At 51.9% G+C, this 69,345-nt stretch overlaps 3 protein-coding genes across 6 annotated transcripts in view; all 3 read left to right on the forward strand.

Moving 5' to 3' along the window:
* The first annotated feature begins 20,977 nt into the window (after positions 1–20,977).
* On the forward strand, positions 20,978–42,336 carry Gramd1a (GRAM domain containing 1A). Of its 2 annotated transcripts, XM_032893884.1 has the most exons (20): positions 20,978–21,128; positions 28,448–28,664; positions 28,754–28,774; positions 29,415–29,499; positions 29,643–29,746; positions 29,831–29,926; positions 31,028–31,108; positions 32,321–32,433; positions 32,646–32,796; positions 33,250–33,451; positions 33,958–34,101; positions 36,115–36,233; positions 36,317–36,459; positions 37,676–37,779; positions 37,865–38,038; positions 38,119–38,206; positions 39,003–39,014; positions 39,351–39,458; positions 39,544–39,664; positions 41,867–42,336. In XM_032893884.1, exons 1-20 carry the CDS (start codon positions 21,121–21,123, stop codon positions 41,957–41,959), a joined length of 2,184 nt encoding a protein of 727 aa, XP_032749775.1. In that variant the 5' UTR covers positions 20,978–21,120; the 3' UTR covers positions 41,960–42,336. The 2 variants fall into 2 exon arrangements, with proteins under 2 accessions (XP_032749775.1, XP_032749777.1); XM_032893886.1 differs by lacking the exon at positions 39,003–39,014.
* Positions 42,337–45,568: 3,232 nt separating this feature from the next.
* On the forward strand, positions 45,569–55,421 carry Scn1b (sodium voltage-gated channel beta subunit 1). 2 transcript variants are annotated; one of them, XM_032893887.1, is made up of 6 exons: positions 45,569–45,834; positions 47,202–47,368; positions 48,983–49,223; positions 54,117–54,258; positions 54,651–54,722; positions 54,809–55,421. In XM_032893887.1, the coding sequence occupies exons 1-5, from the start codon at positions 45,795–45,797 to the stop codon at positions 54,715–54,717; spliced, it is 657 nt and encodes a 218-aa protein (XP_032749778.1). In that variant the 5' UTR covers positions 45,569–45,794; the 3' UTR covers positions 54,718–54,722; positions 54,809–55,421. The 2 variants fall into 2 exon arrangements, with proteins under 2 accessions (XP_032749778.1, XP_032749779.1); XM_032893888.1 differs by having other exon boundaries at positions 45,655–45,834; positions 54,651–55,421.
* A 1,164-nt stretch (positions 55,422–56,585) lies between these two features.
* Positions 56,586–69,345, forward strand: part of Hpn (hepsin) — a 17,252-nt gene continuing 4,492 nt past the window's right edge. Inside the window, exons 1-8 of one of the 2 annotated variants that reach the window (XM_032896149.1) lie at positions 56,595–56,709; positions 57,099–57,165; positions 60,914–60,973; positions 62,588–62,689; positions 62,781–62,822; positions 68,769–68,898; positions 68,975–69,097; positions 69,198–69,238. In XM_032896149.1, coding sequence (XP_032752040.1) covers positions 57,153–57,165; positions 60,914–60,973; positions 62,588–62,689; positions 62,781–62,822; positions 68,769–68,898; positions 68,975–69,097; positions 69,198–69,238 — 511 coding nt within the window. In that variant the 5' untranslated portion in view covers positions 56,595–56,709; positions 57,099–57,152. Of the gene's footprint in view, positions 56,710–57,098; positions 57,166–60,913; positions 60,974–62,587; positions 62,690–62,780; positions 62,823–68,768; positions 68,899–68,974; positions 69,098–69,197; positions 69,239–69,345 lie in introns of both variants that reach the window. The other variant, XM_032896151.1, reaches the window with a different exon arrangement.

Here is a 69,345-nt window from a genome sequence, read left to right on the forward strand (position 1 = left end):
CTCTGGCTACCTCGGTTCACTCACTTTTCTTCTTGGAAGAAATATCTTCCACAAGCCTCCTGGAAAAATGCTCATGGGTCATCTTTTGAGACACTGTTTGCCCCTAAATGACTAATTGCACTTGCTTGGTAACTGCATGGAAATCTAAGTTAAAGAGATGTTTTCTTCCTTCCTTTTTTCCTCTCCCCAGAGCGTCCAATGTCCTTTCAACCACCCTCTGGAAACATAGGCTGAATGCTCTCAAATATCGTTCCTACAGCTTATCAATTGGGCTGGATGTTCTCCATGCATGTTTCCTCCTCCTCCTCCTCCTCCTCCTTCCTCCTCCTCCTCCTCCTCCTCCTCCTCCTCCTCCTCTTCTTCTTCTTCTTCTTCTTTTCTTCCTCCTCCTCTTCTTCCTTCTTCTTCCTCTTCCTCTTCCTCCTTCTTCTTCTCCTCCTCCTTCCTTCTTCTTCCTTCTTCTTCCTCCTCCTCTTTCTCTTCCTCATCCTCCCCTCATCCCTCTCCTCCTTTTCCTCCTCCCCTTCTTTTCTACTCCAGTTTTTTAGAGACAGGGTTTCTCTGTGTAGCCCTGGCTGTCCTGAAACTCTCTCTATAGACCAGGCTGGCCTTGAACTCAGAGATCTGCCTGCCTCTGCCTCCTAAGTGCTGGGATTAAAGGTGTGCACCACCACCTATGTCTTCTAGCTATTTTGTTGAAGTTTTTGTTTTTTACTTACTACTCTATTTTCTCTTCCTTGAAATTCAAGATTTATACATCAGTGCTGTTATCTCTTCTGTTATTATCCGTGTTTGATTTTTAATCAACTAAGACTCTTCCTCTTTGTGTAACACTTGTAGATGATGTATCACTTACTCGTTTAATTCTTTTAACTTTTTATTGATTCTTTGTGAGTTTCACATTGCTTTGGCAGGAAGAGCAACCAAGCCACTGACCAGGTTGGAAAAGCTTTTGTCAGCCTGGCACGTCCCCTTCTCTCTCCACCTTTGACAGCTCTGTCCTGATTGGTTCATTCTACACCACATTTGCCTGCACCCAGAGGATCAGGAAGCACCGGCTCTTTATAACAAGGTGCGTAGGCTTCTCATCAGCAGAATCCTCCAATGGAAAACTGCATTCAAGACCAGCAAGACACTGGGCGTACTGGCACAGGCCTTTTATCCCAGCACTTGGGTAGCAGAAGTGATCAAATCTGTGGGTTCAAGGCTAGCCTGGTTTATATAGTGGGTTCTGGGACAGCCAAGGGTAGCTAGAGAGACCTTGTCTCAAACCAAAAAAGAAAACGTAGCAGGAGACAGCCTTCCTGTAGACTCAAGCCCAGGAGGTTCCTGCTTCAGGCAGGAACTCACTGAGGTTCTAACCGCTCTAACCTCCAAGACACACCCTGTGGCCAACAGTCATGGAGATCCAGTCCTGCCTCAGCCTCTGTGCCCCCACCGCAGAAGAGAATCCATTCCTGCCATGGTCCCCTACACAAGCCATACAAACACTGATCTTAGTTAAGCAAGAAGAGTTTGTTGAATGCACACCCTAATACTGGTCAGACCAGGGACATAGGTCAAAATTATCTAAACTATGATGACAGATACCTTTTCTGTCAGCTTATAAAGGATGCCCACATGCGCGCGTGTGGTGCACACACACACACACACACACACACACACACACACACACACACACACACACACACACACACACCACAATGAGTTCATACTCAGGTGCAGGGCCTCCCAGTGGTCAGCTCTGACTCAAGTCATATTAGACATAACAGTTCATATTGACCTTTGATTAGATAGGTTCTATGTAAAGCTTTGTGGAATTTCTTAAGATTAGAAGCCTCATACAGAACACAATGGGGTACGTGGTCAGCATGTCCTTGGGTCAAGTCACTTCTCTGTGTCAGTGACTGGCAGGCCTGTTACAGCAACAACATGGAATAGCTGAAAAGCATGGAACGGAATGGCTACAGCTGTGCTGTGTGTATGTGGGGGGGGGGGGGGTGGGGGAGACCATAACACTGAGACCTGCTACTTCTGAGCTTGGTGACTCTCCCTGAGGCTTATGACACTGTGTCAGTCTCCTGCTGCTACCAAGAGTTCAAGTCCCCGGGTTCCATTTCATTGTGGTGTCCTGGCTTCCCTGCTTGAGCTGTGGATTGTGTGTTGATACAGTTCTCCTTGGCAGCTCATCTTTGCTTGCCCATTCTCTCCTCAGAGGGCGGGCGGGACAGGAAGCAGGTTGGAGATCGGGGAGTTGAATCCCAAGGCAGATCAGGAAATCACCCCCACCTTTCTTTCTGGAGAACATTTCACTTTGGATGGAAACCCTGCCCAGAACCTTTTGGGTTGTGTTTGTGTGGGAATGGGGGAGGGGGCGAGCCAGTGAGGTGCTGAGGTGCTGAGGTGCTGAGGTGCTGAGGTGCTGAGGTGCTGAGGTGCTGAGGTGCTGAGGTGCTAGGGGATGTGCTCGATGAAGAGCTCCGTTTCTCACTTGTTGTGTGACATCTTCGATCTTTTCTTCAATGCATTTCAGCAGTTCCTGGGAATCAGCGGTCCACCAGGTCTAAGTTTTAAATAGATCGACAAGAAGTCGATTGAAATATACTCATTATTTTTATATCTGTTGAGTAAATACCTTCCTTTCTGACATTTATTCTCTCCTTCCTCCCTCCCTCTTGCCACCAATGTACCCAAAGTTTTATGGGTAATAATAAGTTTATGTAATAATAAGAATGCATGTGTCCTCCTAATTGTATGAATGTTGCTCATGAATGCTCCCAAGTCTAACATCCTTGTTTTTCCCCAGTGACTTGAACTTTTGTGCTGCTCTGTCAGTGTTATTTGTTTCCTGTCTTATTTTGAAGTAGAGACTCATGTAGCCCAGGCTAGCCTCCAACCCACGATCCTGTGTCTCAGCAACCCCCCAGGTACCAGTATCACTGGCATGTGCCCCTACGCCCCATAATGTCCGTCCCGTTAAGAGCGTTTTTGCTTTTGTCCGTTCCATCCTATATCTTCTTTATTTTCCCTTTATCTCATTTTCTCTCCTGATTCTTCTTTTGCCTCTGCTGTCTCTGGACCGATGATTTCTGCTGTCCTTCTGGACTCCACACTCACTCTATTCTTTCACACAGGCTTCATTTTATCCTCAGTTCTTGCCAGTGACCTTCATTCTCCTTGAACAACACAAGAGTTTGAAACATGTTCTCTTTAACGCCCGTCCAGTCCATCCATTAGTATCACGTATATGGGCTCTGTGGGTTTGGAGGTCTTTTAGATTTGTTTATTTTGGGGTTTTTCGTGTGTGTGTGTGTGTGTGTGTGTGTGTGTGTGTGTGTGTGTGTATGCGTTTATGTGCCTGCATATATTTATGTGCACTGAGAACATGCCTGGTGCCTGAGGAGATCAGAAGATGGCTGTGGATCCCTGGGACTGGGTGACAGTGGCTGTGAGCTGTCATGTGGGTGACTGGACCTGGCTGCTCTACAAGAGTGGCCCCGTGCTCTTAACTGCACCACCAAGTCTCTCGCCCAACTTGGCGCTGAGTTCATGATTCCCCTTGCCTCAGCCTCCTGCACAATGGGGTTTACCTCTATCCCAAGGCCACCTCTTATGCCTGCCTCTACGTTACTGTGTCTGCAGATGGAGAGGGATCGTCTTCCTTTGTGCCGAATAATTAAGAGGTTTGTGGAGGGAGAGGAGAGCCTCTGTCTCCTCCTGACAGGAGACTTTCCTGGTGACAGGGACCATGTGACTTCTGGTGTCCTTCCTAATCTATAGGACTGTGTACCTGTGCCTTTCTCTCCCATCATCACCTCGATCCTGGCAGCCAGGAGCTTCCTGCCCAGACTTGTGTGTCCACCCCTCTAGTGCTGAACTCCCTCACCACAGCCCTTGATGTCAGCTGCTAGAGTACACCTCAGTCTTTGAGTTCAAAAGGAGCAGTTGCTGATCTGCCCAGCATGGCTGGCCTCTTGTATCCTGCTCGATACATCTGAGACCATCGTGTGGGCACACTTTCTTTTCCGGCTTCACAGACTCTCTCTTCTCTCTCTCTTTGGAGACAGGGTCTCAAGGCACCCAAGCCGGCCTTGGATTCTTTATCTTGCTGCCTCCACCTCTCCCACTGGGAGAATGGGCAGATGTGACCACAGCTGGGCTTTCAAAGACTGATGACTACCCCAGCAGCTTCTCCTCCTAGGCCACAGCCTGTTCTTGCTGACATGAACAGTTCAGTTGTGAGTGGACAGGGCATTTCTGAGTTCTCTCTGCTGGTCTGGTACGGTTCTACAAGATGAACTCTGGCAGTAATTTTGTTCTCAAGGGAAAAAAAAAGATTAGGCTTTTTTCGTTTAAAACTATGCGTATTTATGTAAGTCTGTGTGTGGGTCCGACTCATGAGTGCAGCTGCCTGCAGAGGCCGGAGGCTTCAGTTCCTCTGGAACTGGGGTTGCAGGCAGCTGTAAGCCACAGCATGTGGGTGCTGGGAATCGAACTCCCAGGCCTCTAAAAGCAGTACACGCTCTTAAACAGAGCCATCCCCACACCCCTACTTCTGCTTGGAGCTGCACTGACGGTCATACATGCATGCAGACACACATGGCTTACAGTTTAGTATCCCCTACTATCTCACTATTTGTTTAACCATTTTATCGCCAAGAACCATTTGCATTCTTTCAAGTTTGGGGACACTTGAAGACAGTTGCTAATATAGTTCTTAAATATTTGTAGCTTTTAGTGACTATTTAGAGTTTTTTTTCCCGTGAGTGTTGTAATTGTCCTGCCCCAACCCCACCCAAAGTCTATATCTTAGCCCTGAGTAGTTGTGGCCCTGGCCTTATTTGGAAAGGGGATCTTTGTAAAGGAGATTTTAAGTTCGGAGTCCAGAACTGAGGTTGTCATGTATTATCCATGGCCCTAAACCCAATGACAAAAACCAGATGTGGTGGCATTCAGCTGTAATCCCAACACTTGAGGCCAGCCAAGCAGACATAGACTCGGGGTTGTGCCCAGGTACATGGCAAGTCCACAGTCAGCCGGGCTTCCTACCCTCAGCAGAGAACCCGACAAGTAACATCTTCATGGGAGACACAGGGGCAGAGGGTGTGGCTGTGCAAGGACGGAGGCAGAGGGCAGAATGGGATAGGTACAAGCTAAGGCACGTCTAGTGCCCACAGAGTCCGGATGAGGCAGGGCAATCAGGCAGGGAAGGGAGGCCTCCTGAGACCTTGTGATGGCTGGTCCTGGTCATCAACTTGACTATATCCGGAATGAACTACAATCCAGAAATGGAGGGCACATCTGTGACCTATCCTGAGGTATAGTGAACATGAAAAGCTTAGGCCTAGGTAAGGTAGTAAGTACACGCCTTTAATCCCAGGAGACAGAGGCAAGCAGATCTCTGAGTTCAAGGCCAGCCTGGGACAGAGCAAGTTCTAAACCCAGCCGTGGTAGCACACTGTTGTAAGAGAATTTAATCTCATTCCTGGATTTCTACCCCATCTTTGACCATTTAGTTTCTGGATAAAAGACACACACAACCTTTATTTTTACAATAAGACTTAATCGGCACAAGAGCTGGGCAGATATCTGTCCTCTACACTGTTATGTCCCTTTCCCGGCCAGTAATCCTATTGCTGCTCCTAACTACATACAATTAGCCAACCCACTTGGCCATTATCTTAAGATTCTTAACCCCATGATGGCTTTCTCCTCTCTCTACATCCTTCTTCAAGCCCAGGAACCCTAAACCCCACCTATGTCTCTTCCGCCCAGGTATTGGCTATTGAATTTTTTATTCACCAATCAGGGATAACTTGAGGGGCAGGGTCACATATGTTACCTGGTCTAAATGTCTGCCCTCATCTCTGGGAGCAACCAGTATTTAGCTTAGCAAAAGACCAAACCCCCACAGTGCACACCTTTAATCAGGCTACACCTTCTGCTGGAGGCCTAAGTAAAGACCACAGAAAAAGGAAGTGTCCTTCTGCCCCTGCTTCCATTTGCCAGCACGTCGGTTGGAATGCACACCTACAGAAGACCAGTTGAAACACCTACCCTCATGGGACTGAGTGAGCAACTACAGGACACTTGGACTTCCCCTTCACAGCTACCCATTGTTGGGTTAGGTGGACTGGGGGCTGTAAGTCATTGCAAAAGTTTCCCTTAATGTATAGAGGTGTTCTGTGGCACTAGAGAACCCCAATTAACACATACATGCACCTACATATACCTACTGACAGCTGGCCCATTTCTACTGTTTTCAGAACTACCTAAGTCACAGCACCCTAGGGAAACTAGCACAGACACTTTTAACTTTGTTCATGAAGCCTGGTGACTCACCCCTGTTGTCTCAGCACTTTGAGATGCTGAGGCAGGAGAATTACCATAAATTGAAGGCCAGTCCAGACTACACAGTGGGGCCTTGTTTAAAAAAATATAACTTTAATCGTACCCATTTATATTTGTTTTCAATGTTTACAAAACTTGAAAAGATTTTTGAACTAGGTACCATACTTATTAACATTTTTTCCAGAAACTGAGGCACAGGGATGCACAGTCTTGGGGTGTCTGAAGGAAGCCTGGCCCTGGGGCTCAGGATCCTAAACTTTACCCTCATCACCATGGCCAAAGAACTGGAAGGCTGTCAAGATGGTTTGTGAATTGGTGGCTGGAGAGATGGCTCAGTGGTTAAGAGCACTGACTGCTCTTCCAGAGGTCCTGAGTTCAATTCCCAGCAACTACATGGTGGCTCACAACCATCTGTAATAAGATCTGATGCTCTCTTCTGGTGTCTGAAGATATAGCTCGAGTGTACTCTACAAAATAAATAAATCTTAAAAGATGGTTCTGTGCCAGAACTAATGGCCTGAGTTCAGTCCCGGAGGCTCACACACACACACACACACACACACACACACACACACACACACACACAAAAGATAAATTAATAAATAAGATTAAGTAGGTATTTGTTGACTCAGTTCTGTGCCACGTTTATGATACCTGTATATCTATTTCACTTTCAGCTGAACTTTCCTTCCCATGCACTTCTGGATCCTGAGAAGTCCTCAGACCTAGTGCTGGCATTGGATGAGACCCTTCTTGTTGGGTACCTAATGTGGTGAAGGGCAGCCCATGGCCAAGTAGTGACTTTCCCACCAATCCATTGCTTTATCCTGAGAACGGGTGATGTGTGCATCCAAAACGGCCCCGCAGATTCATATCTTGAACACCATGTTCCCCAGCTCCAGGCACTGTATAGAGGTTATGGAGGTAGGGAGGCACTGTGCCTCAGTTTCCGGCACTTAGGTAGGGTGTGACTGGCATAAACATGTCAGCAGGGGCAGACCACTGAAGGTTATAGCTATGCCTGCTTCCTGTTATGTTCTCTCAGCTTCCTGTGGTGTTCTCTCAGGGTCCTGGTTCACCATCACAGAGGCGTCCCCAGCACAGATCCCTGACAGGCTGTTCTCCCAGAACTCCCTCCCCACAGTTAACAGAAATCCCTCTATGAGCCAGATTCACCCACTCTCTCTTAAACGGTTTCTGTGAGGTATTTTGGTCACAGCGACACAAAGGGTAGCCAACGCCATTAGGTTTATTATTTTTATAGTGTGATGTATTTGAGAGAGGGCTCTGCCTTTGAGCTCTTGGGGCTTCATCTTGACCTTAGACTGGATAATTCACATTGAACAGAGCCATGATGCACGGTTCTAGAGGTGAACGCTCATCCTGCAATGGTAAATCTGGTGAGCATCTGTTTGCTTGTTTGTTGGGATGGAGTCTCACTACACAGCTCTGGCTAGCCTGAAACTTGTTGTGTAGACCAGGCTGGCCTCTGCCTCCCTAACGCTGGGATTAAAAACATGTCCTACCACGTCCGGCTATGGTTAAACTTGATAGCTGACTTGCCTGAATTCAGATAACCCTCGGGATGGTTGGGGGCTGGTGTAGCTCTGCCTGCACTCCTGTGCTAAAGTCTATATCCAAAGATCTGCTTGCCCCAAGAGCAACAAATTCTCACAGACACCAGCCTCTGTGGTGCAAACCTTACTCCCCAGCTTAAAACTGTTGGCTAAATAAAACTGGCAACAGCCAGTTATTGGGGAGAATAGAGAGGTGGAGTTTGAGTTACGGGGCTGGGAGTTGCAGGTAGGGACCACAGGTGGCAAGAGAAGAGACAGACAGACAGACAGACAGACAGACAGACAGACAGACAGAGGCAGAGAGACGCGGGGGGAGCATTCAGAGGAGAAGACAGAAGAGAAGGTCTTCGTTAGTCACAATGGATCAATAGTACATGCCCATGCCCTAATGAAATGCCTCCCCAGTACGCAAGACTGCTGGAGCAGAAATAACCCAGGAAGATTCAAACAGCAAGTATTGGGGAGCACAGTAGAGGAAGTAGCCAGTCTAGCATTAGAGAATTAGATGAGGAGTTATCCTTCCCCCCCAACCAACCCCCTGTAATTGTGCAGAGCCAAATAAATAAATCACAGTTTGAGTCCCGTTCATTTGAAGCTGGACCGGGGTGAGCATAATTTATGTTCATTCACAGGAATTTAACTTCGGACGAAAGACCTACCATAACTATGGGCTGAAGTCCAGACTGAATACAGAGAAGAAAGCTAGCTGAGGACCTACATTCCTCCCTCTCTGCTTCCTGACTGTGGATGCCATGTGACCAGTCACCTCACGCTCGCTCCTGCCGCCACATCTACCCCTTTCTGTGTTTCAGCTGGGTGGTGGTGGCGCACACCTTGACCCTAGCATCTCTTGGTCGAATGGCAGAGGCAGGTGGATCTCTGTGAGTTCGAGGCCAGCCTGGTCTACAAAGCAAGTTCCAGAACAGTCAGGGCTACACAGAGAAATCCTGTCTTGAAAATAAATAAATAAACAAACAAACCATTAAAACAACAACAACAACAACAACCAAATGGTTTTGTCCATTATTGTGCATCAGGGTCCTAGCAGCGAAGGACTCTTTACAGCTGAGCTGTCTCCCCAACTCAGTGTGTGAATTCTTAAAAAAACTTTTTGATTTCCCAAAGATTCCATTCTTTGGGGCTGGCAGGTTGGCTCAGAGGGTGAGCATGCTTGCTGCCAAGCCTGACAACATGAGTTCCATCCTCGGGATGGAAGGAGAGCGCCAACACGGGTAAGTTGTCCTCTGACCTCCACACGAGTCCTGGGCCACGTGTGCATGCACAGACACACACAAGATAAACAAACAAATAACTAAATAAATGAGCAAAAGTTTTAAGGAAAAAAAGACAGAAAGAGTCTATCCAAGCCTGTGGGTTTGTTGAGGTTATATACTGGAGCATGAACAACATCAGGGCAGATACATTAGTTTAAGGCCCCAAACCCCAGTCCACCTTCCACCTCCCAAGACCTTCAGCCCTCCAGGGACCACGTGCAGCTTCGGAAGGACAAGGTGACTAGAAGCTCCAGTGGGGATCACTGCTCCCACCCCCCAGCCAGAGATGTTAACTCACCGCCCACCTGACTGTTGGTATTTTTCTGTGTATTCTTTGGCCTTGACTGTGGGCCAAGGTCTTTGAAGGTCACCTAGGCAACTGTACTTCATGATGGCGATGGCGGTGTTAACTGGAGGAAACGCGATCCTCCTGCGGCTCTTCCCTGCTTTGTTCTCTCTGCAAACACACAGGCGCCCCTGGCTCACTTTTAAGGGTTTTCCTGGTAAGCAGTGTGGAAAAACACTCCGAGCTCAACAAGGCCACCATTAGGGAAATGACAAGCGGTCTAGAAAGGTTAGCTCTTCTCTGGCTTTGATTCCCAGCATCTGGCTCCCAGCATCCTGTATAATGTGGGTGTCACGATCAATCGTGACCATGAAGCTCATGCAAACGTTCCCTTGGGAACAAACAACAATAGCTTTCTACAGCAGTGACTGGGCACTTCGGTGCCTGCTCCAGCCAGGGGAAGCCTGCTACAGATAGGATCACCTTAGATTCTCTAAAATCTCTTGAGGTGGTTGGGTACACTGCCCACGCTATGTAGGTGTTGGCTCTAAATTGACTGACTTCAGGGACCTTATCTGCAGCTTAATTCCCTTTTTTTTCTTTCTTGTTTCAGTGCTAAAGTTTGAAACTAGTGCCTAACATGTGCTGATCCTGGGCTTTACCACTGAGCCACGCCCCCAGCCCCTCACTGGGGGAGTCTAGGCAGGAGCTGTACCACTGAGCCACACCCCCAGCCTCTTACTGGGGGATTCTAGGCAGGGGCTTTACCACTGAGCCACACCCCCAACCACTCACTGAGGGATTCTGGGCAGGGGCTTTACCACTGAGCCACGCCCCCAACCCCTCACTGAGTAATTCTAGGCAGAAGCTCAAATACTAAACCATGCCCCCATCACTGTTTTTACTATTTATTTTGAAACAAGGTTATCCTAAGTTGACCAGGCTGGATTTGAACTCTCTCTGTAACTGGCACCGCCCTTGTCCTTACAGTTCTATGGCTCCAGTCTCCTGAGTGGCTGGGCTTACAAGCTTGTACCACCAGGTCCAGTTTAATTCCTATTCTAGAAAAAGTAACTGGCAATGAGCATGCAGTCCAGTGGAAGAAGAGAAAGCCTGGGACGAAAAGAGAAGACGTTGTTGTGATTGAACGTCTTCCACCTCGGGGACCAAAGTGAGTCTGAGTGACACTGTGGGAGTGGCTATGGCCAACACAGCCAAAGTCTGGGAATTTAACGGCCACAGACAGCTCGGTGTGCTTTCACTTTAGTTTGCTAACCTGTCCCAGCTAGAGTCCTATCTTACAGCTTAAAACAACCAGGAGAGCTTAGCTGCTATCACAGGATCTGCCTGCAAACCAACACCTGCTAGTCAGAGCTTCCATGTTTCGTGCCCTCACACACAGAAGGTGGTTGGGAGAGACCTGTCGTCCTGTCCATGCACACCTGGTCAGCACACAGAGATAATCCTTCAGAATTCCTGGCACATGAACAAGAATTGTGAGTAGAACATCAAAGGAATTGGAGCCTGGTGCAGTGGCTGAGGTCTGTCTGGAATCTCAAACCCTTTGGGTGTGGAGGCAGGAGAATAACTAGTTCAAGGCCAGCCTGGCTACATAGCGAGCCCCCTCCTTCTTAAAAATAAAAACAACTCTGGACTTTCCCAAGCAGTAAGAATGTAATAGGGTCTGGTCAAAACCACACACATTCGATACAGAAGTCTTTCACATACAGAGAATGCCGGGGAGGTGTGGCCGGGTTTCAAAACTGTGCGTGGGAGTGAGTACTCAGGAAAAAGATAAGAAAACCAAACCAGAGCAGAGCCCTCGTTGGCTGGAAACAGATACAGATCTTGCTGAAATGGAGGCGTGTGGCCGCTCTGCTACAGCTGTTTGCTTATCAGAACTACACGAGCCTGCGTGGCCACGCCCCCACTCAGAAAAAAGATGGCTGACGGTGGAGGCTAGCTGCCCATCCGTCTTCATGTAGGGGATTCTAGGAAGGACACGGACTCTTCGGTCCCATCTCATCTGGGGCTCCGGAGCATGACACTCCCCTGAATGTGGGAAGACTCCATACAGAGGAAGCACTATCATTTACAACAGAAGTGTCCCCCAAAGGCCTAGTATTCAAAACCCACTTTCCAGCTTGATGTTATTAGGAATTAGTAGGGCCTAGAAGCAGGAAGTTATGCCATTGACAAAATGGAGAAGAGACCCGGCTGGACCCCAAGGTAACTAGTTTCCCCCGTGTACCTCCCTTCAAAATGCCAGCTCGTCATAGGCCAAAGCAGTGCAGATGATGGACAGAAACCTCCCAAATCTTTTCATAGATTATTATCACTTGGGGTATCTGTGACAGTAACAGGAAATTGATTAGCAGAGAGGGCTAGTATTCAAGCCACAGAGCTTATATTGGGAAAACAGGGCTGTTTCTTAAGTTATCCTGCTGGGTCTAAGATCTTACTTCTATACATATATGTTTATTCTCTTAAAACTTGTTATTTAGTTTATGCATATGAGTGCTTGCCTGTATGTATGTATATATGTATGTATGTATGTATGTATGTATACTATGTTCCCAAGGAGGGCAGGTCAGGGACACAGGATCTGTGGGAATTGGAGGTACAAGCAGTTTTGAGCAGCCATGTGGGTGCTGGGAACCAAACCAGGTCCTCTGTGAGAGTGGTCAGTACTCTTAACCACAGAGCCATTTCTCCAGCGTCACATATGTGCTGTCTTGGTCAGTGCACTATTATTGCCAAAAGACACCACGAAGGAAGCAGATCTTATGAAAGAATGCATTTAATTGGAGCTGGCTTGCAATTTCAGAGGTTTAGTCCATTAGCATCATGATAGGAAACATGGAAGAACACAGGGTACTAGAGCAGTAGCTGAGCGTTACCTCCTCATCCTGATCCACAGGCAGACAAAGAGACAGACAGACAGACAGACAGACCGAGAATATACCATGGGTCAGGCATGGGCTTTTGAAACCTCAAAGCCCACCCCCAGTGACATACTCCCTCCAACAAGGCCACACCTCCTAATCCCTCTCAAGTAGTTCCACTCCATGATGTACAAGCATTCCTATATATGTGAGCCTATGGAACCCATTTTCATTCAAACCACTACATGTGCTTCTCCAGTTCCCAAGGTCATCAGATTCAAAGATTAAAAAAAAAAATCAAGGTCTTTGGGTTTTTCTCTCTCTCTCTCTCTCTCTCTCTCTCTCTCTCTCTCTCTCTCTCTCTCTCTCTCTCGGGTCCCATTATGTCTGAAGTATACACTAACTGGAAGACCAGCTCTCCCAAAGGAGTCAGTAGACTGTGCTAACAGTTCTAACCCCAGGTTAGCATGCCATGTGTGTTCTGGGAACTGATGTGTCAGGTCCAAGGTGAAGAACAGTGTAATAGCCACATGGGACAGCATGGTCATTCTCTATTCACTATAGACTCCCAGGGTCACCATTTCTTACCAGGTGCCCACTAGACTGTCCCTTCAGTGTTCTCATGAAGCCTCTAATGAGCTTTTCTCCACAAACCTCTCAATATTTTACTATAAAACATGTTTCCTTTTGTGTGTACACATGTGAGTGTATGTGTACACACACATGTAAATGTGTGTGTGTGTGTGTGTGTGTGTGTGTGAACACTTCAGCATATGTGTGCAGGTCACAGAACAACCTTGGGTGTTGGTCACTTCCACTTTGAGACAGGTTCCCTCTTTCGTTGTTTGTCCTGTGAGCACTGCTAGCTGGCCCCACTGGTTTCTGGGGATTCTCCTGTCTCTGTCTTCCCCTGGACACAGGAATACTGAGATTACAGACACTTGCCACCATGCCTGACTTTACCTGGGGTCTGGGAATGCAAATGCAGGTCCTCACACTTACATAGCAAGCATTTGACCCACTCTTGGTCCCCAGCTTTTCTATGTAAAACATTCTTCACTTCTTCACTGGCCTGTCATTTATTAAAGCACAGGCTGAACCTCCTCACTACAAATTAACAGGCACAGATCATGCATGTATGAGGAACATTGGCTCCATAGCGCAGTGGTTCTCAGCCTTCCTAACCCTAACCCTAACCCTTTAACACAGTTCCTCATGTTGTGGTAACCCCAACCACAAAATTGTTTCGTTGCTACTTCATAACTCTAATTTGCTACTGTTATGAAGTGTTATATAAATAACTGGTATGCAAAATGTCTGATAATAGGAACCTCAAAGGTTATGACCCTCAGATTGAGAGTCACTGCCGTGGTTCTTTGCAAACCTCATTAGAGGTTGAAATCTACTTTGGGAGACTTTTGGAACATCTGTGTATATATAATGTGATATCTTCTATCTCTAAATAGAAAGCTGTGTTGTATTCCACTAGCAGGATGAAATTCCATGCAGACCTGCTCCATCCTACACAGGATGTGAACCACAACTTTGCCCAGAGTATCCATGCAGTATATGCTATCCATCCAGATGGGACTACAAAATTTATTATGTACTTTATATATGTCTTCTACACAGAGCCCAGAGGTAATTTTAATTAACATTTTTAATAATTTTAATGTAAGAAACAAAGTTTGGGATATCATTTTGGAGGTCTGGGGTTTCAGATTTTCACAATAGGGTAAGGCCTGTGTCATAAAGGAGGCTGAATAGAATAGAACAGTCAGTTTTTCACTATTAATTTTCCCCCTCTTTTAGAACTTAAGTTGACTCTTAGGTTCCTCAATGCAAGAGGAAACGATGACATCATTCAATACCAAGACTGATTATGGGGCTGATGTAATTGAAGCATTCTCGTAGTTCAGAGCTTTATAGCAGATCAACAGGTCCAGCCCTAACTCAGAATTAGGTTTATGGAGATGAGGCAGAGGTAGCTGGCAATGAATAGACCTCTTACTTCCATAGGTTCATCACAGTAAAAAACAAAAACAGTGCACTGTCTACAGATAGGAAAAAATACATAAGTTGTAATGCATTCCTACAATGGAATATTATACACCGGGTAAAATAGATGAAGAGGGGCTAACCTAAAGACATATGGGGGAATCTTAGAAGTACTCTGGTTCTTTTGTCTGTGGCTTCACATTTTAGGCTTTCAATGAATGATCCCTAGACAGTAGTAATCTAAAAATATTAAATGGAAAATTCTAGAAATGATTAATCCATAAACTGTAACTAGCGTTACCCCTTAAGTAGGAGTGAACTTTTGTGCAGTTCTGCTCTGTCCTACCCAGGATGTAAAACACAGCTTTGTCCACCGTATCCATGAACTATGTGTTAGCCATCACTCTGAAGCATTTTCGCAAAGATAAGAAGCATTACTGTAGTGCTAAATAAGAAAAAAAGTCTTAGAAAAATGGCACATGATAGGGCTGAATTTTATAACACTCAAGAGCAAGAACAACTGAAGACACGTTGTTTGGCTGCATACAGCGACATGGGAAAATTACTGCAGGAAGAACAAAGTGGTAAGTTCCAAACAGAAGGTCCTGCTGGATTCTAGAAGAGGGCAGAGTGGGATGGGGTGTGGCTTAAAGCGGTCTAGTATTCCTTTTCTGGCTGCTGTGTCCTGATAGAAACACTTAAAGAAAGAACAGGATCTCAGAGGATTGAAGCCATGGCCACTTGGCCCCTGTGTGTTTGGATAGAAAACCATGCTGGTGGGAGAGTGTGGTAGGGGGAAGGTTCTCCCTCCAACGGAGTACAGGAAGCAGGGTGAAAGAGACACAGAAAGGGGTCAGAAACAAGATATGCTCACGGGTGCCCCCCAAGGCAACCTACTTCCTTCCCTTGGGTAAGTTTCACTTCTCAAAGCTGCCAGAGATTCCCTAAGACCACTACTAGGGGGCAACCCAGCATTCCCAAGGTTTGCCTGTAGGGGGCACTGCTTTGTCACTTTTCGGTTGCTGCGCTAAAATACAAGCAAAAGCAGCTTAAGAAAGGGTTTATTCTGGCATATGGTTTCAGAGGGAACAGAATTCATCATGGTGGGAAAGGTCTGGCAATAGGCAAGGCAAGACACGGTGGCAGAAGCAGGAAGCTGGCTGGTCACATTCCCATCCACACACAGGAAGAACAGAGAAAGAAACGAGGAGGTGGGACGGGGGAGTGACAAGAAGCTAGAAACTCACACAGCCCGCCCCAGTGACGTACTTCCTCCAGCAAGCTCCTCCTCCTCCTGAAATTTCCACAACCTCACGAGAACAGCGCCACCAGCTGGCAAACAAGTGTTCCAGAACCACAACCTATGCGGGCGATTCTCACGCAAATCTCCACGCCGTAGAGCTATTCACGAGGGCACCCATAAATGTGGGCAAGAGGGAAAAAGCCACCTCACTTACTCTGTGTGGAATGCTGAGGTGGGATGGAGGTGTGCACGAGAGCGAGAAGAGGAGGGGAGGGATCTGACCGTCAGGATGGTCTCTGAACTTGGAGACCAAGTTCTGGGAAGCACGGGGCCAAAGCTACACTACAGGCCAACACAAGCAACAGCCCAGTCAGAGGCCTGAACGAGCAGAGTGAAGGAGGAAGGGGAGAGAAGGAAGCCTTCCCTAGGTGCCCTCAGTAGTAGGAACACCTCCCCCTCCCCCACTCTATACTTTCTTCCAGGAACAGCTGGCCCCAAGGTAACAGGACTCCACTCAGACTAGCTGTTCCGGCCTGAAGGTCATGAGTCTCCGGCCCAGCCCAACTCGGGGAATAAAGGAAGGGCCAGGCTTTCTCTTACACTAGAAGTCTGAACCCTGTGAGACAGAAGGAAGAATTCACAAGGTAGGGGTCCTGGGTCTCCAGAGTGCTGGTAAGGCCCAAGCTCGGCCTGGGCCTGAGAATCAGGGTCTTCTTTAAAGCCGCCCTTCCCTTGTCCCCAGTGAGCTGTGAGGAGACAGGCTCTGGGCTGGCATTGCCAGACCCAAGTGTAGGTAGCAGTAGGGGCCCGCTTCCTCCCAGCTGTGCAAGGCACCTTCCCTTTGTTTGTTTTGGTTGAGGCATTGAGAAAAACAAGGAAGGGAAGTCCTAAGTCTGCCTTTCTCTGACCAAGCTTGTCCAGCTATGTTGGAAACTCGGTGAGGCCTGGTTCTCTTTCTGGCCCTTGTGTGTACAGGGAGCATAGTGTCTGGGCCTTAGAGTTCAGCCACAGTGAATGCTCAGGGAAGGCTGTTTACCAAGCTGTCTGTGAGCTCTGAACTGGGCTCTGTGCGGCTGGACGCTCAGCACTGGCTGTTTGTTCTGGAACATTCTCTCTCTATAGGGCCTTTAGTATGACCAGAGAGAAATGGAAGTTTACAGTCACGGGGGTACTATGTCAGCAAGAGGTGGGAATCTCACTCAGACCTCTGCCAAGCCACCCATCCCAAATTGTACTTGCACAGGACTCTCTGATTTACGACTCCTTTCTCTCCCTTAGGGGCCACACTGCTGTCCAAATTCCTCCTCATGGCTGACCTGCTTCCTCTGCTGCCCTGGGCTCCCCAGGGGGCTCAGGGTGCTAACCAGGACTCATCTGGGTCTCCAGCTGAGCAACAGACACAGGATGACAATGTCCAGGACCTCTCTCCTAAATCCTGGAGGCTCTTGGGGGTGCCTACCATTCACATAACTCCATCCAGTGATGGGGAATCACCTCCAGGCACCCCAAATACACCACGATTTCAGAGTCTGAAGACCCCGGACCCGGAGTGTCTATCTCAGGACAGGTCAGACTTGGGAATGGGATGGGAGGTGTCTTTTGTATTGTCTCAGCTCAAGTGTGGGCTCCTTTTGGTTGATAATGCTGAAGCTCAATTAGAGTCTAGCCTGAGCATATACAGGCCTGATTTGAGACCATGGAATAGATAACGTATATTAGTTCTGTTTCTTTTCATGTAACCAAATACCTGTCAAGAACGTATTACAGAAGGATTTGTTTGGGCTCATGGTTTAAGGGTATCATCATCATCGCGGTAAGGAAGGTGCAGTGCTCGGAGAGTCCTGTGGCTCTGGCAGCAGGAGGAGGGAGCTGCATGCTCACGTCTCTGAGGCACATGAAGCAGAGAGATGGGAACACCAGCCTATGCTTTTTCTTTTTATCGCCCTCTTGTATTTAGTCTAGGACTCCAGCTCAGGAGTATGCTACACACATCCAAGGCTATTCTTCCCCCAACTCTGGAAATGCACCCCCAGACACACTCAAGGCTATGCCCCGTGAGCCTCTAGATGCCTCAGTCCAATGAAGTCAGCAAAATTAACCAGCACAAGCCACAAATAAAGGTCCAGAATGTGCTTCAGGACCAGTGACTGTGGGTCCAACTGCATGCTGCCAGCAAGAAGACCCATAGCACAGACTGTGGATGAGGGCTAGAGCAAAGGTGGCAGACTGTAAACAGGATTTGGTTTCCAAACAAGTACTCCTCTTGCAGAGAACCAGAGTGAGGTTCCCAGCACCCACATCAGGCAGCTGGAAGTCACTTGTAATTCCAGCTCCAGGGCACCAGATATACCGTCTTGTGGGTTTCATCAAATGCAAGATATTCATAGTCATTCTCCCTCCCTCCCCCCTCTCTCCACACACACATACACACACACACACACACACACACTATTCAAAAACATCTTTTTAAAAATTAATTTTAAGCATTGAAAATAATACCAAGGACAAGGACAAGGCTAAGCGAGGACGAGTGTGGTTTCCTGCGTCTCCAGTGGCAAGACATATTTCTGTGTATGCCATCAGCCACCACAAGAGCTATTTCCTGCTGTGGCTCACAGGTGGGTGTGAAGCATTCAAACAAAACTTCTCCAAAGAAAAACTACTCCTAGCCCAGACAGACTGAAACCAAGAGGCTCAAGGGCAGAGCATCAGCAAAGGAAAGAACAGGACAGACTGACCTTAAGTAGAAAGAACTGTGTGTGTGTGTGCTGGGGTTTCTCCCCAACTATGGAGGCTGAGTAAGACCAAATGTTCAGGAGGCAGAGTGCTGCCAGCACCAAAAAAGTCTCAGAAACTAGGATGATCAAGTGGGAGGGAGAGGCAAATTGCAGAAGGATAAGACGGGGACTAGTTGTATATCTTTCAAAGATACTGAATAAGAGGCTGGCTTGTTGATGCCGGGGGCGTTGTAACAAAATCACATAGGAGGGATCACACTGACTTCAGAGCAGTAGGTACCCTGCCTGCCCAGGCAGAGAAAAGAGAGGTAGGCACTTGGGCCTTTGATGGTAAATGTTATAGTGTATCTGTTTTTAAAGATGTGTTTCTAAAATGTGTCTTCATGTGTATCTGTGCATGTGCATGCGGGTGCCTACAGAGGCAAGAAGAGGCACTGGATGCCCTGGAAAGGAGTTAATGTATCCTGGGAACCTAACTCAGGTCCCTTGCAGAAGCAGAACATGTTCTTAACCACTGAGCCAGCTCTTCAGCCCGGTTTGTTTCTGCGACGGGTACTTGCTTTATTCTCTAGGCTGACCTCAAACTCATGGTCCTCCAGCTTCAGCCTCCAGAGTCCTGGAATGACAAGGGTGTGCCACCACGTGGGACTTAACAGCTAGTCAGTCCTTCCCCTCCCCTCCTCTCCCTCCTTCCTTCTTGCATTACCTTGGCAAGTCCAAACTCTATGTAGACCAAGCAGGACTAAAACTCACATCGATCCTCCTGCCTCTGCCTCCCAAGCACTTCTAAGGCCTGTCATACCATGTCAGTTTAACAGTTCAATTCATCTAAAAAAAAAAAAAAAACAAACAAAAATTCAACTAAAATGACTAACCACTCAAAGAAGTCCTGAGTGATCTTTTTGATATGCTAATGACTTTCCATTGTTCTTAGATACAACTCAAAACCGTTAAAGAAATTAGTGAGACTTTTTTTTTTTTTTTATTCTTTTTTCGGAGCTGGGGACCGAACCAGGGCCTTGCGCTTCCTAGGCAAGCGCTCTACCACTGAGCTAAATCCCCAACCCCTAGTGAGACTTTTTAATGCATACTTAGCTGCATATGATGATTGGAACCCGGATGGCCTTTTTACATTTTTTCTATTTGAAATGAATATTCTCTACTTAAAAAAAAAATTTTTCTGGGGTTGGTGGTTCCTGCCTGCAATCCCACAGTCCCAGCATTTAGGAGGCTGAGGCAGGAAGTTCATAAGTTCGAGCCCTGCGTCAGCTATCTACTGAGGTTTGAGACCAGCCCGGGCTACATAATGAAATCCTGGACCTCCCTCCACACACACCCCCCACATACACTCTCACCACCAAAGTAAAATGTCTTTCTAAGAATAAATAAGCTACGGAAGTATAAAAAGAGAAACGGATACAGAGAGATGGACATAGCCGTGCAAGAAGTGCAAGCTTCCTCCTGCAGAAGGGAAAGCAGTGCAAGGGTCCTGAGGCCCGAGGCAGGTGGGGTGAGCAGGGTGGGTAGGCTGGTGCCTGGAGGCTAAGAAGTCAGACAGGTGAAAGGGGTCTCATCAGGAAGGCTCTGGACACCAAGGACTTCGTTACAAGGAATGAGGTGGAGCCAGGGTAGGGCTAGAAGTCAAGAGGTCTCTGGTCAGACTTGGCGATTCACAGACACTCCGCTGTAAGTGGTAACATTGTGGGGTAGGAATGAAAACCAAACAAGGTGGGATTGGATACACTGGGCTGGGTCCCAAAGATAGTGGTTCACATTGTGTTCTCCTGCAAAGGAGACAACCACGCCTGGCTTGCAGAGGTGGGTGCAGGGCTGGCTGGCACAAGAACTCGTCCTACACTGCAATGTATGGTCATTTCCCGTCTTGAGGCTCGGCAGGCTTCCCAGTATCAAAAGCGCTGATGAGCCCTGCCCCTGTGCTATTCTAGGGAAACCCCTCGCCTCGGAGCAGGGGGCTCCCCAGGCCTGAGGGACTTGCCTAAGCTCACACAGCACAGCTAGGAAACGGGTGGGCTGGAGTCTGACTCAGTCTGCACAATTAGGCTGGGGAAGTCTCCACACACGCAGAAAAGTGGACCCTTCTAAGGCAGGAACTAAGGCTCAGAGCCTGGGTGGGGAGGGCGGGAAGAGACTTTCCACCCTCCAGCTGCGGTTTCCCCCCACACCCCCAGACTTCCGCCCCAAGCCAGTTCTTCCCAGCATCAGCCTGACACCCACCTCCACCCCACTAATCAGGGAGTCTCCTGGGTCCTAGGGGAGAAGCCCAGGGTGTTTTGACTTGTCTCATTTGTTTGCTTGTTTGTTTTGAAGACGAATTCTCGCTCTGCATTTCACTCTGGCCTGGACTTCATTATGTAGCCCAAGCTCACCTCGGACTCACAGCAATCCTCCTGCCTCAGCCTCTGGAATATGAGGCGTGCGGTATCACGCCCCGCCTAGGCTGCTCATTTTAAATAAAAATTTTCTTCTGTCCCTCGGTCAGGCCAAGTCTCCCAGCCGGACTCTTCCCCAGCCATCTAGGCCTAGGCCGGCGCTCGCGTCCAGTCCCCCTCCCGGCGGGGGCGGCGCCGTGACGCGCGGGGCGGGAGCAGGAAGGGGGTGTCGCTGACGCCGAGGCGGCCTCCGGCGGCTCCGGCCTTTTGTGCGGGTGGCAGGGTCCGGTGGAGGCGGCGGCCGAGGCAGGCGAGGCCCGGGAGGCCCATCTCATCGCAGCCGGCCGGGTCTTGCCCTGCAGCCGGGGCGCCGCATCCATGTTCGAGTAAGCACCGGGCCTCGGGGTGGGGAGCGGGGATGGCGGTGTGATCCGGCCGGGGCAGGGGGCCGGAGTGGGGTTCCCGAGCGGGTGCATGTAGGAGCGACAACGATCCGGACCAGGAGGGGGTACACGTGTCTCTGGTGCATGGGGGATTGCAGACCGGTGGCGAGACCCGAGCTTGGGGCATCAATGCGGGCCTGGGACGCGTACAGGCAGCAGGGAGCTCCCCTAGGCCCGAATAGTCCCCCTCGAGGAGCCCTGACCCGGCACCCAGATGAAAGGACCGCGAGCAGCCCCACCCCCCGCAGTACTGTGCAGGCCCTGCAGCTCCTCCAGCCACTGGTCCCCGTCTGTCGCCGGCGGCTGGGGAAAAGAAGCTTCTTTGAGCCTGAGATCTTGGTGGGGTGGGGGTCGTGTGTTTTCTGACTTGAAACACCCCCTCCCAAGCGCGCGCGGCACACACGCGCACACGCACACACACTCCAGTGCCTGGTCCCTGTGCCTGCGGGTTTCCGTTTGTAATTGTGTTGTGTGTGTGTGTAACAGCTGGGATCCTCCAAAGGCAATGTTGTGTGCCTTTCTATGTGTTATCTGTCATCTTCTGTGTGATGGCTACCAACCAGATTGTGGAACTCTTGGACCCACTGTGGTTGTGTGTGAGGCATGTCTCATTATTTTAGTGGCACCGTGTGAAGATCATACATTCTGGAGCTCGTGCCTCGTTGTGACTTTGGAGTGTCTTGTGGCAGGTTTCAGGGCTCCAAGTGTACATACAGCCTTCCGCTTCAGTCTCTGGGCTGGCTGTGTCTGTAACTTACAATTATGTCTGAGTTACCACGGTGATAGCTCTCACTGTGACTTTAGGATAGTGCATGTGGTTGGGGCTCGGCTGTCTTGTGCCTGTCATCCACATTGGAAAATCTTGGTTGAGAGAACAAGTAGAAATTGCATGTGGCTGCCTGTGACATTGTTGCGCTGCTGGGCCCTGTGGGTGGCTCATCTACCTCTGGTTCTATCTGTGGGAAAGTTCCAGTGTATCCAAATGTAGTATTGTTACATGCCTTGGGTGTGTGGGAGATTGTATATGTCTCCCAGATCCTTTGTGGCTTTGTCTGTTGAAAGAGACAGAGAGACCCCTTGTGGCTTTCTCAGCTGAGGACCCTCCCTCCTGGGATGTTGGGTGTAACCTTAACTGCTTTGTAAAGCCTGCCCCATCCTCACTTCAATATCTGGTACAGCATTATTCCCAAGCCCCCCTTGTCTATGGGAATGCCAGGGTTCTCTGTCACCATGACAGCTGATAATTCCATCCCTCGACCCCTTGAGTACTGGCCTTTGCTTTGTTTTCTCTGCCCCGTGAACACCCTACCGTTACAGGGACAGTCGGGATGTATAGGCTGATAGGAAGACTTACCTTCCCATAGGGATGAATGTCTGGGTCACTGGGTCCCATGACTGGGTGATATCTGAAAATTTTTGTTGTGGGTTTTGCTGTTGTTTTGGCCTTTAGTGTTTCTGAAAAAAACTTTCCCGTGGTTGTATATGTGAAGCTAATTTATGTTGGGCTTACTGTGTTTCTCTGAATTTGGGGTTGATTCTGGGATTCTGTGTGACTTTAGCATATTTGTGACATGTGTCTCGTGTGTGTGTGTGTGTGTGTGTGTAAAACTTTACTGGCGTTTGTGTATGAATTTCACATACTTACAACACTATAGTTGTTTATGCTTGTGACACTTCTGAAAGGCAAACAGATGAGAGAGACTTCATTCACCTGCCGGCAAGTTTGCCTGTGACCCTCTGCGGTTCCAGCCAGTTTCCTTTTCCCACATACCTGTGTGTGTTCCTGCCCCGCTGAGCTGAGGCAGATTCTGAGGCCCAGGAAGCCAGTGCATCTGCACTGTGAAAACACTATTCTCTTCCTAGTCTCCGCCCTGTAACGGTCCTCCTCTCGCCACTCTGACCCCTCCCTTCACTCTGCCAGGACTGGCTGACTGGCTGGCCGGCTTGGGCCACCCTAAGGCTCTGCTGCTACCCCAGGGCCCTTGAGAACTTCCTCTTTGTCTCATCTGAGAGCAAGGGGGATGAGCTTGGCTTGTCTGTGCCTCCAGGCTGCCCTCAAGTGGACCCGGGGCTTCAGAATTAGCTGGAGTTTTAGCCCAGAGGTGAGAAAAGACCAAAGGGACATCCATGGTTATCTTCTCTCTAGAAACATGCACAGTGACTTGGGGTCTTCAGGCCTGTGTTTGGAGCCCATGTGTCCTCAGTTCGGCTGGTGGCTTACTATTCTCAGACCTGCCAGTCTCCTTCCTGACCCTGAACTTGATGTCCTGAGAGAGTCCAGCACGGCCTCCCCAACACTTCGCCAGCTCTGTTCTTTGTCCCCAGCCCTTGGCCTCAGTGAGCCTTGCCCAGCCTTTGCAGTCACTCTGGCCCACTTAAGAAACCCTCTCTGCTCCTAATTATCCTGTCAGAATTCAGTGTGCATCAGATTTTAAGTTGGGGTTTTTGATGTGAGTGGGGGTGGGGATTTACATTTGTTTTTGTTTCTCTTTTGTTTTGTGACAGTCCTGGTGATGGAATCCAGGACTTTGCATGCAAGTCCCATCCTCCAGCTTCTGATCGGTAGATTCTTTTGACTCACATGCCCAGCTCCTCAATGGCAATATCCGAGACAGTCTACTGACGAGCCACGCCCCCAGACCCTCACCATTGGGTTCAAGGCCCTTTAGGTACCCATCCCCAACTCTGGAGGATGTTGGTATGCAGCCTATGCTGGTCTCAAACTCTGCGATCCTCCTGCCCCATCCCTGGGATACTGCGTTAACAGGAGTGCCTCACCACCTCTGGCTGGAATCTGTGTTTCAAACAGGTCCTGGTACTATTGGTGGTAGTGTTCTGGGGGGCTGTGCTGAGCTTTACAGCAAAGGCAACTGTCAGAGGCCATTATGATCTGTCTCCCTGATTGGTGCAGCCAGGTAGTGGGGACGCACTGCTTACAGTATCCCTACTGTGTTCTGTGTGTGTTTAAACGGCGATAGGAAGGCCTGGGGCACCAGCTGAGGCCCCTCCAGGGTCAACATAGCTTCTTGGACAGTTCCAGGAAGACTGGAGGCAAAACTGTCACTTTTATTTCTGCAGCTGTGCAAAGGGGGGAACTGTCACAATGTTGCTTCTTCATCCCTTTGTCTTACACATGGTTTCTTCTCCGAGTAGCCTGGAGAGGTAAGAAAACTAGGTGAAAGTGAGGCTAGGGAAGGCATAGATGCCACCCTGTGGCTCTGGGACTGCAAGCCTTTAAGTCCTTTGTGTCCAAGTGTGCTTGAATCCAGGCCCTGGGAAGGAGCGAGCAAACCTGGTCACTTGGCTCAGGCTCTGGTGGTGCCTACTCATGGGCACCTGCTAGGAGAAGAAGAACAAGGTGGGGAGCCAGGAGACAGCGTGTGACTGACAGACGCTCTGAGGACAGAGAACGTGAGGGGGATAGGCAGAGGGCTGTTGGATTTCAAATAGTGCATGGGGAATGTCTGTCGAGCATGGCGGGGATTGGGGGCAGTTCCACCTATATCCAGTGTGGGAAGGCCATGTGGTCAGAGGGAAGAAGGAAGGCAGGAGCCATGATGAGGGCCGAGGAAGGGTCAGGGGCTTTCCTGGAGTAAGGAAGGTGGGAAAGCCTGGTAACCAGGAAGTCTCTGGCCTGCTCAGTGTGGGAATAGGCTTTCTCAGGCTGTAAATTAGGACAGATTGAGTGCAGACTCTAGATCATGGTGACCATGGCACCAGTGGCCCAGGGGGAACCGTAGTGGCCCAGGACACTGTTCATGTTCTTTTATTTGTCGCATAATTTATAAAATGAATTTATAAGAATCATGTAAATGCCTCTCTCGCGCTCTATCAGAGCAGGGCTGTGGCAGAGGAGGAACTAAGATAGCTCTCAGGTGTGTCCCCAGAAGTCTATAGAGCTGTCGTCACAGAGAAGTCACTGTTCGGGTGACTGCTGCCCCAGTAGGGTATGGAAACCCGCACAAGGCAGAGGGGTGCACTAGAGTCTCGAAGTGTTGTAGTGTTGTCTAATATTTGCAAGGGCCAGGCATGGTCGTGCAGCCTGTAGGTGACTCTTTAGTGACTTCTTGAGTGGGATTCCAAAAGCAACACCAACCAGGCATGACAGCACAGGCCTCGTTGTGCCAGCTGCTATTCAGAAGGCTGAGGCAGGACAACCAAAACTTCAGTCCCAGTCTAGACTGCTGAGTGAGTTCAAAGCCAATCTGTACAGTTTATTGAGAGACCCTGCCTCAAAATAAAAAGTAAAAGGGGGTCTGGGGTGTGGCTCAATGGTAGAACAGGTGCCTAGAATCCCCCAGTGAGGGGCTGGGAGTATGGCTCTGTGGTAAAATGTCCACTAAGCATATTCCAGGCTCTAGGTTCAATTCCCAGCTCAGCAAAAAAGAAAAAAAAAAATTGCAGGGCAAAGAAGAGCAAAGGCAGTGTGGACAGGGAGACCAGCATGAACTAAAGATTGTACAGGAGAGACATACTTGATGGAACTTCCTGAGGGAACAGAGGGGATGGCCTAATGGGTAAAGGTGCTTCAGTAAGGCCAACCACCCATGTTGTGTGCCTGGGATCCGCATGGTAGAGAGGACCAATCCCTGAAAAGGTTCCTGAAAGAGGAGATATCACTTGTACTCCAGTTAGATCTGTGTCCCTGGAGTTAGAATCCTTCCCAGGAACCGCTGTGCCTCGCTGTGCCTCGCTGTGCCTCACTGTGCCTCGCTGTGCCTCGCTGTGCCTCGCTGTGCCTCGCTGTGCCTCGCTCTTCCAGTAACTCACGCTTGTAGTTTCCACTGTAAAGCCAGACAGTCCTGGGACCAAGCACACAGTGTTTTTGAGCAGCAATAAAAATCAATCCCTCAGAGTGCTTGACAGACTCCCGATAAGAAGTCACCAACGATGTCCCTTTAAAGTCCCCGCCACTCACCCCCACCGCCTTTATTGCAGTTGGTGTTTGCACAGTTACCAGAATGTTCTGTTTGCTTAATGTCGGCCTCTGCAGGATGTTAACTTTACAGAACCGAGCCGCACTTCAGGTTTCTGTTAGTGCTGGTCGCAGCCAGATCAGGGCTGTTCATTCAGTCCCACAGTGTTTGTTAAGTATTGTGTGCCCTGTCTCTATGGGCTAAGAATACAGACAGCGACCAAGACTTCCTCCAGTTCACAGTTTAAGGCAAGCAATAAAGAAACTGTATAAACAAACGAAGGGGGTGAGCGTAGATAGTGTGGGTGAGTCAAGAGGTAGGGAGGGAGGGAGGGACAGAGGGAGGGAGGGAGGGAGGGAGAGAGGGACACAGGGAAGGAGGGAGGGACACAGGGAAGGAGGGAGGGACAGAGGGAAGGAGGGAAGCAGGGAGGGAGGGACAGAGGGAGGGAGGGAAGGAAGGAAGGACCTCTTTGAGGCTGGGAGACCTTGGAGGAGGAGGGCTGAGGATGAATGAGGTGGAGTCCATTATGCTGGAGCTATGGGTAGACTTTGGGATGGAGGAAACCACAGATGCAGGGTGTGACCCTGAGGAGTTTAAGGAACAAGAGGGGGCCGGAATGATCTGGACAGAGGAGGAACATGAGGCCAGGGAAATAATGAGACCTGGTCACATCGAAATCAGACTTGATTTTCACTTGGAGAGAGAGACAGCCAAGGTAGGGCTTAGAGAACCCTGAGCTGACTCAGGTGGCCGGTCACCAGCCTCCTGGGCTGCAGAGCGAGGCTGAGACAGCAGTAGAGAAGGAGAAGTAAATCTGTGCGCCTTCCGTGTGGGGAGGAATGGAGTCCGGGATGAGGAGATGCAGCAGTGAAGGGAAAAATGGAAGTCAGTTTTAGAGGTGGCGTTGGTGGGAGTGGCAGACAGACTAGAGATGAGGAAAGGAAGGACATTAAGGACGGTGCTTTGGGGGCTGGAGAGATGGCTCAGTGGTTAAGAGCACTGACTGCTCTTCCAGAGGTCCTGAGTTCAATTCCCAGCAACCACATGGTGGCTCACAACCATCTGTAGTGGGATTCGATGCCCCTTTCTGGTGTGTGTTAAGAGAGCAACAGTGTACAAAAAGTAAATAAATAAATCTCTTTTTAAAAAAATTTTTTAAAAAAATGGTGCTTTGGGGCTGGAGACATGGCTCAGTGGTTAAGAGCCCATACTGCTCTTGGAGAGAACCTGAGTTCAGTTCCCTGCACCCATAAGAAGACCCACAACCACCTACAACTCCCGCTGCAGGAGCTATGGTGCCCTCTTTTGGTCTACACAGGCACTACACGCCTGTAGAGTACATAAACAACACTTTAAAAAAGAGGGGTACTTAGGTTTACATTCTGAGCGTCACAGGTCCATAAAGGCTTGCTTTATGAATAAATTAGTAAGATTATGTTTAGAAAAATCAGGTGTTGGGCATGGGTAAAAAGCATTTGCCATACCATCCTGGTGACCTGAGTTCAGTCCGCTAATGGAAGGGAAGAACTGACTTCTAGAAGTTGTCCTCTGCCCACACACACGTGGTCATAAAATAGCAAGTGTCATCGAGGGCTCACTGTGTGCCTGACTGTGTTAGAGAGACTTCACGGTTTGATTTCTTTAATCCCACATAATCCCACATAATGATGATTTATGTGGGGTCATCGTTCCTGGGCTATAGTGAAGCAGTAGAGGCACAAGGATGTTCAGACCTGCTCTAGGGTTAGGGAGACAGGAAGGAGGTGAGTGGGGAGGTGGGGAGGTAGATAGAAGGATGAATGGATAGGCGGATGGACAGACAGACGGATGGATAGATGAACTGATAGGCAGGTGGTTGGCTAGGTTGACAGATGGATAACCAGATAGATAGTTGGATGGACCGATGGGAGGATGGATGGACTGGTAGATGGGTATATAGGTGGTGGATGGATGGATGGATGGATGGATGGATGGATGGATGGATGGATGGGCTGTGGTTGGGTGGGTGGAGGAACCATAAATGGTGGACAGCTGGGTTGGCGGATGGATGGATGGATGGATGGATGGATGGATGGATGGATGGATGGATGAATGGATGGACTGATAGGCAGGTGGATGGCTAGGTTAGTGGGTAGGTGGATGGATGGATGGATGGATGGATGGATGGATGGATGGATGGACTGATAGGCAGGTGGATGGCTAGGTTAGTGGATGCTTGAATGGGCAGGTAGATAGTTGGATAGACGAATGGGTGGGCAGATGATAGATGCACCTTTAAAAATCAAGTTTACCCCTGCTCCCTAACCTGTTCCCCCACCCTCTCGTCTTCCTCTCCCACCCTAGCACCACACCCCACTCTGGCCGGAGCTCACCGAGCAGCTCCCCGTCTCTTCGGAAGCGGCTTCAGCTCTTGCCCCCAAGCCGGCCGCCTTCGGCTCCTGAGCCAGAGCCAGGCACCATGGTGGAGAAGGGGTCTGACAGCTCCTCTGAGAAGAGCGGAGTGTCCGGGACACTCAGCACCCAGAGCCTGGGCAGCCGGAACTTCATCCGCAACAGTAAGGTGGGTGTGAGCGCAGGTGAGGCCAGGAGAGAGTGGCGAGGGCAGAGAACAGCACAGGGCTCCTCCTGACTCATTTCTTTCTCTTGCAGAAGATGCAGAGCTGGTACAGTGTAAGTATCTACCTGCTCGTGGGGCTTGGTAAAGGTATGGGAGGGGGGCTGTCTGCCTTCTGGGAGCTCCAGACCAGAGAGAGCAGGTAAGGAGTGGGCGACAGGTAAAGAACCACACACGGGACGCTGCTATTTATGGTCTCTTTGGCCTTCCTCTCCCCCTTTGAGAAACATTAGCCTAATCTTGCGAGGCTAACTGGGAGAGTGGGTGAGATTTAGTGATGATGGTGGTGGTGTCTTGTACAGGGCCTAGCTCTTACATGAAGTCAGTAAACAGAGAGATAGCTCAGCGGTTAAGAGTTCTGGCTGCTTCCACAAAGGACTCAGGTTTGATTCCCAGTACCCATATGGCCATTCACAACTGCGTGTATCTCCAGTTCTAGGAGACCAGATGCCCTGTTCTGGCTTCCACCTGCACTGGGCACTCTCACCGTGCACCCATACATATAAGAAAAACACTCATACACATAAGTAATTTTTTTCAAAGTCAGCAAATGGCAGGTATTCTTATGGTGACATGTATGGTGTGAGCAAAGAGACCCCAGGGACCAAGAAGACTGAGAGGGATCAGAAGCTTTCGGGGCACAAATAGGAGCTTGGAATCTGCACTCAGGTTCCCACGCCCCAAACCTCTCCACAGATGCTGTGTCCCACATACAAACAACGTAACGAGGACTTCCGGAAACTCTTTAGCAAACTTCCAGAAGCAGAACGCCTCATTGTGGGTGAGTCTCCACGCCTCCAGCCTCGGTTTCTGACCTGGACAGGAGCCTCAGTCCCCCATCCTGCCTCTCTGCTGGCCTGTGAGCTGCCGGGCCAGCGCACGTGACTCATGTGTCTTGCCTGTCTCTCCCTCCTCTACTCTCAGATTACTCCTGCGCCCTGCAGCGGGAGATCCTCCTCCAGGGCCGCCTCTACCTCTCTGAGAACTGGATCTGTTTCTACAGCAACATCTTCCGCTGGGAGACCACGGTGAGTGGAGCTGCAGGTGGATGCAGAGGGGCCTCGGGCGGCAGGGCTCCCAGCTTGTTCTCACTGCCCTGTGCTGTCTTTAAGATTTCCATCCAGTTGAAGGAAGTGACCTGTCTGAAGAAGGAGAAGACGGCTAAGCTCATCCCCAATGCCATTCAGATCTGTACCGAGAGTGAGAAGGTGAGTGGTGGTGGACCGATTTGGGGGGGCCACACACCAGGATCACAGCAGAGACCCCTCCAACTTACCTAGGCACTCCCATCAGAGCAGCGCCCCATTTGTGTTGAACTTGGCCTGTTTATTGTCTTGCCCCTCACGGCGGTCCAGCTCCACTCATTTTGGCTGGGGCCCCTACAGTATTCTCCTATGCAATGGCCCCTCACATAAATGTCCATCAATGATCCTAAAATTTCCTGTGAACCCACCAGTTCAGATCCCAAAGCTGGGATAGGAACTGAGGGCTATATGTCTTCCAGAAAAAGACCCCACCATAGAGCCATCTCCCTAGATCTTATTTTGTTTGCTCTTTGTTTGGGGACAGGCTGTCTTGCACTGCTCTTTCTGTCCTGGAACCCACCATGTCGTTCAGGGTGGCTTTGAACTCACAGAGATATGCCTGCCCCTGCCTCCTGAGTGCTGGGATTCAAGGCTTGCTTGTTTGTTTTAAATATTTATTTCCTTTTATTTTACATGTATGACTTTTATCTTGTTTATGTGTATCACATACCTGCAGTACCCATGAAGGCCAAAAGAGGGCATCAGATCTCCTAGAACTGGAGTTAGAGGTGGTTGAAAGCTCCCTGGACCGGGTGTTGGGAACCCAAGCTGGGTCCTCTGTAAGAACAGCAGGCAGTCTTAACAATTGGGTGAACTCTGTAGCCCCTAGACTTTGTTTGTGTTTGTTTTTGAGACAGGGTCTGCCTGTGTAGCTCAGATTGACCTCAAATTCCAAATCTTGGCACCACCGCCCTAGTACTGGGTCAGCAAGAGCCACACCTGGCATTTGTCCTCAATTATAGCCCCATATCTGCTTGGTTGAGAGAGAGCTGTGTCACTCTGGGGTCCTAACAGGAAACAGGAAGGACTAGGCAATGACCCGGCTGTTTTGTCAGCCCAGAGCTGGAAGAGTTAGCCATCCCTGACAGCAAAGAGGACTAGGAAAGGCACTGAGCATTGCTTCTGCCTCAGGCATGGCATGGGGAAGGCTCCTCCCCATGACGGTGACCACTGGGTGTTCCTGCCCCATCTTGTCTCTGTATCCTCACGCCCCTCTCTTTGCAGCATTTCTTCACTTCCTTCGGGGCCCGAGACCGTTGCTTCCTCCTCATCTTCCGTCTCTGGCAGAACGCGCTGCTCGAGAAGGTATGAATGGTGCTCAGGAGGACGGGGTTAACTGGGCAGGACCCGGAACTCATAGGAAACTCCCAGGTCTTCTCTGTGGGCACCAGGCCCTTCTGCATTTGTGGCTTCCCCAAAGGTCTTGCCAGGGATAGGCCAAAGTTCCTCTGCCTAGCATCGAAGCAGAGTCTCTGATGAAGGAGGAAGGGATTAGTACAGGCTGGTCCCCAGTGCCAGGGGAAGCCTCCATGTGGGGTAATACTCAGCAGGGAGGAAGGGGCATACAGTCATTACACCTATCCGTCAACACCGCTGACACCCCTGAGACACTTTCCCATCCCTGCTCGGCTGTGTGCCTGGCCCTCTCAGGGGCGCTCATCCCCCAGGACAGCTCCAAACTGGCCATCCTCATAAGTAAAATGACCAGAGACCTCCCTCCTCTCGGGAGCCTGATGGGGCGGCATCCCCAGAAAGGACAAGGCCAGAGGAAGGCCCTTCGGTTCCATCCCCACCACCAGGCAGTTGTGTGTGGCAAAGGGGACCATCTCTACTTCAGAGCTCCCAGGACTGGATGTGGGCTGGGCTCAGTGATGTGCTGTATCTCATTTTGAGTGGATTAGGCTTAGCTGGGGCTCTATCTCAGTGCTGTCACCTCCCAGCGGGGTGACCTTGGATGGGCGACTGGGCACATCTTGTCTTGAAGTCCGATAGTGTGGCACTAGTATCTACTTTGAGGTAGGACTTACACAACGCTTAGAGCAATGCCAGCAGCGGCCGCTGCCCTGGCTGCTATCATTGGCTGTTATTATTTCATTGTCTCTGGGGTCCAGCCAATCAGTGGGCAGTGGGACGCCAGGGCTGCTGAGGATAGATAGAAGAGGATGGAGACCAGACGGCATAGGAGGCTGGAGCTTGGGCTCCTCTGGAATCCGACTGGCTTTGAATCCCCATGGGTCATTTGCGTGACCTTGAGCACATGACTTCTCCTTATGGACTTTCCGGATCCTCCTCAGTAAAAATGGGAATCTTCCCTAGCCAGAGCACTATGGACTTAAGGGGTATGGGTTGTAGGGCCCAGGGCTCTGCGGAAAGAGGCAGGCTAGTGACAGATGCTTGTTAAGTGGCTATGGGTAGAGCCTGGAGTGGATAGCCATGCTGCCCTCTTGTGGAAGCTAGAGGAACTGCTGGGACCAAGCAGTAGAAACAAGAGGTCAACCTCCTATCCCTTATGCCTAGACACTGAGTCCTCGAGAGCTTTGGCACCTGGTCCATCAGTGTTATGGCTCGGAGCTGGGCCTCACCAGTGAAGACGAAGACTATGTCTGCCCCTTGCAACTGAATGGTCTCGGGTGAGTTGGAGGTAGAAGATGGCTGGCTCAAAGGGATGTCAGGAATTTCTGAGAGACCCTCCTGGGTCCCTTGGATCTGCTGTCCAGAAAGGAGTTGCTGACAGACATGAGGTTACTGTGCACAGCCCGAGGGGGGAGGGGGAAACACAGCGAGTGTAGCATATGGAAGCTGGAGGGTCCAGCCAGCCCCCCACTTCTCCTTTCCCTTGCAGGAGTCCCAAAGAGGTGGGAGATGTGATTGCACTCAGCGACATTAGCCCCTCAGGGGTGGCTGACCGAAGCCAGGAGCCAAGCCCCGTGGGTTCAAGGCGTGGCCGGGTCACTCCAAACCTCTCTCGAGCCAGCAGTGATGCAGACCATGGGGTAAGCAAGTGGGTGCTTATGGGGAGAGATGGGAAGATTGGGAATGAAGGAGGGAGGGCAGAAGATCAGTGGAGGAGGAGGGGCTTGGCAGAGGGATGAGGTGCGCATGGATGGAGAGAGGAAGACAGGCGAGGAACATAGAGGTGAATTGGGCAAATATATGAGGATGGGGGGAAGGAGGAGACAGAGGGGAAGCAAGGTAGATGGATAGGAGACCGATGAGCAGCAAGCTTATAGGCCAAGCATCCGCGTAAGTCCCCATCACTGGGTGGTCCTGAAGCCTCTGTCAGACTAGCCAAGGGCCCCCAGGGACAGACATCATGTCTCCAGGGTTGATCATCCTGGCCACAACCTAAACTTTAGTCTATCGGACTCTTGTGGCCAGAGTGGGCCTGTGGGAACCCTTGGGCGGGGGTTGAGGTGTGGAAGGCTGGATGGAGCCCTTCTCTGCAGGCCGAGGAGGACAAAGAAGATCAGACAGACAGTCAGCTGGATGCCTCCTCCAGCCAGACAGTGACCCCAGTAGCAGAACCTCTGAGTGCTGAGCCGGCCCCGCCAGATGGGCCCACCTCCAACCTGGGTCCCCTGGATCTGCTGTCCAGAGAGGAGCTGTTGACAGACACGAGTAACTCCTCCTCCTCCACTGGGGAAGAAGGTGAGGCGGGCGGCCCCCATTCGTTCGCTTTGGTTATACCCATTAGAACTCGTGAGAGAGGAGGCGTTAGTACACAGGGCAGATGGCCGGGGGTGTCGGTCAAACAGCATTCCTGGAACCCTGCACTAATGGTTATGTGGCCAGGAAAGGCAGGCTATAAAATTGATTACGTTCGTTTTCCCTATACCAGCTTTCAGGTCGACTTTATTCTTGTGAGCCCAGAGACAGAGCCTTAGGTCTGGCTTCCAAACGTAATGAATGATCCCAGTTGACTGTAGGGGTCTGGGCACCGCTGAGTGTCTTTTATTGGCTGGGCTGGGGTGCGTGCCTACCTTCAGCCAACCCTATGTTATAGGGAAAATTGAGTAGTGTTTCAGGCTCTCAGTGTCTCTCGTTCAGGGAGATGGGTTTGCCCCTGCACCCTGGAGGCCTGGGAGTGAGGAGGAGCAGTTGACTCAGAGGAACCCAGAGACTGTGCACATAGTGAGGACACTTTTGTCTCCCAGGTGACCTGGCTGCACTGCTGCCTGACCTCTCCGGCCGGCTGCTCATCAACTCCGTCTTCCACGTGGGTGCTGAACGTCTGCAGCAGATGCTCTTCTCGGACTCTCCATTCCTGCAAGGCTTCCTGCAGCAGCGCAAGTTCACAGGTCAGGGGGCAGAGGCAGCAGAGGACCCTGGGTCTGGCACTGGCGGGAGTAGGCTTCATGATACCTCTGGCCAGCAGTGGCCATGGAGAGGGTTTTCAACCTCTCCATGCCTGATTCTTCTGCACACTGTGTGCTCTTTGTAGTGCTCCTGTTAGAGTGAGAGGGGAGGGAGTTGCTACCTGGAAGGGGCCGCTAGCAGTAGCTGTACTAAGGTGAACCAACGCCCGCCAGTGCCCGCTCTCTCAGACTGGAGTACGGGGCAGCCGTAGAGTGTCCGAGGCTTGGTTTTAAGCAGATATTACTCCTGGGTAGAGCAGACGCAGTCCTCAGGAGACTAGAATGGCCTGAGCAGTTGGTTCACTCCCTAAAGTGCATTCTGTGCAAGCACGAGGACCCCAGTTTGAGAACCAGAACCCACATAAAATGCTGGTACTGGACCAAGGTCCACTGAGTAACGGCGTTTACCCAAGACCCACGTGGTAGAAGGAAAGAACCACACATTTCCTCTGACACACGTGTGCCCGGTACACGTGTGCCCGGTACACGTGTGCCCGGTACACGTGTGCCCGGTACACGTGCCCACTCCCATAAATAAATAAATGTAGTAAAATGTTTTAAAGGGGCTAGAGAGATGGCTCAGAGGTTCCGTGCATGTACTGCCCTGCAGAGGACCCAAGTTCTGTTCCTAGCGCCACATGGGTCTAAGCACAGATGCCTGTGACTCTAGCTCCAGGAGGATCCAACACCTTAAGCTTCCACAGGCACTGAACTCACATGGCCATACCCACACACAGACACATGTATGACAGAGACATACACTTACACACAGAGAGACACACACATGACACAGACACACAACACACAGACACACAGAGACACATGACACAAAAACACACATGACACAGAAACAAAGGCACACACACAGACACTCAGACACACACAACACACAGACGCACAGACAAAGAAATACAGACACAGACACAGACAGACAGAGATACACACAGACACAGCACACGCAGACACACACATAGACACACAGGACATAGACATACATACACAGACACACACAAGCAGAGATACAGACACACACAGAGACACACGGGACACAGATATGCATACACAATCACAACACACACAACACAACACACACAGACATATACACACGAAGACACACACACACATGATACACACAGAGACCCAATCCACAAATACATAGACACAATACACACGCCCATACACATTCCACACACACACACAAACACACACACACACACACACACACACACACACACACACACACACACAAAACCAGAATAAAATAGATCTAAAAGTTCTTTAAGATCTGGGCATTGTGGCCCATGCTTCTGAGCACATAACTACCAGGCTAGGCCTGGCCATCTGACCTGTCCCAGTTGGTGAGCATCAGGCCAGTGACAGAGATGGATGACACCTGCAGAGAAACCTTCTACACGTACACTCCCACGTGCATGCACACACATGTGCAGCCGCACCCATGAGTACACACAGGCATGGCCATGGGCATATACATACGGACCTGCCTCCCCACCTTCCCCAAGACAATGGCTGTACCATAGAAGAGAACCCAAGGCCTGGGACTCCGCCGGGGGCCTGAAGGATGATGCACTGGGGACTCAATGGGAGGGTGTAGAGAGGTCCTGGGTTCAGTGTAGCACCAGGTATGTGAAGGTTCAGGGGACCTCCAGGGAAAAGGTGTCACAAAGGTGGGAGTTCCTTCATTTGATGCTTGGGAGCAGAAAGGAAGCAGAGGCTGTGGCTGAGGTGGTCCCAGAGGGCATCAGGAGCTCCCCGTCTGTCATTACCGCTGTAGTCTAAATTGTTTTAGCTTCTAAGTTAAAGTGGGCCGGGCAGCACGGTGGCGGCACAGTTGGGGACAAGTCCCCAGAGAATTGAAACCCTCCAGAAAGGCAGGGCTTCCTGCAGCTGAGAGCAAAGAAAGGAGAGCGTGCTCTTCATTCTCCTCCTCCCTCCCAGATGTGACCTTGAGCCCTTGGAGCAGTGACAGCAAGTGCCACCAGCGCAGAGTCCTGACCTACACCATCCCCATTAGCAACCAGCTAGGCCCCAAGAGCGCCTCTGTGGTGGAGACACAGGTGGGCCTGGGTAGGCAGCCGGCGGGTGGGCTGGCCCCGCGGAGCAGCCCTGACCTCCCTGCTGCTCCTTCTGTCCCCTGCAGACGCTGTTCCGACGTGGCCCACAGGCGGGCGGGTGCGTGGTGGACTCTGAGGTGCTCACCCAGGGCATCCCGTACCAGGACTACTTCTACACTGCCCACCGATACTGTATCCTGGGTCTGGCCCGGAACAAGGCCCGGCTTCGGTGATCCCGAGTGTGCCCTATCTCTACCTCACCTCAGTGGTCAGGGCTGCCTCCACCCAGCATTGGAAGAGGTCATTGTGAATAGAGTAGTCGATGTGCTCGGCTGTTCAGTGGACAGCTGAGCACGCGTTGAACATAGATATTCTAGGTCTCAGGGACAAAAATTCCCCTGTAAGGGACCTTAAACTTCACTGGGGAAATTCCAGTGAACTAAATGATTGCAGAATGTTCTTCAGTTCACTACCTCACCTGGCTCTGGAGAAATTCACAGGAGGCTGGCGTGAGAGGGCAGGAGGTTGTACTAAAAATATTTCATAATAACCACAGGAAGGGGCTTCCATTCAGAATGGCCAGTACCAAGCCCCTGAAGTGGGACCATAGGAGTAGCTGGAGTAGAGAAGCAGGGGCATGGGAGTAGCTGGAGTAGAGAAGCAGGAGCATGGGAGTAGCTGGAGTAGAGAAGCAGGGGCATGGGAGTAGCTGGAGTAGAGAAGCAGGAGCATGGGAGTAGCTGGAGTAGAGAAGCAGGAGCATGGGAGTAGCTGGAGTAGAGAAGCAGGAGCATGGGAGTAGCTGGAGTAGAGAAGCAGGAGCATGGGAGTAACTGGAGTAGAGAAGCAGGAGTAAGGTGCATCCAGGGAATCAGCCTGAGCCCAGAGGACCCTGAATGAACTCCACACACAGGCTCCTTCAGACTGCAAATGGGGGCGGGGTGGGAGACCAAGAGGAGCGCTCCCACTCTTCTAAGTGTAGAAGTAAAGGCTAGGACCAGTTGGGAGTGGCACAAAGGACAGTAGGTGGATTCTGGATAGGTTTTTGTAGTTAGAGAGCAAGGCCTATAACTTTAATACTGAGGAGGCTGAGACCAGGGGGATCCCAGATTCAAGGCCGAAGTGAATTCAGATTTATGAGCCCCTGTTACAGGATTTTTAAAAAAAGGGACTGGTGTAGAATCCACTGGGGAGGGGCCGACAGTAGGGCTCGACCATAGAACCCTTGCTCAGCAGGTAGGAGTTTCAGTCCCTAGTATGGCCCCAGACCAAAGACAGTTATGGGTAGACCCCTAAAGTGTGATTTAAATGTAAATGTGGCTGGAGGAAGCTGAGGAGGCCAAAGCCTAGGCTTGAGGTGACAAAGATCCTTCTCTGAATCAGGTGTGGGGTTCATAGATTCCCCCTACAAAACTGACCTAGGCCCTCTCTTGTCCCCATCCTAGTGTATCCTCAGAGATCCGCTACCGAAAGCAGCCGTGGAGCCTTGTGAAGTCTCTCATTGAGAAGAGCTCGTGGACTGGCATCGAAGATTATTTCCACCACCTGGGTAGGGGACTGAAGGCTGGTGGTGCAGGGCAGTGGTGGCCCAGCAGGGTGCAGACTTACCAAGAGGATCGACTCTTGTCCCTCAGATCGAGAACTGGCCAAGGCAGAGAAGGTGTCCCTGGAGGAAGGGGGGAAAGACGCTCGTGGGCTGCTGTCAGGCCTGCGGAGGAGGAAGCGGCCCCTGAGCTGGAGGGGCCACAGAGATGGACCTCAGCACCCAGACCCAGACCCCTGCACCCAGACCAGCATGCACACCTCAGGTACGTCACCTCGAGATAGGCGGCTGGAGGAGATGGTCCCCTGGGGTGCTCCTGGCTCACCCCAAATTGCCGTTTTACAGGTTCCCTCAGCTCTCGCTTCTCGGAACCATCAGTGGATCAGGGCCCCGGGGCAGGCATCCCCAGCGCCCTGGTTCTCATCAGCATTGTGTGAGTAAGGAGACTGGCATGGGTTTGCAGCCTGGCTGTGTGATGTGTGTCACATGCTTGGCCTCTCTGGGCCTCTGCTTCTTGTCGGGATGTGGGTTCCACAACCCACTGAGCAAGGATTTCGTGAGATGATGTTTGAGATAGGTCTGGCAGAGTTCCCACGTGCTGTTCAATTGGTCTTAGAGAAAGAAGTCTTTCTTGCTGAGACAACAGCTATCCTGGGGCCCAAGGGAGCTGAGAGGGGAAATTTTCTGGAAGAAGAGACTAAGTGTGTGAAGTTAGCCACTCAGAAGAAGTCAGGTTGCGGGTACATTGTTATTCTGCAACCAGCCCTGAGCCAAATGAGGCTGGAGACACAGCAGTGACCCAAGAGTCCCATGGGAGTGGTAGAGAAGTGGGAGAGTTGTTCAGACCAGAGGGAGGGGCCTGAGCTGGTGTGGGAGGTCGTGGCAGCCAAAGATGAGAAGCCATCACAGATTTGGGAGAGCCGAGGACGGATGAGCTGAGACCTCCATGGGGCTTGGGCAGGGACACCAGGCATTTGGGAGGCCAGTGTGTACGGGAAGGGCAGGACACTAAGGAGAAGCAAGTAAGACCCCCACCCACCCCACCACAGCTTAGAGCTGACTCAGACCATGTGCTCGGCCTCTTGAGGCCTCAGTGTCCCAAGATCACCCAGGAGGAACCCCGTGATCTTCAGGCTCAGAGCTAGATAACCCTCCGTGTAGGAGGGCCGGGTACCAGCCCTGCCCTGGGCAGTTCTCACATCTCTGTCTTCCCCTCACTGCCTCCGCAGGATCTGTGTGAGGTAGGGCATCCTCTCTCTGCCATTCCCCTGTATTGTAGCTCATCCCCCTGCAGCATTCTCTCCCTGTTCAATGTCCCTGGCTTTTCCAGGGAAGATGGCTTAGTATGGCCAGCAAGCATGTAGGCATGACATAGGTCAGAGCGTGAACCCTGTCTTTTCTGCTTATGGGCTGTGTGACCCTCTCCGAGCCCCTTTCCTCTGTAAAGGGTGGGTAATCACGGCGCTCTTTAAGGTATGGTTATGCTAGTGTCTTGGGGTTGGGTGCAGAGCTCTAAGCCTGACTAGAGGGAGTATCCATCGTGGTCCCAGGGGCCTGATTTTGGACTCTGTCCCCAGCCTCATTGTTCTCATCGCCCTCAACGCCCTCCTCTTCTACCGTCTCTGGTCTCTGGAGAGAACAGCCCATACCTTTGAGTCCTGGCACAGCCTGGCACTGGCCAAGGGGTAAGCAGAGAGAGCCTGAAGACGGGCGGGGCTGGCGCGCACTGAGGTGGCCAGGACCGTTCACTCAGATTCTTCATGTCCACAGCAAGTTCCCCCAGACAGCCACGGAGTGGGCCGAGATCTTGGCTCTGCAGAAGCACTTCCACAGCGTTGAGGTGCACAAGTGGAGGCAGATCCTTCGCGCATCCGTGGAGCTCCTGGATGAGGTACGAGGCAGCCACGGGGACTCTGGGGTCCTTGGGTCAAGATGCCTCCCTACCAAGGGGTTCAGTGTCCTCCATCATAAAACAAGGAATCAGTCCTGGTGCTGAGCTCTTAGCTTGCTAGGGAGGTCCGTGGAACAGAAGGAACAAGACTCCTACCCTGGAAAAACATCCTCCAGGCATGGCTGGATCCAGCCACTTGGCTGTAGTAAGAAGCCCCTCTTTCTGTTCTGCTTAGCAGGTTGGTTGGGGGAACGGGCCGAGGATAGTTCTCTCTGTCATTAGCTGCTGGGGTCACGTGCCCATGCTTCCCCAAGCCGAGCAGCCAGGCTGTACTGGGCTTGGTTCTCTGCCTGCCTTGGGCTTAGGTTGAATGATAGGAAAGTGAGTCTCCCAAGGGCATTTGGTTCTCATCTCCAAAAGGGGGTTGATGAAGTCACCCCGTTTAGTTCAGGGGACACTCAAGGTCAGACTGCTGACCTTACGTAAGTGACTGTTATTTGGGCCTTGGCTGTATCTTCTAAACAGTAGAGTAAGGCCATCCTTCATAAGCTGAGAATGCACTGACATTGGGAGTAAGGCCAAGCACTGTAAACACTGAATGTTCTTGCTGTTGGTGAGCCTCGCCCAGGCTTATAGTAGGTGCTGAATAAATACACTGTCACCATATGGTGCTCCTCTTAGACCCCAGAGGACTGCAGCCAGCAGCTGAGGAAGACAGAGGAAAATGTGTGGCATTAGGGTGGGCGCCTGTGATATGGAGGAGAATGAAGGAAAGACTCCAGCTTTGTCTGGTCCCTGAAGGCATCTGGACTCTGCTTAAGGAATTTATGGAAATCCATTTAGTGGGTCTGGGGGTTTGGCTCAGTAGTACAGACCCTACCTAGAATCCCCCAGTGAGGGGGCTGGGGGCGTGGCTCAGTGGCAGAGCCCCTGCCTAGAATCCCCCAGTGAGGGGCTGGGGGCGTGGCTCAGTGGTAGAGCCCCTGCCTAGAATCCCCCAGTGAGGGGCTGGGGGTGTGGCTCAGTGGCAGAGCCCCTGCCTAGAATCCCCCAGTGAGGGGCTGGGGGCGTGGCTCAGTGGTAGAGCCCCTGCCTAGAATCCCCCAATGAGGGGCTGGGGGCGTGGCTCAATGATAGAGCCCCTGCCTAGAATCCCCCAGTGAGGGGCTGGGTTGTAGCACATTAATCAGAGCAAGAGCCCTTAGCATAGTAGGGCTATCCTGCCACTAGCCAGAAGTGACCAGTCCTCCAGCCAGCCTTACAGCAGTAAGCCCTGTGGATTAATTACTTTCTCTGTGACCAATGTATGTGGCAGACACGAAGAAGGTGAACGGTTGATTTTCTTCCTCCTGTGGCAACAACACTTAGCAGCCACTGAGGGAAGGCTTATTTGGGCTCGTGGTCCCTGGGAAGTCTCTGTCCAAAGGTAGAGATGGCACAGAGACCAGAAGAAAGGCCAGGCTATAATCAACAAGGCCTATCCTTAGTGACGTGAGTCCCCTGGCAAGACTCATCCTTTAAGTCCTTCAGCCTCCCCAGACCAGCTGAGGAGTGGGGGACATTTCACAGTCAAGCCAGGAAAGGAGGAAATGTTTACTAGGGTCCTGATGTGCTGATCATTCTGGGGGTGTCCTGGGAGCATGAGAACAGCAGACCAGGAAGTAGATAGAGCTAGGGGTGGGCTCTGATTCTCAAAGGCCTCCCCTAGTGACCTAAGTAGTCAGTGAGGCCCTGCTTGCTGAAGGTGCAGCAGCCTTCCGCTGTAGCGCCATCTGGTGGGGACCATTTGACACACCAGCCTGTGGGAGATGATCCAGATTTAAGTAGTAACATCTTGTCCCCTTTCTGTGTTTAGGCAGGAGGTATGCAGCATCCTTTGGTTTGAGGCTAGGTCCTTAGTCAAGGTCCCCTGGTGTACTTAACTAATGGATGAAGCTCTAGCAGCCCTCGAATCTCTGCCATAACTCTATGAAGCTGGGATATTAATCAGGAGATTATATAAATCACCTGTTCGTCAGGCAAGGAAATGGGCCCATAGCAGTGAACGGATTTACCCTTACACTGTTAGTAATGGCAGAGTCCGGATTTGAACCCGGACTACCTGAGTCCCACCTTGAGAGGTTACCGAGTGGTGAGGCAACACGACCGTGCAGAGTAGCGCAGAGCCTGTGCTCATCCTACCTCCCCCACCTCTTCCGGCAGATGAAGTTCTCCTTGGAGAAGCTACATCAAGGAATTACTGTCCCGGATCCTCCGCTGGACACTCAGCCACATCCCGATGACAGTTTTCCCTGAGGACTCCTGATTGAAAAGCCACCATCCCCTGAACGGACAGAAGGACACACGGAACCCTGGCAGCCACTGCTGGCACGGTGTAAACGCCGCCGGGAGGTTCCTGCCTGCCCCTCACAGTGGCCCCGCCAAGAGCCACACAGACCTGGGGACCATAGAACCAAGATGCACTTTAGATCTGTGTGTGCCTGTGCCGGTCCAGCTGCCACTGCCTGCTCAGCCAGGGAGCTGGCCTGGTCTTTGGCAGGCTCCCCCTCCAACTAACTTATTTTGCCCAGCTGGGGTTGTGGGGGACACCTTTTGGGGTGCACGAGACCCTCTGGGTTTAATGTATTATATTTATTTGGGAATAGCAACCCCAATAAAGGGTTGGAAATGGCTATGGCTGTGCCTGTTGGGGTCTTGGGAGTGGATGGGGGCCTCCCACTCACCCTGCCGTCACGATCCAGGTCCTGGAGTCCTGTTCAGCTCTGCCTTATCCAAGCCCAAAGCAGCCGCCTCCATGACCTGCAAACTTACTGTGAGAGCACAGGGACATGGGGGAGTCACACTGAGAACTGCCATCAAAGAAACCCGAAGAGTCGATCGATACATATGGCCTTCGGGTATCGGGGAGTGGATCTAAGGCCCTCACATTTGTTAGGAAACACTGTACCCCTGAGTACCACTCAACGACCAGGCTTTTCCCATTTTGTTTCATTTCTTAACTTAAAATGTCATGCTTATTTATTTTGAGTGAGGTTCTTCTACGAAGGTCCGACTGTCCTGGAACTCACTATGTTGACCAGGCAGGCCTTGAACTCACAGAGATACCCTGCCTTTACCTCCCCAGGGTGTGGGCCTCCTCTAGTCGGATTTAATAATTAGATCTCTAATTCCCTTTCTGTTGTGAGATAGGGTCTCACTAAATTGCTTGCTGGCCTTAACCGCACCCACTAAAACCCTCGTAGGGCCTTGACCTTGCCCTGCTCCCACCTCAGCCCCATGAGGATCTGGGATGTCAGGGTGCAGCATTTACGTGGCTCCTAACAAGGCTTGGCATAGAGTGCGTCAAAACCACTTACCACAGAGGAATTGGAAGGAAAAATTAAACTTGTGTAGGGATCAAGCTATATAGTTCATTCTGGGACAAAATCTTTTTCTTTTTTTTTTTTTTTTTTTTTTTTTTTTTTTTGAGGGGGAGAATTGAAGACAGGTTCTCTGTGTAGTCCTGGATGTCCTAGAACTCACTCTGTAGATCAAGCTGGCCTTAAAAATCAGAGAACCGGCTGCCTCTGCCTCCCAGGCTCTGTGACAAAATCTTGACACCCTCAAGGCCACCGTGGAAGTTAGGCATTTCTCCCTCCCCCTGATGTCTCCAGATTTGATTTTTTGTTTTAGATTTATTATTTATTCTTCATGTGTATGAATGAGTGTTTTACCCACATGGGTGTATGTATTCCATGTCCTCAGAACTGAACGCCCTAGAACTGAAGTTTCTGGGTGTTTGGGAACCACCATGTGAGGGCTGGGAACAGAACCTGGGTCCTCTGCAAGAGCAGCAAATGCTCTTAACCACTGATCCCTATTTCTAGCCTGAGATCCTCAGATTTATACACAAGGTGCTATCCCTCCCAAAACCTCCCCCATCTGTTACTAGTAGAGCCCAGCCATGTCCTCCTCCAAACCCTGGGCTGAGAAATAAGTCTGTCAGGCCAGAAAGACATTGGGAAGGGCACATGCCAAGTTGTGGGGCGGAAGGATTGGGTGGAAGCGAAGGGCAAAGCCTGCCCTGCCTCCTCGGCAGCTGTGTCCTTAGGCTGCCACCATGCTGCAGCTCCCTCCTCATACCTGCAAGCCAGGCGGAAGGACAGCACCTCAGAGTGAGAAGAGTTCAGTCCATTAAAGGCCGCTCTGCCTCTACCACAGTAGGGCCCCACTTAGAACGCTGTGAGGAGGTGCCCCTGTGTCCACTGCTGAGGTCTGTCCTCCCTGCACCTCCTCCTCCTCCCAGCCCCCACCAGGGCCACCGGAGCTGTGAAAGGGTTATTTTCTGCCCAAGGAATTTCGCGGCTCAGGAGGTGCTGGCGCAAAAGCCCAGACCACAAAGGTGTCTGGTGTCCCTGGCTCCTTGCCTCTACGTCCTGGACCTGCCCCACACTGTGGCTTCTCTGGGAGTTTATTTCATGCAGAACTGGAAGCTAGCACAGGGCCAGCCAACCCCTGCCAAGACTCTCTCTCCCACCTTGGTCCTGGTGGCCCAGAGCCCTATAATGAGCCTAGCAGATGTGAAGGTGCTGAGGACCTGTTTGGGACACGGGACAGTGTCCTCACCCAGGGGGAAGCACAGGCAACGAACAGACAAATCACATAAAAGAATGCAAATGTGGTGTCGTACATACTGAAGCAGGAGACCACCCGTTAGAAGTCAGCCGGGTCTACATAGGGAGATCCTATCTCTAAAGAAAGCTGGTGAGATGGTTTAGCAGTTAAGGGTGCTGACCTCCAAGCGTGATCACGGAAGTTCAACATGCAAGGTCCACATAGTGAAGAAGAGGACCGACTCCCCCAAGTTGTCCTCTGACCTTCCCCTGTATGCCTCAGAATTAGTGTGTGGTCTCACACATACAGAGTAAATAAAATATTATAAAAACCAAAACAACCCCCCCCCATAATGTTAGGTACTGACAACTGTTCTTCTGACAAAGTAAATAAGAACCAATATGATCTAGTTAGTAAGGAGGGAAGCAGATTACTCAAAATGGGTACAGAAAATACTGTGAAGGTGACATTGGAGCCCTGGGCATCAGCGCAATCAGCCTTTCCGTCACCTGGGGATAGTAGGCGGGGTTGGGGTGGGGGTGTCCAGGCAGAATGGAAGTAGGGCAAAAGCCCTGAAGCAGCGATGAGCTGGTTGTGCTGGGGGTGGAGGAACGGTGGACGATGGAGTGGGAGGAGAGCTGGGAAGATGACGTCAGAGTCGCAGCGGGGGATCGCGGGAATGGCCCTTTTGAAACCCCGCATCTCCGACCCCCAGAGCTGTGGGATGCCAAAGTGTCCTTTTGGCTCGGATAAGGTCTGGAGCTTTCTATATACACCTAGCTTGACTCCTTCACTTCGCCGCGCCCTCTTAGGTCCTGGTTCAGAGACCTCCAGTCCGAGGGATCTCAGGTGTCAGAAGTAGGTCCCTGGGATGTCTCAGCCTTATCTCCCCAAGAACTGGATAAGGTTGACCTCCATAATTAGGAAGACGGAAATTGGTTCCTCAAACTGTCCTCCAAGTCCTCTTGGGTGTCTGCAAATGACCTTTCTCAGAAGAGGAAGAGGAAAGGGTCCCTCCACCCTAGAGAGTCTGGTGAAGTCGGAGTGACCCAGACCTCGCAACCGGTGCGCAGAAGCCGCGAAGCCACCGGAGAGGTCGGTGCCCGGGCGCCTCCCGGGCCGCTGCGGCAAAGGCTGGGCGGCCGCGCCCTCCCCCCGCGGTGATTCATCCCGCCCCCTCCCGCTCCCTCCTCCCTCCTCCGACTCCCTCCTCCCTCCCGGGCCGCCGCTGCAGTGCGCAGGAGCCCGCGGTCCGCACCCCAGCGCCGGGAGCCCGAGCGCGAGCAACGTCCGGAGCCAGACAGGGGTCGCCGCAGCCTGGATGCGCCCTGTGGCGCGCACGCACGCAGCATCCCGAGCCTCCCGCCGCGCGGCGGGGATGCCTGCTCTCCGGGCCCCGGGGCTTGGCCCCCGGCGGTAACCGGAGCGGGGGGGGCGCGCCCCCCCAGCAGCAGCTGCCGCGCCCGCTCCCGGGCCAGTCGCCGCCGGGGCCCATCTCCTGTCGCCGCGCTCTGCGCACCCACCGCCTTGCGCGGCCATGGGGACGCTGCTGGCTCTCGTGGTGGGCGCGGTGCTAGGTGAGTGTTGCTGGGGGACACGCGCCATCGGCGCTCGGGACGCCCCCCGCCCGAGTGGCCCCGACCCCGCCAAGTCCCGGCCTGGGAAGTTGTGCGCGGTGCGAGGTCGTTGGGGTCGCGGGACCCTGGACCACACGGAAGGATCGTGGAGATGCAGGGGATTCTCGGGGGGGGGACACTTGGCACAGAGGTGCCGCCGCGGGCGCCGGGCCGGGGGCGAGGAGCCGCGGAGTCAGCTGCTCGCAGAGCCCCGCAGGCTGCAATGTGACACCCACAGCCGCGTGAGGGGTGGGGGAAGGCAGCGCCTAGGGACTGGGGCCCGAGACTAACCGGGAGACATGGATACCGAGTGAGAACTCGGGCATGTCCTGGACGCGGAGGTAAACTGAGAGACCGAGGCAGACAGGGACATTAGAGGGAGAGAGTTAGGAGCTGGAGCCAAGAACAGAGAAACTTGAGAGCAGCAGAAAGATCTGGAGAGACCAAGAAGGGATGGAGATAAGAGAGGCAGTCCCAGGACAGAAAACCTGCCAGATGGAGTTTAAAACAACAACAGTAATAGTAACGGTGATGGGAAGATGGAGGGATACAGCCTGCTGGGACCTTCAGAGACCCTTAGAAGGAATAAATATGGGGGAGACTGGGGCAACAGGAAGGGTGAACCAGAAGCCCTGAAGACTGAGAGACCAGGAGGTTAGGGGGACAAGGAAAAGACCCAGAGCTAGAGTTGGAGACATCAGGTAGTGCGCAGTGGGACATAAGAGGGTGAAGGAGGGACCAGAGGCCTCTAAGCCCGTGGTGAAGCAAAGAGCTTCTAACTTGGGGTGACGGTCTTGAAAGGAGGGAGTCAGAGGAAGAGGGGACAGGACAAGACGGTGAAGATAGGGAGGGTGTGGATTATGCAGAAGCTAGGGGGGGAAGAAGCAGGGCTAGGGTGAACCCCCTCACCCAACCTTCCCATCTCTCAACCCATGGCTGGCTCTGCAGAGCTCTTTCATGGTGGGAATGACAAGGAACGCTAGAGCCACTACTTAGAAGGCTGTTTTGAGGACTCGGGCACTTCAGTGGAGTTACTCACCACAGTGACTGTTTCCCGGGGGCCTCTGGTGTGAGAATTCTACCTAGCCAGCTGCTGGGAATAAAGATGACACGTTCTTCCACCTAACAGGCAAGTGGGAAACTGAGGCTCTCAGGAGATGGTTGGCTCGCTCGTCAAGGTCATACAGCGATAGAGAAGCAGGGACAAGTTTGGCATCCACTATTTGTAATGCGGGTGGGAAGGAAACAGATGGTTTCCGTGGGGCAGCGAGCCCGGTGTTGCCTTGGGTGGCAGGTTCCTCGCTGACCCGAGCCCACTGTGTCCGCAGTATCCTCAGCCTGGGGGGGCTGCGTGGAGGTGGATTCTGAGACCGAGGCAGTGTATGGGATGACCTTCAAAATCCTGTGTATCTCCTGTAAGCGTCGTAGTGAGACCACCGCCGAGACCTTCACGGAGTGGACCTTCCGCCAGAAGGGCACAGAGGAATTTGTCAAGGTGTGTGGGGGCCTGAGCTGGGCTAGCACCTGGGTGCGGGGTGGAGCCGGCGCTGGGTCTCAGGGCTGTTTGTTCGCTTGGGCATTGCTTTTAGTGCTGCTGAGAAAGGATGTTACTAAGTAGCTTGGTCTGGGCTCCAACTCTTGGCTCTTGCCTCAACTTCTTGAGTGCTGGAATTGCAGGCATGCAATTGGCTTGTTTGAGTGCTTTGTTAATGACGAGGATGTGGATGTGGTGGATGACCTGGATTTAGATCACCACAGCCTGCTGATCACCTTAGGCAAGTCACTGAGCACATGTCCCCAGTGCTGTAACAATGAGGGGCCATGCTCTCTACTCCATATTATTTTTTAAAAATTACCTTTATGTGTGTGTGTGGTGTGTGTGTGTGTGTGTGTGTGTGTGTGTGTGTGTGTGTGTGTGTGTGTGCATGTACACGCCATGGCATGTGTGTGGAGGTCAGAGGATAACTTGTAGGAGTTCATTCTCTCATTCCACCACATGGGTCCGAAGGATCAAACCCAGGCTACCAGGGTGGTGGCAAGCAGCTTCACTTGCTAAGCCATCTTTCTGGTTTCCACCCCCTAGGTCTGTGAAAGTTGAATGAGTTGATGCAGCTGACATATGGCTGGTAGGGGGGGAAATGTCAAAATAAAAGTCACTGGAATTATTTGGCACCAGCAAAAATGTCTTGGGCAGTCATAGAGCAAAATCGCAGAGTAAAGGCTTTTGCACTGCAAGTGTATTTTGAGGTGTGTATGTGGCAGGAGAGAGAGACTGGGAGATGTGACTGGAGACTGTGAAAGAATATTGTGGAGAGAGGGGACTGCAGAAGCCAGGCAAGCTTCAGCTGTGAAATTGTGCGTATATATGCATCACAGGGTTAGAGCAGTCAAGGTCCGCCATGGTCCCAGACAAGATCTCAATTTCCTTGATCCCTCACTGTCCAAAGTCAAGATGCCTGAGCTGGGGCTGGGGACATGGCTCAGTGAGAGAGCACCTGCCTGAAATCCACCAGTAAGAACCTGGGGCAGGCCTTAGAGATAGAGCCCTTGCCAGAACTTCAACAACAAGGAGCTCGGAATGTGACTCAGAATAGAACTTACTATGAGTAGGTTCTACAGCTCTACTCACCTAGAATCCCCCAGTGAGGGGCTGGGGGCGTGGCTCAGTGGTAGAGCCCCTGCCTAGAATCCCCCAGTGAGGGGCTGGAGGTGTGGCTCAGTGGTATAGCACCTGACTAGAATCCCCCAGTGAGGGGCTGGGGGCGTGGCTCAGTGGTTTAGCCCCTGCCTAGAATCTCCCAGGGAGGGGCTGGGAGCGTGGCTCAGTGGTATAGCCCCTGCCTAGAATCCCCCAGTGAGGGGCTGGGAGTGTGGCTCAGTGGCAGGGCACCTGCCTAGCATGTAAAGCAAACATTACAATGCCAGAACCACAAAAATTCAAAAACTAAAAAGCAAAGCAAAACAAATAACCCCGAAAGATGTTGGTCCCATATATGCATCATCTGTCCATGGGAGGGGGGATCAGGATGGGGAATAGGATGGGAATGACATATGGAAGACAGGCCCAGAAGGTGACTCATATACCCCACTCATCACTAACCACCCCAAGATCCTACGCTATGAGAATGAGGTGCTGCAGCTGGAGGAAGATGAGCGCTTTGAGGGCCGTGTGGTGTGGAACGGTAGTCGGGGCACCAAGGACCTGCAGGACCTGTCCATCTTCATCACCAATGTCACCTACAACCACTCTGGCGACTACGAATGTCACGTCTACCGTCTCCTCTTCTTTGATAATTACGAGCACAACACCAGCGTCGTCAAGAAGATCCACCTGGAGGTGGTGGACAAGGGTAAGTGGAGCCTTGTCACTCTCTGGCAAGCCAGATGGAGGGACAGATGGAAAGAAGGGGACAGGCTGGTGCCACACAGAGGCCAGCTAACACCCCGCAGCCATAGGGGGAAGGACACCCCTTTTCTGGCTCTGGAGACTTCGCTCTTCAGCACACAGGAGGTCAGATTAGGCTTTCCCCCCTGACAAATGGTATGTGCATCGGACTGCACTCATGCTGTGTGACCTCTGACGGGTGTATTCCTATCTCTGAGCCCCAAGCCTGTCCCCAGGGACCAGAGAGAATATTCTGTATGGCTTGCTGTGTCTCTCAAGTGGGACCCCATTGGAGAGACGTGGGGATTTATTTGAGGCCACAGTGGGAGTAGCAGAGCCAGTGGTGTTTCCGAGCAGAACCAGCATTTTGCTCTAAGCTGCTTTGGACCTCTTCACCAAACCATTCTTTTTTGGTTTTTTTTTTGTTTTGTTTTGTTTTGTTTTTTTAGTTTTGAGGCATGGGGATTTTTTTTTTTGTAGCCCAGGCTAACCTCCAACTCTTTTTTTTTAAAAAATAGGTATATCCTAAACTCCCTTTTTAAAAGAAGATTTGTTTATTTCATTTATTTTTTATTTATTATTTTATGTATATGAGTGATCTATCTACACATGCCAGAAATGGGCATCAGATCCCATTACAGTGATTGTGTAAGCCACCATCTGGTTGCTGGGAATTGAACTCGGGACCTCTGGAAGAACAGCCTGTGCCCTTAACCATGTCTCCAGCCCCTAGCCGTCAACTCTTGATCCTCCTGCCTCAGCCTCCCAAGTGCTGGGGCTACAGGCGTGTCTCGCTATCCCAGGATAGACCATCTTCTGATTCTACATGTATGGGAATTTTTTAGAGTCCTATATCCTTTTGTCTTAGAAAGTCAGGGGGCTATTCCAAGCTTGGAGGTGGTGAAGAACTCTGGGTAGCAGGGTGCTTCTTCCCGGATCTGGTACCTTGACCTTCTGACTTCTTAAAAAGCCCCCGTAGGACCCTCCCACTGGCATCTGGGAGAGGAGCTTCACCAACCCCATTTTCTGGACTCAAAGGCAAACAACGGCTCAGGGAGTTTGTCTCCTGTAGCCAAGTCACCTGACTGCGTCCTGGATTTGAACCCAGCCCTGCCTGGGTTAACACTCCCTCCCCAGTCTGTTTCTCGAGTGCATCTGTGTTCTGTCAGCCAGAGCATGCGGGATCCTTTTTATAATTAGCTTTTTATGTTTCTCACCAAAATGGTACATAAGGCAAGTGAGGGGCACATTCAAGGGAGTCACTGGGATGTCACCATGCTGTGTGTGTGGTGGGCCGTGGCCACAGAAAGTGGACTTTTGCCTGCATGGACAGGGCTCCACAGAGCTAAGGCCGCCCTGATACCAGGCCTCACCCCCCCCGCCCCCCAGCTTATGAGGCGGAAGCTGGAGAACACGGTCAGTCTCTGTCTCATGGGAGCCCTTGCTCAGGCCGCGTCCATGGGCAGAGCTGAGGTGTCAGCTCAGACCACCGTGACTGCAAAGCCTGCCTTTTATCCATTCTCTGCCCTATTGTAGCTCTCAGAGCCTACACAGGCGTCTGTGTTCAGAACACAGAGAGCCTTTTCTGTTGAGCTCATGTCTCCAGAAGAATCCAGCATGTCCTAGTATTTTCCACTGCTATATCCTAACACTGCCTCTCTGCATTTTTATTATGTTTTTGTTTATTTTGTGTGTATGTGGGGGCTTATGGCACGCACATCCCATGGTGCCCATGTGGAGTCACTCGTAGGAGTCGGTTCTCCTTCCCCGTGTGAACCCTGGGAATCAAACTCAGGTTGTCAGGCTTGGCAGCCAGTGCCTTAACCTGCTGAGCCATCTCAGCGGCAGTGTTGTATTACATCATATCATATATCATAAAATATCATATATCATATCATACCATCACATCACATTCTGGTATTTATTTTCTCACTTATGTGTTTATTTTGAGGCGTGTTCTCTACTGTGTAGCTCAGGCTAACCTCAGATTCACATTCCTGATCAAACAAGTTCTCCTGCCTCAGCCTCCTGAGTGCTGGAATGATAGGTGTGAGCTCGCCACACCTGAAAGGTTAACGTGTATTTTTTTTGTTTTCCCAGAGACAGGGTCTCTCTGTGTAACCCTGGCTGCCCTGAATTCTCTCTGTCAACCAGGCTGGCCTCCAACTCAGAGTTCCACCTGCCTCTGCCTCCCTACTGCTGGGATGAAAGGTGTGGGCCACCACTGCCCAGCTGGTCATGGTTTTCTCATTTTGTTTTGTTTTTATGTTTCATGTTTTATTTGTGTTGGGGGGGCGCTTTTAAAGACAGGGTATAATGGTATTCAGGCTAGTGTCCAATTTGCTATATAGCCAAGGATGACTTTGAACTCCTGATTCTCCCCCCGTCCCCACATGCTAGGATTACAGACATGTGTCACTTTGCCCGTTTTGTTGAGTATTGGGACGCAAACCCTAGGCTTCCTGCACGCTAGGCAAGCACTCTGTAAGCCGAGCCCCTAGTTTTGGCTTTTTGATGTAGGTTCTCCCTCTGGGAGGTGTGTGCCATCTTGCCTGGCTCCTAACAGATCCGGCTGTTATTCCTACGCTTTGTCTTGCTGTGTTTCTGGTGTCGTCCACCAGCTGATAACCCCTAAGCACAATGGAGACTCATCCCAAAGCAGGGTGATGGATGAAGGGCGGGAAAGGCTCCTCCTGGGCTGGGACAGGTGTAGGAGGTGGCAGGATGCAACTGGGTCACCCGACACAGGTCGGGTAGGCAGCCTGGCACCACAAGGAACAGTCGTGCCACCATGCCAGCCGGAGGATCTGAACCTCACAGCATCAGAGGCTGCTGAGGAATCTGGCTCACAGAGGGAGGGCCACAGGCAGCCTTAGAAGATTCTTTTAAGAAGGCAAAGATGGTGTCTCTGGTCTGCAATACCAGCTGAGGCTGAGGCAGAGACTCGGGCTGTAGAGGGTTCAAGGGTAGCCTGGGGACCATGGCAAAACCCAATCATCCCATGAAAACTAAAGTGGCTGTGTAGAGCTCTTACCCAGCATGCATAAGCCGATGTCTGGGTCCAGTCCTCAGGAAGGGGGGGCTCAAAGAGCCATCCAGAGGGAGCCATTGCCCCATCCCCCAACAACTCCATCCAGTGGGATCTCCTCATCTGTAAAGTGGGGCGTCCCGCAGTCCCTCTTCCTGAGATGCCGCATGGCTTGCTAAGGGAGCGCGTCCAGCCAGGGGACTGGAAGGGAAGGGCACTTTGGCACAAGTCCTCAGCCAGATTTGGCTGGTGTCCACCCTGTGTCCCTGGCCCCCATGGGAGACCAGATCTCATTGCTCCAACTCCCCCCTCGCTGGTCCCTAAAGTCTGGGTGTTTGACAGCTGTTACTGGGGCTCGCCTTGGCCACAGGTCTGTGGCCGTGCACTCTGAACAGTTATGCCTGGGGTTGAGCCCTAACTCACACAGAGCCTGTCTTGGCTGTACCTCTTTGGCTCAGCACCAAGCTGCCTTTGGGCCTTGGAGTCCCTGTCTGGAAAACGGGCTGAAGATATAAAAGACGATCAAACTGAATGCGGTTGTAGCCCACCTTAACTCTTGGCATCTGGAATGCAGAGACAGGAGGGCTGTGAGGGCAAGGCTATGGTTGCTTGGGCTATGTAGAGAGTCCCTTCTCAAACAAAGACTATGGTTTAGCACAGAGCCTAAGGAGGGGTTACTCATGGCAAGAGTAATACCTGTTGAATGAATGAGTGAATGAGTGAATGAATGAATTGAGGAATGAATGAATGAATGAATGAATTGGGGAGCATACAGCCCTGCACTCTGCCCTCACCCCTCTCTACTCAGAAACAACAGCACCACCCAGGCAGGGTGGCAAGTGCAGGCTCATAGGAGGAAGACTTTAGGGACCAGCGGGAGGGGGGGGGTTGGAACAATGAGATCCGGGCTCCCATGGGGGCCAGGGACACAGGGTGGACACCAGCCAAATCCGGCTGAGGACCTGTGCCAAAGTGCCCTTCCCTTCCAGTCCCCTGGCTGGACGCGCTCCCTTTACAGTTTAAATTTAGGCCCCATGAAAAGAAGCTGGGGAGGCAGGCCAGCACTGCGGAAGGAAGCGGGGAGGCTTTCCCGCAAACAGCCAATGCGGAGCAAAGCTGGCCGCTGAGCTCTGCTCTTCTATAGCTCTGCCCAGCAACTGGGAGCATCCTCTCCGACAGGGGGGCTCAGAGACGGAGAGGTCGTTTGCCTGAGATCGCACAGCTAATAAAAAGCAGAGCCAACCCAAAGCCCAACAACAGGCCCAGAGTCTGCCTATAGCCCTTGTCCTCTATGGCACAAGAAGAAAGAACATGCACTGAGAGTCACTGACACACTGCCCACTGATGAGAAACTGGTCTTTTGCTTCTTGTTGTTTTTGTTTGTTTGTTTGTTTGTTTTTTGGTTTTGTTGTTCTTGCTGGTTTTTTTTTTTTTTCCATTTTTGCTGTTGGAGGCAACAGAGGCCCAGAGAACCTTAGTCATTTTCTCAAAGTTACACAGCTGGCAGAGGTGAGATTTGAACCCAAGACTTTTGATTTGCAGAATTACAGTCTGTGCCTCCCTCTCTCTCCTTCCCTCCCTCCCCTCCTGAATGTCGCAGATGCCACATTCAGGCGCACTGGCTCTAGGCCTATCCAAGCACCTTGCCACTATCAGAGTAACTGCAACACCTCTAGAAACCAACATGGTTACCTTGTCTGTGGCCCAAGCTCAGAGAGGTTGAACCACTTGCCTGAGCTCACACAGCAAGCATACTTAACACAGTGGGGGCTGTTCAGTCTGCCTGAGCTAAGGCCTCTGTCACCTCCTTAACCGTGCCTGGCCCTGTAGCCAACAGAGATATGGCATCCATCGTGTCAGAGATCATGATGTACGTGCTCATTGTGGTGTTGACCATATGGCTCGTGGCGGAGATGGTGTACTGCTACAAGAAGATTGCTGCTGCCACGGAAGCTGCTGCACAAGAGAATGCGTGAGTGGGGCTGGTAGGGAGGGCCGGGGCGACCTAGGTGCCATCTGTCGCTCAGAGTATCTGTGTCAGAGGCGAATAGAGTAGTTGCTCACAGATGAGGAAAACGGAAACCCAGAACAGTAGGGTGGCACTGCTCAGGCAGCGAAGCCGGAACTCGAACCCAAGGCTTCCGGTTGGCAGCTTGTAAGTTCTGTGCCTCCACCGCTTCCTGAATGCCCTAGAGGTGCCCTGCAGTTAGAGGTCTCTCATTCAGATTCGGGGAAGCCTAGTCCATAGCCCTCTCTCATCTCAGGAGCCCTACGTGCCTAATGCAGTCAGGGACTCAAGTCTACCCTGTTCTATTCAGGGTTGGGCCCGGAGGGTCACTGTCTGCCTTGCCTTTCCCTGCACAGCTCGGAATACCTGGCCATTACATCCGAGAGCAAAGAGAACTGTACAGGCGTCCAGGTGGCTGAATAGCGCTGGTAAGGTTGATGGACCTACACGTCTGCGCATCGCCAGCCTGCAGGGTTCAGGGACACACTCTAAGTCTCCACTTCTTACCCTGCAGGCTCTGGGCTCCGCCTCAAGGAAGAGCCAGCCCCTACGGGTACCCTCCAGCCCTGCAGTGGGGATCAGCCCCTGGTGGGTACCCTCCCCTGGCAGTGGGGATCAGCCCATCGGTCTCCCCAGCCTCACAGTTCTGCAGTGGAGCCACCAGGGTGGGAGCGGGCAGGGACTGATCCCACCTCACCCACCGCCTCCCACCTACCCTCCCACCGCCATGCATGATGGGTGAAGCAATATGGCCGCCCCACCCTGCTTTTGCTGCCTGTTTGGGGGAGGGGGCGGTGAGGCGAGGGGGCAGACCCCGCCCCTTCTTTTTGCTGATTTGCACATAGGCCACTTCCCACACGCACTGCCAGGCCAGCCGGCCCCACCCCTGCTTGATGGGGTCAAGAGGGGTCGGGACAGGGACAGTAGTGGGCAGGGGGTTCTGGGCCTCATCTCCCCTCCGCTTCCTCCGGCTGGACCTGGGGTTCCCTCCCTGTGACACCTCCTAGCCCTGGCCCACCCGCCCTCTCTCACCAGCCTTCAATTGTGGTCTCTTGGGAAGGGCCTCTTCGGCCTCCTATCTTTACAGAAGTAGTTTTTGTTCATGAAATAAAGATTCTTGGACTCGAGTCTCTATTCTCTCATTAACTCCCTCAGTCCCCCACCCCCACCCCTCAACCCCAATCACACTGGTACTCCTGATGGTGTTTCTTGGGAATCTTCATTCCCAGCAAGCAGCAGCGACTCTGCCACATTTAAGGGTACCACCTGGGGCTGTTCAAGTGGCTTCGAGCTTGGTTAATGCTGTGCCTCTGAGAGTCATTATTTCATGGAGTAAGAGTCGGGACAGGAGTCCAGAACGTGGTTCTAGGATTCTCGGACAGACAACTAACTGGATGTTAGGGTTTTGTGAGTCTTGCAAGAAGCATGGACGGCGGTAGAAAGAGAAGTAGAGATAGGAGCACAGACAGAAGTGCGAAGGAGACCAGTGTGGTCCCTGCCTGAGAGAGGCTTCAGGTCTGTGGCCGGAGGAGGTACAGGGACGAGCAGAGACAGCGAGCAGGTGGCCTGCTGTGTGGGGACAGCTGTTGTGACTCAGATGCCAGTGGGGCCACAAGCAGGTGTAGATGTCCTCCTGGGCTGTTTATCTGGCTCGGGTCTGGGGTCTGACGCTAGTGGTCCTTGGCTCCTGGCGGGACCGGATGCACTCGCGTCTAGCCGCTTCCGGCCACTTGGCCCGGGCCTGGGCAACTAGTGTTGCATTTTCAGGACTGAGCCCCCCATCCCCCTATCAGGACTTTCCGGGCTCCAGAGGTCACTGGGCAGGCAGCACAGCGGCTGCCAAAACAAACCACCCCCGTGACTTGTAGGAAAGAGGCTGGGGGGAAGGGCTGGGCCCCGCTAGGGACAGGAAGGGTTAGAGGCCCATGGCGGTGTGAACTGGATCAGAGGAGGGCAGGGACTGGCATGGAAGAAAACTCGAATGGAGGAACACATGGCTACAAGTATGGTGGACCGGAGGCCGCCAAAACTTTCCACCTCATTCCTTCAGTTTGGAATCTCAGCCTTAAGGCCTCTGAGTACCCCCAAGTTTGTCACAGACACACCTGAGTCCCAGTGGAGGTGGGAGGCCTGGCTGGTAGCTGAGCCTGCCTGGTCCAACCCCTGCGGGCCCCGCCCCATCAGCCAGGTGGCCTCTGTGGCAGCCTGTCCTGGGGTCCGCCCTTCCCCGCCCCGTCCCCGCCTCCCACCCAGCCCCCTCCTCCTCAGGTGAGGCCGCAGGCTCGGCAGGCCCCACGCTGCTGGCTGCTGCTGCCACCCTTGCCTCCCGGGCTGCCCGCTGCTGTGGGGACACCATGCCCCTTCCCAGGCCCGGAGACTAACCCCAAACCTGCACCATCTCCGGCGAACCCCAGGGTAAGGCACAGAATGCGAAGCCCCTCATCCCCCACCAATCTGATGCCCAGCAGCCCGTATAAAAGATCCCAGAAACTCCCAGACTACTCCAGCCTGCTTTCCCTGCTAACTCAGAAATCCGCGGACTCCCCCAAGTTCTCCTCCCTCAAAACCCTGAAGTCCCCTAGAAGTTCAACCTCGGCCCGCCGGGCTCTGCCTTGCCACTCCAGGTGTCCCCCTGGTGGCTGGTCACACATTGCCACCGTTGACCCCGGCCCAACCTCTGTCTTTGCACGCTCTGGCCCCAGCCCAGGGCCAGCTGCTCCCTGGATGAGAGCCTGGGACTGGGGGCGCCAGGACAGAGCCAGGCCAGGCTCCCCCAGGCCATGCCTCCTTGTTCCTGTCCCTAGGTTCCGCCCCAGCCCAACAGGTCAACCTGGGAATCATTAACAAGAGTCCCTGACATGGCGAAGGAGGGTGAGTCCCCCTGTCCCTGAACCCCAGCTTCGGCCCTACCTGGCACCCCTCCTCTGGTTTGTCTCCCAGCCTGTACTCAGCCCCCCTGTCTTGGTGTCTTCCTTTCAGACTCAAGACCACCCCCCAAGAATCCTCATCTATCTGATTAACTATTAACTGGCCCTTCTGTGTGTCTATGCCTTCCGGCTACCCCATACAACCTTCCTAGTGCCTTGCCTCAGTTTCCCCTTACGTCTCAGGGATTTCTCAGCTAACCAACAATGTGTTGTCTTCTGGGGTTGAGGTGGGGCTGCTGCTGTTACCATCTCTAAGGATGTAGAGCTAGCCAGGTTGCTTCTGCTGTCTTACTGTGTGATCCTGGGCAGGTAACTTCATGCCTCTGGACATCAGTCCACCTTTCCCCGCAGTCAAGTAGGGATGAACAGTAATATTCCCTCTGTGAGGTGGTTGGGATCATGGAACACACAGGGAACAGCTTGGGCCTTGGGGCGTGCAATACGTGTTGTAACCCAGAGGTGTTCTGAATGAGGTCAGTCACTGTGGGAACCCAAGACCCAAGGACCCGAGACCCCTGCAATTCCGGGCATATTCCTTCTTTTCTCTTGGCTCTGTGGGCAAAAGAGCAGAAGAGGGACTTTGGACTTGACCTGTACGGATAGAGGAGAGAGACAGAAAAGCCACCCCAGGGGTGACTGAGACAGCCTCTCACACTGGAGGCCAGCCTTCTTCCCTACCTTTCCTTTACTTAGGGACCAAATGGCAAAGCGGTGGCAGTCCCCACCCCATCCCCTGCCGCCCTCACCCTTGACTGACAGCTCAGAGCTGGGCTAGCTGAGGTCAGTCCTAGGCACTTTCTAGCTGTGTGACCTTGGACTTGCCCTACCCTCTCTGGTCATCTGTGTCCTTCATTAAATGGATCACTGTGTGGTATGAGGGGGACTTCGATGGGAAGCAGTGAAGGCGTGGGCTCAGTGACAAGCACGGATCATGGCCTGCTTCCTCCCTCCTTGCTTCCTGTTCACTCCTTCTGGACTCCTAGAGTGTCGGTCTCTGTTCATATAACAACTCAGACTCCAGAGATGAGCTGTGGTCCTCTGGGAACCGGGATTCCCTTACCTTGTGCTAAGTGATCAGGTGGTGGGCAGAGCCTGGGCCCCTTTGGGACCATTTTTATCCCGCTGGAGAAGACTGAAAAGAGGCATCAGGGCTGGGGTCTATGAGGCAGAGGAAGGAGGGAAAGCTTGTCCCCTGCATCCCCACACGGCTCTCTGTGCTGTGTGAGGGCAGCCCTGAGAAAAGTGACAGGTCGCAGATGACAGCGCTGTCCTCATCAACTGTGGCACGGGATGAAGGGATTCAAAGGACGGAGGAGTGGGGTGGCGTGTGGTCCCAGGAGCCTCTGCAGCAGCAGCTGCCGTTGTTTGTGAAACCCTGATGGCCCTGGAAGTGTATGCTGCTCTGGGCTCCTAGTATTGCTGCTGGGGCCCTGGAGCTTGAAGGAGTCAACAGGGAGCAAGGAGGGAGGAAGGAGGCCATGCCAGGCAGGGGAAGACGGGGTAGGGTGCTCAGGGTTTGCTGGAGATGGTGCCTGTGGCCGACCAACCTCAGAAGCATCCTTGGCAGAGTGCGGCCTCTCCCCAAAGTACCATTTACTGGAGGTTGCTCTAAACCTTGTACTTTTTCTTTTTACTCTTGAAATAATGGGGATCAAAGTCAGGCCCTTATACATGCTAGGCAGGGGCTGTACCACTGAGCCACACCCCCAGCCCCTCACTGGGGGATTCTAGGCAGGGGCTCTACCACTGAGCCACGCCCCCAGCCCCTCACTGGGGGATTCTAGGCAGGGGCTCTACCACTGAGCCACACCCCTAGCCCCTCACTGGGGGAGTCTAGGCAGGGGCTCTACCACTGAGCCACACCCCAGCCCCTCACTGGGGGATTCTAGGCAGGGGCTCTACCACTGAGCCACGCCCCCAGCCCCTCACTGGGGGATTCTAGGCAGGAGCTCTACCACTGAGCCACGCCCCCAGCCCCTCACTGGGGGATTCTAGGCAGGGACTCTACCACTAAGCCAAGTCCTTAGTCTTCTTTTCCTTTTGTTTTGACACTTAGTCTCACTATGAAGCCCAGGCAGGCCTCAAACTTAACATCCCTTCTGCCTCGGCCTCCTGAAAACCTGTAACGACAGGCTTCTAATCAGCACTCTGTGAGTTTAGTGGTTACAGACACTCTATGGAAGTTGTTTTAGGTGTTTGATAATGACCAGTGTATATCTGAGAATTTGAAGAGACCTATCTGGTCTCTAAAAGTCATGTTTATTCTGATGGGGGGCTGGAAATGCTTGGGCACCAAATGGTCCGGGCACCAAGGAGGCCTAGGAGAATGTTCTGCATAAAAAAAGGGACAGTTTGGGTTCACACTTACATTTCCCAGGTTTCTGTATAAGAGGGACCACCAGGGAGATGAGCCAATCCGGTATTAAGTACACACGATGCATGGCAGGGCTTGCATGGCGGGGTTTGGAGCTGGCAAGTTGGAGCCGGAAGTGATCAGCAGTTAAAGGAGGTTCTGGGTTGAAGGCTTCTGAGACCTGCCTCTGTGTGGAGGGAAGGGAGGAAGTCCTAGGATGAGGGCTTCTGAGGGCAGGGCAAGAGAACCTAGGGATGAGGGAGATGAAGCAGGACTGCTGTGGGCAGGGGAGGAGGGCCTGGGGATGAGGGGCTAACACAGGACTGCTGTGGGGAGGAGAGAAGGAGAGACAGGCTTGGGACAGCAAGAGATGCGGTGAATGCAAAGGGGGAAGTGTGTAGAGGCTGCAGGAACCCCAGGGTCCAGTGTGGGGCTCAGTGCTAGGTGTCAGGAGTGCCCGGTTCTCATGCTACTGAGCTGTTTCCCCCTTTTAAACCACTATCAGGAACTTCCCTGGCAAGATCCTGAGCCACTCCCTGCTCTCTTCCTAATGCTGGTTTGGTACTGTGACCATGCTGTCCGGGACATGGGTGAGAGTGCTGGGGCACTTGCAGCCTTGGGGTACTTTGCAGAAGGCTGGGGTCAGTAGAAGGCTTTCTTAGCAGTTGTATTCAGACGCTAGGGTCTCTGGTACACCAAGGTGACTGTCCTCTCCTCTCTAAGCTTCTCCTGCCATGCCTCCCATAGCCTCCCCCAGGTCATGGCACTCCCACTGTTTGGTCCTGTAGCCCTCTAACGGAACACGCTCAGTCTTGCCTGCTAGTCTTAGCCTGTGCAGTTTCTCCGACCTGCCGCTCTGCCCCTTGTCATCTCTTGCAGTCTTAGATAATCTCTCCTGGGGACTTTCCCCCTTTCCTTCAGAAGCCCCACTTGATGCCCAACCCTACATTCTTAACAGATAGGTGGCGCAGAGGTTTAGCATCCTGATACACTGAGGCCCAGAGAGGCAGTGACAGTTGCCCATAATCACACAGCAAGAACAACTTATCAGTGTCTCTCGAGGACCTGCTGCATGCCAGGCGCAGTGGCACAGCAAGAGGCTGTTTGGTTTCTTGGGGAACTACTTTGGAACCTGGATCTCAGGGTGTCCCGGGTTCAGGACGTGGCTGCAGAGATCTCTCAGAGTCGTGAGAGAAGGGAACCTCGATGTGGATTGGAAATAGGGACTAAACGCTGGACACACATGGCAGGTGGCAGCCGGGGCTTGGGTATGAGGATGTATTTAAAGAACTTTAAAGTCATGTAAAAAGTGAGTGCTAGGTACATGCTCATTTAACAGATGAGGAACCTGGGGCTCACAGAGGAGGTTCCACTTGTCCAAGACCCCAGCCTGGAAAGGGTAAGACCGTTATTTTATACTCTATCTTTTCTTTTATATATTTTATTCTTTTATATATTCTGTGTGTGTGTGTGTGTGCATGCGCATGTGCACGTGTGTATGAGTATGTGTATGTGTGTATGTATGTGGGATGTGTGAATGTACCTGCGTGTCTGAGTATGTGTATATATGTACACACATGTGTATGAGTATGTGTATGTATGTGGGGATGTGTGAGTGCACATGCATGTATGAATATGTGTATTTATGTATGTATATGCACACGTTGTATGAGTATATATATGTGCATGTATACATGTGAACATGCATGTGCGCATGTGTATTGTATGTGTGCGGGTGTGGGTACGCATGCACATGTATATGTGTATGAGTCTGTGCATGTGCGGGGGGAGGGTTCCTGGGCACACACTGGGGAGAACCTTGTGTGTCCTGCCCTCTGTGTAATTCCCCTGAGCTGGGGTCTTTCACTGAGCCTGCAGTTAGGCTGATGACCAGTGAGCCACAGTGCCTCTTGTCTGCTCACCCCAACGGTGCCGGGCTTACAGACGTGCTCCACCACAGCTGGTCTTTTTTGCGGGTGCCAGGCACCTATCTCTGGGTCCCACACTTGCATAGCAATTGCTCTTACTCATGGGGCCGTCTCTTCAAGGCCACTATTTCTCAGTGGGCTTGCCAGGCAACATGCCATGCCTGGCATCTTAGCACTCAGGAAGCAGAGGCAGGGGGATCACAAATTTGAGGCTAGCCTGAGGGAGACCTTGTCTTAAAAAACAAAACAAAACAAAACGTAGCTAGTGGTGGCGCATGTCTTTAATCCCAGCACTTCAGAGGCAGGGACAGATGGACTTCTGAGTTGGAGGCTAGCCTGGTCTACAGAGCAAGTCCCAGGATACCAGGGCTTCACAGAAAAACCAAACCAAAATATGGGCAGATATGGTGACCCAGGGCTGCCATCCCAGCACTAAGTGACAGGCAGGCAAACTGTCACTAGTTTGAGGCCAGCTTGGACTACCAGGTATGTTTGATGCCAGCAATACTATGTAGCAAGACCTCGTCTCAAAATACAAACCAAACAAACGAACCAAAAAAAAAAAAAATCCAAAATGAGTTCAGCTAAGTTTCAAAACTTGGGTTCTCAAACTCCTAAGGAAAAATTTAATCTTGGGACTGGGTCTTGGGAGAAAGGGGTCTGGCTTTGGGGATATCGAGAGGGTAAAGGTCAGAGGTCACAGGCACCTCAAAGTTGTAAGAACTTCTGGAGGAGTTAGCGGGAAAGAGGATCTGGGGACAGGCTGGCAGGAAGCAACAGGGAAATACAGAAGTGCCTTGTCATTGGAAAGGAGTAGCCGCCAGCACGCCTGCACGGGGAGGGAGAGCAGGACAGCCCAGCCATGCCCCCTCCTGGCCGGAACCCTTGGGGAGCCAGACACCTGCCTGTCCACATGACAGAAGAGAGATAGCCCTGCCAGCTGCCCAGCCTTGGGAAATAGGGCTTGAGGTACCACAGGCCTGATAAGGTCCCCTGCATTCCCCAGCAGGGGACTGGCCCAGTGCCCATCACTTGCTGTGCTGAGGACCAAGCTGGCAGTGGCCCCAGCTTGCTGTCTGTTGCAGGTGGCCGGACTGCACCATGCTGTTCCAGACCCAAGGTGGCAGCTCTCACTGTGGGGACCCTGCTGTTCCTGACAGGCATTGGGGCTGCATCCTGGGCCATTGGTGAGAGAACCTCCCTCCCTCCCCCAGCTCCCAAGGCCTCCCCTAACCCAAGGGTTACAACCAGCTGCTCTCACCTCTTCCCTCTCCACAGTGACCATCCTACTACGGAGTGACCAGGAGCCACTGTACCAAGGTGAGTAGAGCAGGCCTGGGTCTCAGTGTCCTGGGGAAAAGCACTGTGAGGAACTTAAAGCATTCTTGGGACAGATAATGGTATTTCTACTCAATGTCTCCCATTCTGTTTGAACCAGAATTTTGTCTGTAGCACAGGCTGGCTTAGAACTCACCCAAGCTGGCCTCGGATTTGAGGCAATCCTCCTGCCTCAGCTTTCCAGTGATAGGATTGCAGGCAAGAAGCAACGTGCCCAAGTGAGAAGCTATAGTCTAAGTGACTCAGGGGACTCCCATCCAAGAAGTACAGACCCAACCCTGCCTAGCTTTTGAGGTCTACCTCCAAAGGGTATGGTTGCTATCTGAGCCCTAGCAAGTCAGCCATGAGCATCCTATTTTTTTTCAGTTTTTTTTAAAGATTTATTTATTTATTGTATATAAGTACACTGTAGCTGTCCTCAGACACACCAGAAGAGGGCACCAGATCCCATTACAGATGGTTGTGAGCCACCATGTGGTTGCTGGGAATTGAACTCATGACCTCTGGAAGAGCAGCCAGTGCTCTTAACCTCTGAGCCATCTCCCAGCCCCTTTTTTTCAGTTTTATTCTTGAGATAAGGTCTCATGCAACCCAGGCTGGCCTCAAACTTACTATGGAGGACCGTGGACCTCCTGCTTCTCCTACCTCCACCTTCCAAGTCCTGGGATTAGTGCATTGCCACACCTAGCTGAAAACTCCATTTAAAAAAGTGTATACACACACACACACACACACACACACATATATATATACATGTGCATACATGTATACAAGTATATATACACAGATATACATATATATGCATATATACCTGCATCTACATATGTACACATACACATATAATATACATATGCATACATGTATAATATACACATATATACATATATACATGCATCTACATATGTACACACATATAATATACATGTGCATACATGTACAATATACACATATATGCATATATACATGCATCTACATATGTATACACACACGTATAATATACATGTGTATACATATGCATGTACATACATAATATATCATGGGATGTGGTCAGACACATTCCAGAGGGACAGGATGAGTTCAGTAGACACCCAGCTATGAGGATCTAGTGGCTTCTATCTGCCCTTTACACCGATGTGGGACATGAAGACCAGAGAATGTGTGGCCCGCGGTGATAGAGCCAGAACAGCCCTGAGAGTTGTGGGCACGTTTGCAGCACATGGAACAAGCAGCCACAGGAACACAGAGGCAGAAATCACATGTGAAATGAAGCACCGAGTCTTCCCCAGTGCTGCTCCGAGCTGCTTCTCTGTGACCCAGGGCAGCAGAAGGGGGTGGTGGGGGTGGTGGGGTGGAGCGTGCTTTTTCGAAGAAACGGGATTACAAATTTGAAACAGTTGGCATTGGACTCGGTCATCCAGACTGAACTTAGAAACGCTGACCTCTGGCCAGGGACCAGCCTCGAGACTTGATGATATTGGTACATTAAGTCCTACAACAGCCCGTTTTCATGTAGCATGAAGGCACGGATAGGGCAAGGGTCAGCGTGGTAGCATATGCATCTTCATCCTCAGGAAACTGAGGCAGGAAGAGTCTGAGTTTGAAGATAGCCTGGGCTACACAGTGAGTGAGACTCTGACTCCTATCTGGGTCATTCAGGGGGTAGTTGTGTGTATCACCTGCTCAGTTCTTTGTCAGGAAACTGCTGAATTCGTCGCTGTAGTGAAAGCTAACACCTCAGGCCTAGCTGTAAGCTAAAGCTGTTATCATCTCAGTGTATGCGACAGGGGAAACTGAGGCTCTGTGAAGTAGACTGACTTGTCCAGGGCAGTAAATGACAGAGCAAGGAGAGCAGTAGGCTATCACTCCACATGGTGCCAGAATGGAATCCCAATCCTAAAGACTCCTGGGATAGGGTCCTGTCTGACTGACAGTTCACCTTGGCTTGCAGGTCTGTCTCTGGACTCTGGTCTCAGAGCTTCCTCCTGTTCCCTAATACTCTGTCCCTCCAGTGTCATTAGCACCTTCACCTTCACCTTCACCCTCACCCTCACCCTCTCCTCTTCCTTTGTGGTTGTGATGATAGAACTCAGGGTCTTACACATGCTTAGCTGTCTGGAAGGTCCTACCACTGAGCCACACCCCAGCCCCTCACTGGGGGATTCTAGGCAGGGGCTCTACCACTGAGCCACGCCCCCAGCCCCTCACTGGGGGATTCTAGGCAGGGGCTCTACCACTGAGCCATGCCCCAGCCCCTCACTGGGGATTCTGGGCAGGCTCACCTGGGTCCCTCCCTACCACTGAGCCATGCCCCAGCCCCTCACTGGGGATTCAGGCAGGGGCTCTACCACTGAGCCACGCCCCCAGCCCCTCACTGGGGGATTCTAGGCAGGGGCTCTACCACTGAGCCACGCCCCCAGCCCCTCACTGGGGGATTCTAGGCAAGTGTTCTATGATCTAGCCATGCCCACCCCTAGCCCCTCAGTGCCTGCACCTTATCAGCTAAGCTTTCTAAAATGCTGTGATATGATGGTGCAGACAAGAAACCCCAACCTTGACTGTATCCTCACTTTATTCTGTTCTAGGAATGGCATATCTCTAAATATATCTGACAGTTTGGTGGGCACACCTGGTGGTTTACAGCACACCCGAAGAAAGGCTTTTAAAGTGTCAAAAAAAACAGCACAGAGCATGGCTTTCAAACAAAGTGGGCCTGGTGCACAGTGGTGACAGGCAGGCACTTTAGGTGAAGCAAAAGAGTTGTAAGTTCCAGCCCTATCTTGGCTGCTAAGTGAGACCTTGTGTCCCTAAAGCCAGAAACAGACAAAGAAAGAAAGAGAAAGAAAGAAAGAAAGGAGGGAGGGAGGGAGGGAGAGAGGGAGGGAGGGAGGAAACAAGCATTTGATGTCCTCCCCACCACACTTCCAGTATCTTCACAACACACACACACACACACACACACACACACACACACACACACACACACTTCCTAAAATGTTGGAAATCTCTTGAGCAGTTAGGACTGCTCCCTACTGACTCCAAGTTGCTGTTCTTGTCCTGATGCTGGGATTTCAGGGCATGGCGAGCGCTACTCAGTGTCCTTTTCACAGCAAGCTGCCCAGCAGCTTTTAGTCTTGCTGTTGATTGCACTGGCCAGAGAAAAGGAAGAATTCTTCACAAACCTAAGCAGAGAATGCGGAAGCCAGCAGGCAGTCTGAGTTCAAATCCTGGTTGGCCGGTTTTTAGCTGCCTGAGCTGAACAGAGATGTCCTTTGATGTTTAGTTCACCATCTGCGAGATGTGCACTTAATTTATTTTTTTTAAATTGGTGCTAGGGATTGGACCACAGGCCTCACGCATGCAGGCAGGGGCTCTACCCCTGAGCCACGCCCCCAGCCCCTCACTGGGGGATTCTAGGCAGAGGCTCTACCACTGAGCCACGCCCCCAGCCCCTCACTGGGGGATTCTAGGCAGAGGCTCTACCACTGAGCCACACCCCCAGCCCCTCACTGAGGGATTCTAGGCAGGGGCTCTACCACTGAGCCACGCCCCCAGCCCCTCACTGAAGGATTCTAGGCAGGGGCTCTACCCCTGAGCCACACTCCCAACCCCTCACTGGGGGATTCTAGGCGGGGCTCTACCACTGAGCCACGCCCCCAGCCCCTCACTGGGGGATTCTAGGCAGGTAATCTACGGTGAAAGATGCCACCAGCTCTGCCCTCCCCTCCCTTTTTTTTACATTTCATTGTGAGACCCTTTCCTCTAAATTACTTAGGCTGACCTTGAACTCACTCCAAAGCCCAGGTAGGCTTGGCGTTTTGGTCGGCTAGCCTCAGCTTCCTAAGTAGGTGAGAAAACAAGCCAGTGCCCCTGGGCCTAGTTTTCTGCCTACAAAATATTCCCAGAATCCAGCTATCTTCCCTGTTCTGCCCACTGCTGGCCCAGCCTCTGTCCCTGTCACACTGAGGTCAGAGTCTGGACTCTAGTTCTTGCCCTACAGTCTGCCCCTACCCGCAGCCAGAAGGAATTCATAACCCTGAGTCAGGTCAATGTGTGATCCCCGGCCGAGCCCCACGGCTGCACCTTGGTCCAGCTGCAGGCCAACTCGGCAGACCTCTCTCTGCCTCCTGGCTGTTCCTTACCCAACTCTCTGCCTCTGCTTTCTGATCTCCATTTCCTTTTCCTTAGCTCCCCTGGCCTACTTCTCGGTCCCCTCTCAGATCTCAGCATCCTTCTCACCTCCTTCGTCTCTTTCTCCTCACTGCTCACGTGGCACCTCCCCAGCGAAGCTGTCCTTGCCTGCCCTGCCCACTTACAGCGGAAGTGCCACACCGCCCCCGCACACCAGTCCCCCGTCCTTCTGTCGGCCTCCCCATCTCCATGGCCCCTTCTGCTGCGGCACGGGACGCGCTTCCGTTATTTGTTCTGCTCCTTATCTGTCTCCCCTCCTGATTTTTTGTCTACCGCCTAAAATAGGAGCCAGCATGTTCAAAGTTAGTTGGCAAAGAGAGAGAAATGCCCCTAAGGGCTTGGCCCTGACTCGGGTGTGAACGGGGCTTCTCTGACCTTATGGGGACAGATGGGGGACCAGGGAGCATTGGCCAAGCACACAGACTGCCCCAGCCATCCTCAGACAGAACGACTGCTGTGAGCTAGCCTTCTGATACAGCCCAGTCCTGCATTATGCCCCCTCCCTCCCTCCCTCCCTCTCTCCCTCCCTCCCTCCTTTCATCCCTCCCTCTTCTCCCCCTCTCTCCCTCCCTTTTTCTCTCTCCCTCCAGTCCATCCTTCTGTCCTGAGACATAATGCAGCCCCGATTGACCTCATTCTCGTGATCCTCCTGCCTCAGTCTCCTGAGTGCTGGGATGTTTTCACACCTCACTCTGGATAGTTTGATTTTTTTTTTTTAATGATATATTGGCTGGGTGACTTTTGTTTTGATTTTGAAACAGGGTCTCTTTCTGTAGCCTTGGCTGCCTTGGAATTAGATATGAAGCCCACACTGGCCTCAAACCTGCAGCACCTTTTCTGCCTTGGCTTCCCGAATGCTGGGAAACCACCCCACCTAGCTAAGGTGACTCTGGAAACTAGAATCACTGTCTGACTCCGTCTCCCAGGTTTTGCTTTGGTGATAGAAGAACCTGGGTTCTCATTATTATTATTATTATTATTATTATTATTATTATTATTATTATTATTAATTGAAACAGGGTTTCTCTGTGTAGCTCTGGCTGTCCTGGAACTCCCTCTGTAGACCAGGCTAGCCTCAAGCTCACAGAGATCCACCCATCTCTGCCTCCAGAGTGTTGGAATTAAAGGCGTGCACCAACATCTCCAGGCTAAAATGTGTAGCCCAGGAAATTCATGAACTCATGAGTCTCCCGCCAATGCTTCTTTTGGCAAATTCTAGGCACACGTGCCACAACAACCCTCCTCTTTTTGATGGGGAGCTTAAGCTGTCCCTGAACTCATGATCCTGACTTCACGTCCTCTGAGCGCTGCCATTGCATACATCACTGTCGCTCTCCCTGCTGCGCCCCTTCTAACTGTTCTTTTCTCCCTGTCATACTTACATAAATGTTTTAGTGACCTGGTGAATTAGCTAAGGGTTTCTGACCCCTCCTGGTGGTTCCCCAAGCCCGATAGGATCTCTGGATTTGATCATCCACAATGAATACCCTATGTACAAGCTCACTCTCCCAAGTCAGATGAAGTCATTTGCCTGCTTCCTTGGTGTTCTAGTCAAGTTCCTGCAGCTTGACTATCCCAGTGGGGGAGAGATACCCACCAGTATAACCCAATCTAGTAGTGGATGCAGGTGCCACCTCTGGGCCATGAAGGGTGCCAGACCAGAGCCCGCAGGGCCTCAGGTAGCCAGGGAAGCTGGTACCGGCCACTGAGGGACCCAGGCCCGGCTTTGTCGCCCTGCAGTGCAGCTCAGTCCCGGGGACTCGCGACTTTTGGTGTTGGACAAGACAGAGGGAACGTGGAGGCTGCTGTGCTCCTCACGCTCCAACGCCAGGGTAGCAGGGCTCGGCTGTGAGGAGATGGGCTTTCTCAGGTAACTGGGTGGCCCTCGGGGGTAGGGAAGAGGATGGACCCGAGCCAGAGGTGGCTCTGACCCGAGCCCCGCGCAGGGCTCTGGCGCACTCAGAGCTGGATGTGCGAACCGCGGGCGCCAACGGCACATCGGGCTTCTTCTGCGTGGACGAGGGCGGTCTGCCTCTGGCTCAGCGGTTGCTGGATGTCATCTCTGTATGGTGAGTGGGGCAGCTGCGGGTGGCACTGGCAGGTTTCCAGATATTGTCCTAACTGGTCCCCTGGTTTGTCTCTCTGTCCTCACCCCTATGTCTTCCATAGCGACTGTCCTAGAGGCCGATTCCTGACTGCCACCTGCCAAGGTGAGACTGGGGGAGGCGGGGAGGGTTCAGACCCTTCTCTACATGCAGCCCAAGGGCAAATTGTGTCCCTACAAACTGCCAGGATCTCCACATGTCATGTCCCCTTG

The sequence above is a fragment of the Rattus rattus genome, chromosome 2, assembly GCF_011064425.1.
Source record: "Rattus rattus isolate New Zealand chromosome 2, Rrattus_CSIRO_v1, whole genome shotgun sequence".
Taxonomy (NCBI): Eukaryota; Metazoa; Chordata; class Mammalia; order Rodentia; family Muridae; genus Rattus; species Rattus rattus.

Coding starts and splice junctions, on each gene's coding strand:
- Gramd1a (XM_032893884.1), top strand. Junction 29,747..29,830: donor TCTTCCGCTGGGAGACCACG/GTGAGTGGAGCT, acceptor GCTGTCTTTAAG/ATTTCCATCCAGTTGAAGGA. Junction 36,234..36,316: donor CCTCTGTGGTGGAGACACAG/GTGGGCCTGGGT, acceptor TGTCCCCTGCAG/ACGCTGTTCCGACGTGGCCC.
- Scn1b (XM_032893887.1), top strand. CDS start 45,795: ATGGGGACGCTGCTGGCTCTCGTGGTGGGCGCGGTGCTAG. Junction 45,835..47,201: donor CGTGGTGGGCGCGGTGCTAG/GTGAGTGTTGCT, acceptor CTGTGTCCGCAG/TATCCTCAGCCTGGGGGGGC. Junction 54,259..54,650: donor GCTGCTGCACAAGAGAATGC/GTGAGTGGGGCT, acceptor TTCCCTGCACAG/CTCGGAATACCTGGCCATTA.